This window comes from Sphaerodactylus townsendi, linkage group LG10 (genome assembly GCF_021028975.2).
Source record: "Sphaerodactylus townsendi isolate TG3544 linkage group LG10, MPM_Stown_v2.3, whole genome shotgun sequence".
Classification (NCBI taxonomy): Eukaryota; Metazoa; Chordata; class Lepidosauria; order Squamata; family Sphaerodactylidae; genus Sphaerodactylus; species Sphaerodactylus townsendi.
Window position 1 is genome coordinate 34,255,771 of NC_059434.1, and position 72,089 is coordinate 34,327,859.

Below are 72,089 nucleotides of genomic sequence, written 5' to 3' on the forward strand. Positions count from 1 at the left end.
ATAACTGGATCCTCTTCCTTTTCAACTGCAGTTCCTGCTTGGGGTCATTGACTTTCTAAAGTGTTGAGGGCAGCACCCTAGTTAAAAATCTTCAGCTGGTACTGGAAGACCGTTTTATTCACTAGCAGACATCTTTAGGGTTTTGGGGACTATCTGGGGCATTATTTTATATAATTTAATTGGTTGTGTTTTCATATGTAAGCTTTTTTGAGCCATGTGGATATAAATATTATTAGTAAATAAATTACTTTTAGCTCCCACAGCTTATTCTTTTGACAATATAATAGAAGTGATCTCTATTATTTAATTATTATTATTGTTGTTGTTGTTGTTGTTGTAGATTTCACAGCTGCCAGATCTTTAGCTGGTTGTTGGCCTTCATTACAATTCGAGGCCTAGGAAGTTGTAATGTATCGGCATAGTATTTGTGCGGATCCTAGCAGGGCTGCCTTCTGAATTTGATAGATGTTAACTTTGTCAATTCGAAGATGTTTCAAGTGCTGCCCTAGTGTTTTTGGGATGGCGCCCAGCGTGCCGATTACCACTGGGACGACCTCAGCGGGTTTGTGCCATAGACACCGAAGCTCGATTTTCAAATCGGGGTATCTAGTGACTTTCTCGTGTTCTTTTTCAATGACCCTGCTGTCACCGGGGACTGCTATGTCGATTATGGTCACTTTCTTGTCCTCGATCATCATCATCATCATGAATATTATCGCATCGCTGTCAATAATAATATTGTCGTTGTCGTCGCTATTGGTTGTTGCGCTATTGGCTCGATTTAGGTAATGCCCAACACCAAAGGGCTCTGGGCGGTGTACAACAGAATATAAATTACAATCACACATAATAAATTAAAACACAGAGCTTAAAACTCTATAAAACATAGCAGTGTTCCTTCAGTTTCTTCCTTTAGTATCTTCCTTCAAAACTTTTGATTTTCAGAATACCACAGCCAAAGGTTATGTAGTTCTAAGAAAGATTTCTCTAGCATCTTGTAAACAGAGATATACTACCTTAGGACATGAAAATATAATTCACCTATCAAAATACTGTTGATGCACTATCAACTCTAAACTAGCAGCTGCCACCACTTCCTGTGGCAACCCTGTGGATTTATCTCTCCTGTTGGAATAATGGGTTTGAAACTGTTTAACTTTGCTAGTATTGTGCTCAACATTAAATAATTTATTTAATTTTTAATCTCAGAGCAGGGAACAACAGTTTTAGAAAGTACATAGCTATGGATTCAGCTGCAAATATTCTGTGGTTCCATGATCATTTAACACTCAGGATCCTTAAAAATCTATTTTCATTTATTTGGAAATCTGGAGGATCATTTTGAATGCCTACTGAAATCAAGGATGCATGTTTGGGGAAGGGAGATCAGGAGAATTTACAGTTGTCCTTTGCCCCTTCCAATGCATGGGAGAATAAAGACAAAACTAAGGATGTGTTTAATCATTTTGCATAATATATAATTTTCTATTATATGGGCAGGTCTCAGATTTCTGATATTTTAACTTACAATATTTTGTAAAATAGTGCAGAATACATTCCGGTATGATTATTCAAAATATATGTTCAAGTATAAGGATCCAGTCTCTTTGAACAACCTATTTAACAAGATGGGGTGAGGGTGAGGTGGGAAACAATGTCTGAATCAGTCCCAAGACTGTGGCTGCTGCTGAAAAAACTGGCAAGAGTCTATTATTGAACATTAAATAGTTAGCCTTTTAAGATTTACTGTTGCATGTGAGTACAGCACTGCCATAAAAATACCATTGCTAATTAATCATAGCATGACTCAATGGTCTGCTGCTCTTGTGCTTTGCCATCTCTTAACAACATGACTCAATCTCATTGGGGCTCGTTATTCCAGGATAAGTCATTGAAGTGAATAAAACTATTGTATAACTAAGGCCAGCTGGGTACTGTAACTTATCGTATGATTTTGCTCAAGGCTCTGTGTCCAAGAGATTATAACACTGGGCCTATTAGCCAAAATATATGGTGAGTATGGATTCAGGTGCATGGAACTGAAATGCATTTTCCTTCAGTTGTTCACTATTTTTTTTAAAAAAAATGAAGCTACACAACATGCCAATAATCTATTTAACATTAAAATAGAAATGATTAAAACAGGTATCATGACTACTGAAACTGCCACAACATTCGAAACCCATGCTGAAAAGTTTCTGAGCAAGCTCAGAATATGTGGTGGCCACCAGGTAGAACTTTGTACTACTACTAGAAATATATCCTTATTCTATTGGGCTGTTCTAAGTTAGGGATCAGTTAGGTTGAGTCTTTTGGCCTCTCCCCAAGTGCCTGCACCTACTGAATAAATATGATAAAGAAGATGGATCCTGAGGAACCGGCATAGCATACTGTTTAAGAGTGGCAGACTCTAATCCAGAGAACTGGGTTTAACTCTCTATTTGTCCTCATGAGAGGTGGACTCTAATCTGATTAATTAAGTTTCTTTCCCCACTCCTCCCACACAAAGCCTGTTGGGTGACCTTGGGCTCATCACAGTTCTCTCAGAATTCTTTCAGTCCCACCTACTTCACAAGGTGTCTATTGCGGGAAGAGGAAGGCAAGGCAATTGTAAGCCTCTCTGAGACTCCTTAAAGGTAGAAAAAAGTGGGTTATAAAAACCAGCACTTCTTCTTTGCAACAACTTGCACCAGTTATGTACATGTAGATGTGAACCAAGTTTTCATACTCCCTAATTAAGCAGAGAGAGAGAGCCAGCATGATTCAGTAGACGGTGTTGGACGAAGACCTGGGAAACACAGGTTTAAAACCCCACTCACACCATGGAAATTTGGTGATTTTGGGCTAGTCATACACTCTTAGCCCTGACCCTAGCTAGTATTGGATGGGAGACCTCCAAGGAATACTGGGATCATGATACAAAGGCAGCAATGGCAAATCATCACTGAAGGTCTCTTGTATTGAAACCTGCAGGGTTGCCATAACTCAGCTGTGACTTGGCAGGACACGGAAGAAAAATGAAGAAAGGGAGGAGGAGAGGGTTTCAAAATCCTTTTCTTACTAACAGTTTACACTAGAAAGGAAAAGATGAGATCTTTTGCTTCTTGGTTACTATTGTTTGAAACAACTATGTATGGTACTACTCATTACCGGGAAAAGAATTACAGGACTTGGAGAGAGATGTTTTGCTTTCCTTAAACTATTTAAGATAATAATTTGTTATTATCTTTACATTTCTTAGGTCAGATACTAAGATTTTACCCTAGCAACTTTCTCACTCTCTAGACGAAAAATATTAATTTTCTGCCTCAAACATAATTGTGTGACACTGCTGTATATATGCTCAGGGAATCTGGAGCTGGCTAACAGATTGGGTGGGTTCTTTCAGAATGACTTCACAATGGCAAATGTTTTGAATGCTACATATCTCTGATACAATTTTACACTCAATTTTTTAAAATAGTTTAATGAAGTACAGCGTCATCCTATCCACCTGAATCTTAAAACAATTCAATTGATTCCATTGATTCATCATTCTCTTTTTCTTCTGATTTAAACATAGACCAAGATGCTGTTCTTGAATTCATATGTGAAAATATTGTTTAGCATAAATGCTTGCTTTTGTGTAGTATAAATGCTTGCTTTCAAAATTATACAATGAAATTTATTTTGCTTTATGTTGCTTTGTTTACACTTCACAGGCTGTTGAAAGCTCATGAACTGTGGAATTAGCAGCAGGTGCTAGACACTGTATTTTTGTTTGTATACCAATAGATATATTATTCTGAACAATGTAGTGAAAAATAAATTTCACTGGAATTAAAGCCTTCTGAAGGCTTTTTACTATGACCTATATATTGGTTCAGTGTAGAATACTTCACCTTTTGCACATGTGACTGTCATTCTGTGATTTAAAAATAAGAAACTAGTTGTGTGATTTCCAGTATGGCTACCATTGGCACTTAAGGAGGTCACGGATTAAGAGTGGGGAGCTAAAAATGAATTCGTACAGGAGCTGTCCACAGGAATCAGGAATGGTAGGCAATAACATATGCAAGAAGCAGGCAAGAAGACATACAAGTGTAACCTACTTATCCTTGGCCACATCAATCTCCATTGGAGAACTAGGAAAATTTAAAATTTAATATAATGACAGCACCCTGTGGCTTGACAAACAAATATGAAATTGCTTTAACAAATTAACAAATTTTTAATTTTAAACCAACAACATTCTATCAATTAGGGATAAATAATAGTGAACATATATACCAGTATGTACATATATACAGCACAATTCAATTATACAAAATCTTCAGTGCCTTTTAAGAAAAGCACTCAAAACAGTTACAACTACTAAAGTGCCCAATAATTAAAGAACTGCAAGAAAGTCCACACTATTAATAAAGCATGGCTTCTTTATCTTGTCTGTTATCTGCACAGGATGTAGCTGTTGCAGGTCTTTCTTCAACTTGGGCCTGTACAAAAATAAGCAATTCCCTCATTTGAGCTGTAGTCCTTCCTTCTGTTGCCAGATCAATTCAGGAGCATTACATAATTTACAAACTAATACACCCTTCAATTTCACTGGGGAAATTCTAATATAGTTTTCTCTCTTATTGGCTCCAACCCTTACCTGTAAAAAAATAAGCAATTCCCTCAACTGAGCTGTAGGCCTTCCTTCTCCTGTCAGATCAACTCAGAAGGGTGAGACTCCTGCAGTTGGTAATATGTAAGCAAGCTTACCAACTACACATGCTCATTGAGCTCTTATCTCGTGGGCCCTAAGATCCAAACAGAACACAAATACTAAAATGGCATGGGTTACACAAGGTCCTGGAGAGAGCTGCCATTCAGCAGGGAATCTGTTGTCTACCAGACTGCAGCACAAGTTAGACAGTTGAAATAGTGAAAGCCAGAGGCCAGCTGAAGAATCTCATAAGCCTTGATAGTCCTGCACTTGATGTTGTATGAATAGGGGTCTCGATCCTGCTAAGATATACAGCTCGGCTTCCTCCTCTTAAGTAGTACTTGGCAGACATACAATTTACCTCCTAGTCCAGGCTTCTGCTCCAACATGCCATGATCTTGATTCCTGGGACTCTGAAGGAACTTTGTGGATTTTGGAGTGTTGATCCAATCAAAAGTTTCTGGATCTCCATCTCCATTGGCTTAGGAAGCTCAATTACACTTTCCATTACACTTTAATAACAGTCAGGCTAATCTAGGATTAAGATATCCACAACTTTAGAAATTATTGGCATCCGGTATCACTTTTTTAATAAGTCCTAAGAAATAATAATTGTTTTAATTTGTTAGATGAAAAGCTAATATCCTTTCTGTATTCTTCCTTTGGATTGTGTTGCATTCTGTAATATTGTTTTTAGCATCTCCAAATAGTGCTCCATTAAACACTGAAAACTGTAGATTTCTTTTTGACCAGAAACTGGCAAATTCCCTGCTTTTTCAGTAATCACCAATCTAATCAAAATTATTGTAAATTTTCACAAAATCCCTGTGGATATATCTTCTGGACATGACTCTACAATTTCAGTTTGAATTTATTTCTAATCCATGATCTACATATACATTACATACCTTAAGAAATTTCAATGAAAATGTGGATTTCTTAAAAGCTACATCAGAAGTTCTACTATTTTTTACCCAAGCCTGCATTTCCAGATAGGCTTCATATTATGGTTTGGGTCTATAGTGACACTGGGGTAGATTCAACCACCCTCTAAGTAGCCTTCATTCAACTTAAGAAGCCATCCTCTTGCTTCAATGGCAGAGCTACTACCTTGAGAGAAAGTTGCTGTAAATTGGAGGAAGGCTTCAAACTTGAGCCAAAAGAAAAGGAGGCATAAGTTTTTAAAAAACAAAGTGGGAATGAGATCTACCCCAATGTGATCTTTGTAGTATTCTGACTTCAAATCCTGACTTCAAATCTTTCATCCAAATGTGTTCTGTGAATCCATCCATGCAAAATGGTTTAGGCAGTTTCCACTACTTTAACTGTATTTTTTCAGCATCATTCTCTTATTTTGCAGTGATATGAGGACAAGTCATCCTTATGGTGATCAGCTAGAATTATAAGTCGATAATTCTCCAGAACTTGCCTCAGGTCCAGTGACAACCAAGGATACAGAACTTGCCTCAGGTCCAGTGACAACCAAGGCTTCCAGGATTTTGAAGGAGAGGAGGTGGAGGGATCTTTATTCTTCACTGTAAAGCCTTGACTGGGGTAGGTTCTGGACCAGTCCCTGGAACAGGTGGGGTTTTTTTTGGTTCTGCTTCATTGTTGGTAGAGATAGGCTATCCCAGAGTATGACTGGGATGACAGCCTTGGCTCCACAAACGTTGCGTGATTTTGCGCCCCTATGTGATTAAATGGGTGGCACCTGGGGACATGTGACCCCACATGTCCCTCTGTCAGGTATGTGTCTACAATGGCTAGAAACTTGTACTGACCATAATTATGGAACAATCTCTCCAGCGTGGTTTGAAAGGTTTGTCTGATTCTCTCATTGTCAGTATTAAGGAGGCAGTTGAAGACAATTTTATTTATGATTTCATTTTGATTTATCTAGCTTTGTTATCAGTAGTCTTAACTGGAGTTTTTATATTGTGATGATTTCTTGTGGATTTCATAATTGTTGTTTTCATTATGTATTTATGATGTTCCACAAGGGAAAAAGGCAGCTAATAAATGTTGTAAATAGATAGATAGATAGATAGATAGATAGATAGATAGATAGATAGATAGATAGATAGATAGATAGATAGATAGATAGATAGATAGATAGATAGATAGATAGATAGATAGATAGATAGATAGATAGATAGATAGCAGTTTAATTGCCACAAATCTGTGATAATTTTAGTGGGGTGTAGTAGTTAAGAGTAATGGACTCTAATCTGGACAACTGGGTTTGATCCCACTCTCCTCCACATGAATGGTGGACCCTTATCTGGAGAACTAGATTTGTTTCCTCACTTCTACACATGAAGTCTGCTAGGTGACTCTTGTGGGGAGAGGAAGGGAAAGGAACTTGTAACCTGCTTTGAGCCTCCTTAAACCCAAACTACTACTACTACTACTACTACTACTACTACTACTACTACTACTACTACTACTACTACTACCACCACTACTACTACTATATTCCAGACACCAACAATGTAACTTACATTTATTCGGAAGGCTGAGAAGAGTGTAACTCCACTAAGGATGGCATGGTTCATCAAATATATCCAGTAACTAACCTGGATAGCTTTAAAAGGGGCTTGAACAGATTTATGGAGGAGAAGTCGATTTATGGCTACCAATCTTGATCCTCTTTGATCTGAGATTGCAAATGCCTTAACAGACCAGGTGATCGGGAGCAACAGCCGCAGAAGGCCATTGCGTTCACATCCTACATGTGAGCTCCCAAAGGCACCTGGTGGGCCACTGCGAGTAGCAGAGAGCTGGACTAGATGGACTTTGGTCTGATCCAGCTGGCTTGTTCTTATGTTCTTATGTTCTTAACTATGTGATTTTCACTTCTGGAAACACATGTCACAAATGTGCATCCCTATTCAAGGGAAAGTTCTAGTTTTAAACATTTGCTCCTGAAAAGTAAAACATATTGAAAAGAGTAAAACATAATTCAGACTGAGTTTTTGAACAAATTAAAAATGTTTGCTTTTCACTGCAACACACTTCTACATTACTAGACATATGGCATTGTTCTGTGAACCATATGTCTTCACTGATGAAGTGACATATGGCAGAATTTTAAAATAACTATGAGAGGGGGAGGGGAATTAGGCATTTCTCTTTTAAAAAACATTATGTAAACTTGTTGCAGTGATCAGGTGACAACAAATCCTTGGCTGCAACTCCAAAGATGCATTCCTCGGAATTAGTTCTACTAATTAACATGGAGGCTATTTCTGCTTAAAACTGAATAGGTTTACACTGTGACTGTCTTTCATTTGCCTCAGTGTCACTGAGGGGTATTAAAATTATAGCAAAACTGACTGAAACACATTTGTATGGCTACTTGATTTGCAGGCAAATCCTGTTCATTCCACCTTTGCAGTGCCACAAATCCTATTATGTGGAAATCAGGGTAATGTACATGGATTCCATCTCTTCCGTTTTACAAATTGCAACCTCTGGAGACATGGAGAACTTTAAGAGCAGGAGAGGTCCAAGTCTGCCAGCTGAGCTTCATGGCTGAGCAGTCATTTGAATAGGATTTCCATGATTCTAGTCCAGTTTCCTAAATACAACTAATGCAAAACACTGCTATAGAGCTTCCATGAAGCACAGTGCAGAACAATGCAGCAAGACACAGCAACTGGAGCTGCATTAACCAGATGCTGAACCAAAAGAGAAGATAAAAGGGGTGACTCTCTTAAGTACAAAGAGGAGCCAACAGAAAGAGACAGCATTGCCAATGCCAATGAAGCGGTGAGCTTTTTTTTACAGATATTATGTCATGATTGCAATCTTGTCAATGTGTAAGGAATGAGTGTGAATTATCCAAAAAATACTGCTCTTCAGATATATATCTGGGTAAATAATTCTCGATGCAAAGTTGTCAAAAACCTGAGCTTTTTGAAGAACACAATATATGTCAAATGCAATAAAACAAAGTGAAATAAAAAGAGGGATACCTGTAGCAAGGAAAGTTCTTGCCACTTCCCTTCTTTATAGCATGTACAGGAAAAGGTTTCCTCTTGCCTACCAGCAAATATGCAGCACCAAATAACAATTGAGGGAAACAGACACACCCCAATCTATATTTGTCTAAACTTTTGGAACATTTGATGATGAACCATGAGCGAATTTCTGCACAGGACTCATCCAAGTCCTTTAAGTTCTGCATGGTGATTGGCCAAGTCTCCAGTGCTGAGTCCAGCAAGCAGGATCAGCTCCTTCACCTCCCTCCCTGAGACCTGTGGGCAGGGGGTACCGCCCAAGGGGATGGGGGGTGTCAAATGACCCCAGGCACAATGGCAGGGGTGGAAAATTGCCCCCTTCCTCCCCCATGCTGATCCTGCTTAGAAGATCTCAGTCAGCACAGGGGAGGTGCCTAAAGACAGAGCAGCAGTTGTCCAAGCCACCTCCTTTCCTCCCCAGGTCTTGGGGAGGAGAGGCGAGGACAGCTTGGATGGGCAATGCAGCAGCAGGCTGGCTCCTGGGCCTCCCACCATGGTGCCCTGCCTTGAGAGGGCAGGTGGCTCTCCACTGGGGGGCAGGTGGTGGCTCAGATGGGCTCCATGGCAGCAGGCCATCTCGGGAGCTGCAGTGCCTGTCTGAGCTGCCCCTACCCCTGAGCACCCCCCCCCCCAAGCACAGGGGAATGTGGGAGGGGAGCACCCAAAGCAGGTGTTGTCCCCAGACACCATTTCCCCTAATATGCATCTGCCTGTGGGCTTCAGGAAGTGAAATGGGGGAGAATCAGCCCAATCCTGCTTGCTGGACTCAGTGCATTGAGTTCAGCAAGCAAGATTGGGCCCCCACCTCCTTTCCCAAGACTTGCATCCTCAGGAAGCCAAGTGTGGGGATAAGTGACCTTAGATCCTGCTTTCTGGACTTAATATGCTGAGTTCAGCTATTTTGGGACATGCTCCCATCTCCCTTTGTAAGAATTGCATGCCTTGAAAAGCCAGGTTGGGAGTCCAACAAGTGGAATCAGGCACTCAACTTTCCTTCCCAAAACCTGTGGCCCTTGGGAAGCCAGCTGGAGGGGAGAATCAGGTCTGGATAGGACCCTCCATCTCCCTTAGCTTTGCTAATAGTGAGGGAGCCTAGAGACTGGTAGAACTATCCCCATATTCACAGGCACCCTGGTGGCTCCCCCCACTTTGCAAAATTGATACAGCTTTGCAAACTAGGAGTGGGAGTGCTTATGGATTTGGGGAGAACTCTCCCCTTCTTCATAGGTGCCCTTTTGACCCCTCCACCCCATCTTCACAGGCACCCTGCTAGCCCCCCATCCTTTGCAAAGCCATGATCCCAGCCTGTGAAGAGGGAGGAGCCAGCAGAGCAAAGCGGGGAGGAAAGGCAGGAGTTGCTCCCCTCAGAGGGTACCATTTCCACCAACAGCTTTCAGTATTTGTTCACACAATGGGCTTTACTCTAGTTTATTCATTAATTTAAAATCCTCCCAAAGAGACTGCATAATGAAAGCTATAATATCAAATGCAAAACCATCAATTAGGATAATCCTAATCAAAGTCTCCAAATGTTGGTGATCTTTCACCTCATTGTTCAAGAATCTCATGCTTTCCAAGGAAAAATAACACCAAAGCACCAGAATAACCAAAGGTGCAAAGGTGATTGTCCTTTTCCAAAAGTTAGAAAAAATCTTAATTTCTGAGAATTTCAAAATTGGTCTTGTGTGGATTAGATTTAGATTACTAAATTTCTGACAGTGCATCTTAAATGAAGACCTTCTAGTATAGGAATGATTGCAGCCTTTATAGTGCTTCAAAAACCTGCAGATACAGTAATATGTTTACAAGAAATTAGTAATTATGCCTCCTCTATGTCATTGTAATGCTCTAAATTACTGGACCCTTTCACACATACGCAGATGTCACCCATCGGCATACCACAAACACATATACTGTCCATGCAGCAGAAGTACAATGAGGAGGCTGCAAAATAATCACAGGGGTATCCATGGCCGAATTCCCACTGATAATTTAATCTAGATACAACCAAGTTTCAAAAGAATCAGCATCTTTTCATTCAGGTTCCAACATCTTCACTGCAGCATGTTTCTAGTGAAGATATCTAGGCCTTCCCCTTTGGGGGGGGGGTGCCTGCTGTTAGGGGTGCAATTGTTAATATAGCAGCACCAACATTTCAGAATATCTTTAGGAGACCTCCTGATGATACCACCCAGGTTTGGTAAAGTTTGGTTCATGGAAGCCAAAGTTATGGACCCTCAAATGTGTAGCCCCCATCTTCTATTAGCTCCCATTGGAGTGTTTTTTTCAAAAAGGTGCATATACGAGCAGGTCCAGGAAAATCCCACAATAAGAAAGGGGGAGCACCAGAAACGGGACTGAGCTGTGTTCCATGGTTCGGCTGTGAGGAGATCTCAAGGGAACCTGGATATTTCGGGTGACTATCCCAGGATTAATCGCCAGTGAGGAAATCACCCAGGTAGAAAGACAACCTGGCACACTTCATTTCCTTGAGCTGTTTGCAGGGAAAAAAATCCTTACCTGTTTGTTCCCATACCAGGGATTGGATAAAGCTAATGAAATTTACATTTTGCTGGGTTATCTGAAGGTAACTGCCATCAAAATTCAAATGACACCTATGATTCCAACTTGAGGTGATTTAATGGATGTTTTTAGCTCATTGACAAAGAACTGAGGGGAGGGGTTGAAATGAATGTAAACTTGTTGTCTAGATGACTCATCCTGGGTGGATCAGATATTGGGAGATTGAGGATCAAATTGGGTATCTCAACTGAAGAAAGGACAGGGGCCTAACATAACACATACATGGAAAAGAATTTCATATTTTCTAGGTTGATCTTTACCAGGTGCAGCAATAGTAAAAAAGACAGGACAGGCAGGTAGATTTTAAAACAGCAATACAAATAAGAATTGAGTAATGTGAAATCATTGGATGTAATGGGGTAAAAAACCCAATCAAACTATTTCTAATGGAAGTATTCACATTTAATTAGATGTATCCGCTCAAGCTAATACAAACTGAAACAAATTATGGAAATATATATGGTGTTCAAAGAGATTAAAAGAGGAAGGATGCAGATAGGAAGAGAAGAGTGAAGGCTTGCAGAGAGATAAAATGGACATCAGAAGGGGGAAAGAACAGAGGGATGTAGAATGGAGTCTAGCTCAGTGAGACTAGAGAAAGGGAAAGAGAGGAAAGTAGCCAAATGTGGGTACAAAGGAGAACTGATTGTGATCAAGATAGTATAAGAGCACAGAAAGAAACAAGGCAGAAGGGACAGAGAGCTGCAAGAGGGGAGACAGGCTCATACCTTTTCTGATCCTAAGAGGAAGTGTCATCATGAGTCCTTTAGCATTCAGTGGTAGTGGATGAGAGTTGGGGTTAGGGGGAAACAGGAAGACCTGAACTTAAGCTCCAGAATTCCAGCAGTAAAGAACAGTTAGTAAGGGTGGCTGAGCTTAAATTGGTGTGTATTTTTAATACCTTAAATTCACATCCTTTTCTGCCAGAAGTGGGAACAAGGTTTTTCTCAGTATTTGAAGTTCTCCCAAATGTCCTGTTCATTAACGACCTGATAGAGGTCTGCATTACTTGGGATGCTGATGAAGGGGAATTAAATGTTGAGCTACTGTCCCGCAAGCCGTGGTCATTCATTTTGGTCTGGTTGATGTTAGATCCCATGGAGACAGGACAGATCGCTGATGAGTGTGACAGTTTTTTCATGGAGGCTTGGCTGTCTCATCATGACATCACATTTTATTGCATGTAATTCCTAAAATAATTCTCTGATTTATATCTTTGGCTGCATAGGTTTAGGAGTGTTAGGGGCTCTGAAGGTGACAGCTGTTAGGATCCAGAGGCAGAGCTACCAGGGTAAGGGGGGCGCCTTGCATTGGGTGAGTGCCTGGGGGGTGGAAAATTGCCCCCACCCCCTCCTGCCCCCCTGCACTTACCTTAGTGAAACAGTGCAGGCTGGCCTGTTTCCTTCAGGCTGACAATGGCCTGGTGGGAACTACACTTCCCAGGAGACCTTGTGAGCCCCAGTGTCTCATGGGAATTGTAGTTCCCACCAGGCCATTTTCAGCCTGAAGGGAACAGGCTGCTTTTCCAGGCTGAACTAAGGGGGAGGCGGGCAGGACACCGTGGGGGGGGGGGGGCGGCGGAAAACACAGAGTGTGCACCAGGCACACTCTGGTCCAGCTATGCTGTTAGGTCCAGCTATGCTGTTAGGATCAGAAAAGAGTTATGGTGCATTTCCACTAATATGCATATTGTACATAATGCTCAGTTCATGCTGTTCAATACAAAATCTCAACGTTCTCTTCATCAATTTACCTTTTAACCAATTAGTGTTCTCTACTTTAGATACTTCTCTGAAAAGAAGTGTTCCTCCAAAAATTTCAGATAAGACAAGTTCTGGTTGGACTTGAATGTGAAAGCTTTTATAAATATATCCTCTAATACATTGTCTCCAATCCTCCATTTCTTAACGTTCCATGATGATATGTCATCTTCTAATGTGATGTGACTGGATTGATAGCATTCATTCTGAAGTGTAATGTAATCCAGTGTGACTGATCAAATGGAACTCGCCACTTTGCAGCACAGGGCAATGCATCACATGTGAAATTCCAATCAAACCTGCCTTCTGCATGTCACAGTGAAAGAAATCTGTCTGTATCCCCCCATGGTTAATTGATCAAGCCTCTTAAATCTATTCTTTTCCCTTTTATCACTTTTCTAGAAAAGGGAACGAACAAGGCAAGTTGATTTACCAAGCTGCATTCCTTTCCTCCCGCTGTACTTTCTCATGTACAGGTGTTGTGTTGTGATGTAGAGCAACAGAGAAATATTTGTATGGAGCTGTACAAAATGCAGTGTTCTCCCTCATCCCATTGCTAAAGCACAACCAGAATGCAATATGATCAGGATAGTGTTGCCTTCTGGCTGCCCCCAAACAGATCCAGTCTGCTACTGACAAAGGAAAATAATGGGAAAATGCTTTTGGAGAACAAATTAGACAAAATCCTGGAAAAAATATTTTTTTAAAAAACTATGATGTAACTGTTCACTGGGAAGGGAAGTTATACTGCTGCTTTATGGCCCCTTCCCCACATTCAGAATAAAGCACTTTCAATGCACTTTCAATGCACTTTGCAGCTGTATTTTACTATGCGGAATAGCAAAATCCACTTTCGAACTATTTTGAAAGTGGATTGAAAGTGCATTTTTCTGCATGTGTGGAAGGGGCCTATAGGTTCCTTCACAACCCCATTAAGTGGGAGTTCTTGGATGAAATGTATTCAGGAGCACTGACTCCAGTAGGGAGATATAGCTAGAATCAAATTATGCTGGCTTGATGTTCTACCAAAGGATGGTAATGAATTTAAGGACCAATTCTATGCACTTGCTCACTTCAAAAGGCATTTACTGCCAAATTAGCATATCACAGTACTTACACTAGCACAACCACCACTGTAGACAACTGTAAACACATTTATGTTCAATGCATAGTATTAGGCACACACCAAAACTTCCTTTCTTGTTTCCCAGCAGTTTAGTAAGTTCGTCCAAGTTTTTTGGGGCTTGTTAATTTGGTTAATTGGGATACTGCTTTTTCAGAAGTCGTGCTATATGTTCCACACTTGTCATAAAATTAATTGGGCAAGGAGCTCATATGCTTTGTCACAGTTAAAATATCCTTGCATTTGGAATGATAATAATATTTTTCAAAGTAACATATATATACTCATAATTGTAAATATCTCAGTTACAGTATGTTAAAGTCAGTGTGCCATTGTGTAAACTTTAGTAATTTGGAAAGTTGAATGCGCATGCTTTTCTTTCATAGTTTTTTTTCTGTCAGTGTTGAGATATATATCTGTAAGGAGAAGCTGAAGCCTTCACATAGAAGATAACATCAGTTTCTTCTCATATTACGAAATGAAGATATTTATTAATTACAAACAGAAATGAGTGGTGTACTAAACGGACTCCACCAATGTGCAAATTCTAGAAAGCTACCTATTAGGCTTGCAAAAGTTTCCTGTATATGCTGCAAATCCGGGCAGTGACAAGAACTTGTTTGTATTTCCTTGTTGTTGGTATACTTCATTTTATTGTGCTTTGCTTTATTGTGCTTCACAGATATTGTGTTCTTTACAAAGTGCAGGTTTGTGGCAACCCTATGTCGAACACGTTTATCGGCACCATTTCCCCAACAGCATATGGTCATTTTGCAACTCTGTGTCACATTTTGGTAATTCTCAGAATATTTCTAACTTTTTCATTATTGTTATATCCATTATGGTGATCTGTAATCATTGCTATTTGATGTTGCTGTTCTAATTGTTTAGAAAGCCATGAACCATGGCCCATATAAGATGGTAAAGTTAATCAATAAATGCTATGTGTGTTCTGACTGCTCCACTGACCGGCTGTTCACCCATCTCTCTCTCTCTCCTTGGGTCTCCTTATTCTCTGACACAACAATATTGAAATTAGTCCAATTACAGCCCTAACCAAATGGTGGGGGTAATTCACTGCTGGGAGTGGTGTGGGGCTGGCCTCATGGAGGGTGGATCTGCAAGCAGATAGCTGATACAACCCTCCACGACAGCCAAATGTGGTGCGGACCACCACGCCAGTAGTAATGTAACTACCTCAGGAGAGGCCAATGAGAAAAGGTGGCCTCCCCGCCTTTCATGTGAAAGAGCTGAAACTGCTGAAATGGGCATCCCTGGTCTGTCCAAGGCTGGGCTGGCCTCAGTGGTGACTGGCAAGGCATGATACCCATCTCACAGTATGATTCCCCCCATTATCCCTCAGCCTCCAGCCACAATGCACTGTCACAGGTGTAGCTAGGGCAATCTGGAAGCATGGCCAGGGGAGAGCTGATGGTAGTTGGCTTCTACCTAGACATTGTCTCTGTTAAACCAGCATAGGAGACAGAAAGACTCATGCCACCTTTTTGGTGCCATAAGTCTATTAAGCCTAATGGGAGCTTTCTGGTGATGGGAAACTTTTTTGTGCTTTTTGCCTCCCCATCTACTGGTAAACCCCTTGGGAATGGCAGGGTGGAGCAATGTCATGTCTCTGCACCTGGCCCTTTTGATGGAGCTTCTCATAACATTACAATTACCTCTAAGTGTTCAAGTGAAAGAAAGAGTTTTAAATCAAAAGGTAGAAATTATTAAGCTTAGTGAAGAAGGCATGACAAAAGTTGTGATAGCCCCAAAACTACACCTCTTGTGCCAGTTAGACAAGTTGTGAATGCAAAGTAAAAGTTCTTGCAGGAAATTAAAAGTGCTACTTCAGTGAACACATAAATGATAAGAAAGTGAAACAGCCTTATTGCTGACATGTAGACATGATCTGGTTAGAAGATCAAACCACCCGCAACATTCCCTTGAGCCAAAGCTTAATCCAGAACAAGACCCAGACTCTCTCTAATTCTATGCAGGCTGAGAGAGGTGAAAAAGCTACAGAAGAAAAATCTGAAGCTAGCAGAGGTTGGATCATGAGAGCTAGGGAATGAAGCTGTCTCCATAACATTAAAGTGCAAGGAAAAACAGCAAATGCTGATGTAGAATTTGTAGCAAGTTTTCCTGAAGATTTAGTTTAGATAATTGATGCAGGTGACTATACTAAACAACAGATTTTTTTCAAAAAATGTAGACATCTCCGACATTCACAGCTGGAGAGGAGGAGTCAATGCTTGATTTCAAAGCTTCAAAGAACATGCTGATCCTCTTGTTAGGGGCTAATGCAGCTGGCTACTTTAAGTTGAAGCCTATGCTCATTTACCATTATGAAAAATACTAAAGCCCTTAAAAATCATGCTAAATCTACTCTTCCTGGCTCTATAAATGGAACAATAAAGCTTGGGTGACAGTACATCTCTTTACAGCATGATTTATTGAATATTTTAAGTCAACTTTTGACACCTACAGCTCAGGAAAAAAAGATTCCTTTCAAAATAATACTGCTTATTGACAATGCACTGGTCACCAAGAGCTCTGATAGAGATTTACAATGAAATTAATGTTGTTTTCTTGCCTGCTAACACAACATCCATTATGCAGCCCATAGATCAAGACTTTCAAGTCTCATTATTTAAGAAATACAATGTGTAAATTTATAGCTGCCATAGTTAGTCATTCTTCCGATGGATCTGGGCAAAGTTAATTGAAAACCTTCTGGAAAAGATTCATATTCTAGACACCATTAAGAACATTTGTGATTCATGGCACGGTGTCAAAATATCCACATTAACATGAATTTGAAAGAAGTTGATTCCAACCCTCATGGATAACTTTGAGAAGTTCTAGACCTCAGTGGAACAATATGGTGGAAAAAGAAAGCAAATTAGAGTTAGAGGTAGACACATGGCTGCAATATCAACACAAAACTGTAATGGATGAGGAATTACTTCTTATGGATGATCAAAGAAAATGTTTTCTTGAGATGGAATCTACTTCTGGTGACGATACTGTGAACATTGCTGAAATGATGACAAAAGATCTAGAATATTACATAAATTTAGTTAATAAAGCAGCAGTAGGCTGAGAGAGTATTGGTTCTCATTTTGAAGTTTTACTATGAGTAAAATGCTATCTAACAGCATCATGTGCTCCAAATAAATCTTTAATGAAGGGAAGAGTCAATCAATGCAGCAAACATTATTGTTGTCTTATTTGAAGAAATTATCACAGCTATCTCAACCTTCAGCAACAACCACCCTGATCAGTCAGCAGCCATTAATGTCTGCCTGATGCTTTTCAATGTGTGGGAAACCAGCCCTCTCAGCAGCTAAGATCCATGTACTCATGTTTGTGTTTCTCCACAGACACCTCATCAAAAAATTTTAAAAGTAGGGAAACCATATATTGCCAGAATCAGCAGGATGAGCTTAGTACAACTATGTACTCTTCGGCCTGAAAAGGTGCCCAGGAATAAAGCCTGCAGAGCAAACATTCTGGAGCAACTTCAGAAAATGGAGGCAGGGAGAATCCCTTCAGCAGCACAAAAAATGTCTGGTGCAAGCTGAGGAGGAAACTGACCAGTGAGCGGTTGATGGGGAAAAGCCTCTTTTCTCTGTTGTCTGTGCTGTCTGGACAAAACATGAAAGGCATATTTTTAAAAATATGTCCCCAGGATGTCTTATTTTGGGTATGTGGAGTAAATAGATGAAGTCGTCACTTTTTAAGACGCCCCCCAGACATCTTTTTTGTGCTGTGCAGAATGGACCAATATCTCAGAGAACCAGCATGGTGTAATGGTTCAAGTGCCAGACTAGGACCTGGGAGATCCAGGTTCACATCATCACTCATGCCGTGGAAGCCTTCTGGGTGGCCTTGGGCTAGTCACACATTCTCAGCCCTGACCCTGCCTAGTGTGAATGAGAGACTTTCAAGGAATGCCAGAGTAGTGATACTGAGGCAGACAATGACAAACCACCTCCAAAAATGTATTGCCTTGAAAACCCTGTAGGATCTCCATAAGTCAGTTGTGACTTGACTGCAAAAAAGTCTCACCTTGTGTTACACCAATACTTTGAACACCCCCCCTCCCCACAGCCTAGCTTATTTCTTGCCAGAGTCGAAAAAAATGGTTAAAAGCATTGGAGTACTCAAGTGTGTGGGGAGGGGAGGGTTTCCTCATAATAACATGCTTTTCAGCCGTGTTTGCCACTGCTTAAAATAACCTTTTCATTACCTAAAAATTTGCCTGAAATCTAGGATGAAGCTCCCTTGGTGAGGAGTGCAATCTCTGAAAATATGATCTCACCTGGAGGTGTGTGAGTGACAAAGTTAGAGTGGAAATGTGTTCCCACAGAAACCAATTTCTCAACCATTCCTAAACCCTTTTCACAATTTACAACCAGATGTACTGGGGAATGAAATTTGTACTACCCACAATGCTTCCATACTCGTGGTCTCCATTTGAGTGAAATCTGAGTGAAAATTTAACACATTAATTTTCTGTGTGCATCAAAATATAGTATCAAAACTAGGCATGCTTAGAAAAACCAGACACAGTCCTTTTCGCACAAAATGGGGACTACTGTTACATAGGCATCATGAGTAGTATGTGTTTCCCTGGTACATATGATTACAATGTCTGAAAAGGGCTATATTCATTTGATATTAAAGAATGTAAATCAAGAGGTTTTTTAAAAAAATGACCTGCCTCTGAATAGTACTACCTCACCAGAAGAGCTTATTAAATAAATTGCCATTTTAGATTGTAAAGCCCTAAAAGATAGGGATTGCTTATTTCTGCATTAAAAGCCGTGCAAAAATGATAGATTCCCCTTCCCCCAGCAGTGTGGATTAGGATTTTTATTTCCAACCTGGAAACAGTGAGTAGGTTTGTTGTTGTTTTGTTGTTGTTTAAATGAAAGTTTTGTATTTGTTAAGATCTAGATAGGTGCCCTTTACTGTGGCTTCTGAAAACCACTTGATTTTAATTTTTCGATGTGATACATTGCCCAATGCAATATTATGGCAGGTTGCATCTGATCAGTCACACTGGATTATATTACACATCAAAGCAAGTGTTATCATTCCAGTCACATCACATTAGAAGAGACATATCATGTTGGCAATTTGAATTGGAGTCTTTTGAAAGGTAATTTTCAAGTGCAAGATTAAAATACCAATCCTAGTCAAAGGTCAGATGATAGGTTAGTTTCCAAGATCTGCTGCAGTTTTTGGCAGTTTGCTATTCCAGATATTGTGCTACAGGATTGACTTAAACAAATGCAATACAATGAAAGGTGGGTAAATTGGGCAAAGAGCACTGAGTTCAGGAGACTGAGTCTTAAGTAGATCAATATCTAAACTGAAGGCTCATATTATGCACAAGCTCACCTACAACCAACACTACCCTCTGTAAGCAGTGACTGTGATTGTCAGAAGAAAATTAGCCTGCTTGAGATATAAAATTGAAATTATTAAATCAATCATAATCCGTCTGCATCCATAGATGTTTTTTCAACATGTTCATTGCAGCAAGAGTTGACAAATAATATGAATATATACTTAATTATTAGCAGTATAAAGGGGAAGAGGTTCAAATGGTTCAGTCCTGGTTCCTGTACATTGTAAGAGTTGCTGTTTTGGTTTATGAGGAAAACAAATGCCTTATTGTTGCATAGTGCAGATTATGAAAAATCTGTATCAAGATGTCTGATCATATGGGAATCCATATATGTTCATTATTAAATGATAGCCAAATGAGTTTAGAAAACACTGGAAATAAAGGGACAAGGGTCACCCAGCTGAAAGATAATTGATGGCTGATATAGATGATTGTTGGGTGTTCAGTAAGTATTTGGTATAGCAACCATTATGTATTAACAGTTACACAAGTATAATGACACAAAACACAATGGATTGGATGCAACCAGTTTCTTTTTCACTCTCTCTCTCTAGATTCATTTCCTTACTTCAGCTACTATCCCACATGGCTTTTGTCCTAGCAGAGGTCATGAACCCCAGCATAGGCTCTTTGATGGATTAAACTTCCTCCCATTTTCAGTAGTGGAAAAACAGGTCAGATTCAACTATACATTGTAACAGCAGCAATGTTTTAATGCCATGACAAATATAAGTAGTGGCAAAAATAATTAGTGTCTGAATTCCAATTTTTCTAACTCTCACAGAGTGGGTGTCACTTTTTTTTTGAAGTTGGCTTCTTTAATGTTCATGTGATGACATCATCAAGAGCATAACACTCTCATAAAGCCTCTCTCCAAGCCTCTGTAGTAGCCCATAACTTTGAGCCCACATGATCTCTGAGGATTTGCCATCCTTCCATTATCATTCCCTAACATTTGATAATATGTTGCTGGTGGTTTGTGGATCAGAGGCATTTAATTCTGTCCAATATGCCTGATGTTCTTGAAAGTGATATTCTCTAAACATTGCTGGGGTAGGATATTGAACTCAGTACCCAAAGGTAGAGGCAAAAATCCATTCCAGGTTTTCACCACCATATCTAGTATAGATGTAAGGGGAGCTGGGAAGGGCAAGTTCCCTTCATATCAGTTTTAGCTCTTTGTTCCTAATGTTTGCTTTGGTTTGGAAGCTGAACCAACATATTATTATTATTTCTGGCAACACCGATAACCCAAACCTTTAGCTCTGCTATGGCATGGTTTGCACCAGCAAAGGGAAATGAGGGCAGGCAAGACATCGCTTTATCTTCCCCAAACTGTACTTTCTTCTTTAATACATGTTCTCCACACACAACAGAAACATGACTTTCTTGAAGATGAAACATTTTAACCAATTTATTTTATCACTACTTTGATTAAATTCAATCACATTGGTAGTGTATTCTGTGTTTCCTTAATTGCTTCTTGGCAACTAGCCTACCCAATCCATTATAATTATAATACCCTTTATATCTAATAAGCAATTTGATAAAAGAAAATTTATTTGAGTAAGCTCTCTTTATCAAAGACTTTCCCAGAGTTAATGCTGACAGACCTGCCCAGTAATGATTTGAAGCCACTTTCTGTTTTTAAACACAGTCTAAATTCAATCCAATTGAATGGAATTATTTGAGGCCAGACCGCAGTCTCTTTCTGGCTCCCTATTCATTAAATGATTCAGGATGGAGCCTTGTTTAAGCATAACCAAAAAGGCAGAACAAGGATTGTATGTCAATACTCTAGCTTAAAAAAATACCCCAGGATTCTCATTTTTAAAATACATGGCTCAAGAATATTTGAAAAGAAACACTGCCATTTCGCCATGTTAACTTGCTGCTGTAATCATGATAGGGAGTATTTTTTGCACACATTCTCTCCCGCCTACCCAAAAACAGCCTATGGCATAGTTGTGACAGGAAATCTATTGAACGGGGGGCTAAAAGGATATACAATCAATGCTTTGAAAAGTTATATAGGCAGCACAATTCAGAGAGGGGCTGGGGAAAAACAGTTCCTGGAACATTGGCTGGTGCTCTACTGGACTTCCAGTGGGTTCTGCTGGCAAAAGTACCCTTACTGGATTGCTCTGGAAAAAGTAATCTCCTGTGGCTGGTTTCCTGAGCAACAGAAGAGAGGGGAAGGGGCCTTTTAAATGGAGAAATAGGAGAACTCACAGGAACTTTCTTATTTGGCCAATGGCTGCAATGTGTTCTGCATTGCATTTTTGCTAAATTGATGCAATCCTAATTTGCATTGTGATAACCTATGGAGAGGGGAGGGTGAAATGGGGCACAAAGCTGGAGTGGCCTATAGGTTTTTAGGTTAGGGACAACACTGTTCTTTGACCAATCACAGAAGGTGTTTTTGTTTGCCTGGATTTCTTTCATTTGTTTCTGTGAATGGCCAAAGAGCACAAAAACGAGGTCTGGTTCCTGCAGACCCTATTCCAGTCAGATGTTTGACAGAGTTCAGTGCAAAGCTTGGCTTTAGCTGCTGTTCCTCCCTCTGAGTTTCTGGTGCTTCAACTGCATTATATACCTTGGATTACTGCCTGCCTGTGTTGGATTCCTGCTGCTTACCTGCTGCCTACAGAAGAAGACATTGAGTGATTTGAAATAATTGCTTAATTTTTAACTAATTTGGTTTATTTATTTTTTTTGTGAAGTGTGCCTGTTGCATCTTTTAGTCTTTGGCCTGTTGGTGGGTTGGGGGGGGGGGGAATGGGATCATGGTCTAGGGAGGTCTTAAATTGCCTTGAGTTTGGCTTGCTTTCCCTGTTTGTCAAAAATTATTTAAAAACTTATTTTACAAAGTTCTTTTAAAAACTCAAATGTTACTTAGTAAAAAGCTTTAGCATCTTCCTTGTGGATTGTGATAGGTGTTAAGAAGTGTCAAGTATCTTGTTTGCCAAACAGTTAATTAGTATACAGTAAACCATTTCAGTGTCAGCTCTGAGCTTCATAACAATTGAAGTAGGGTGACCTTAGACAACTAATTCATCACTTCAAACTGTAGTTTTGCAGAGAAAACAGGACAAATTTCACGATTTAAAATGTTTGACATTAGTTTAGACAGGTAGGAGGAAGAGGAAGAGGAGGAAGAAGAGGAAGAAGAGGAGGAAGAGGAAGAGGAAGAGGAAGAGGAAGAAAAAGAAAAAGAAGAAGAAGAAGAAGAAGAAGACAGTCACACTTTAAAGCAAGGTAAGATTAGGTGACTTTATATACAAATCTTAGGCCCTTTCCGCACGGGCGGAATATGGCGGCCTGGGGACAGCAAAAACACCGTCCCCAGGCTGCCATTCGCACAGGGGGAGCAGCTGCAGCGCAGCCGCGCCGCCCTCACGCCGCCCGACCGGCACCAAGCCAGCGTTTCCAGAGTGCGCTGGGAAGAGCACTTTCTTGGAAACGCCGGCTGGAAGCTTCCAGGTGCTTCCAGGTGCTCCCCCCCACTCCCTCCCTCCCCTTACCTGCTCTCCAGCCCTCCGGCGCATGGTCGAGGCCTGGGGACATGCCCCCTGCTCTGCAATGCTGAAACAGGCGCGCAAGGCAGGGGAGGCGTGTCCCCAGGCCCCGGTGACGCACCAGAGGGCCGGAGAGCAGGTAAGTCCACCGGGTGACGGCGCCCAGTTCCCGGTTCTTTCTGGGACCGTCCATGTGGACGGTCCCGGCGTCATCGTGTCGGCGTCAGTAACGCCGACCCAAGCCCTTCCGCTTCCGTGTGGAAAGGGCCTTAGTTTTCTTGAAGGAGGGTTCATTAAAAGAGATTTCAGGTCTTTTAAGTTGCAGTGCAGGATAGGTATTTATTATTTATTATTTATTATTTATTTAATTTGATATACCACCCCATCCCCGAAGGGTTCTGGGCAGTGTACAGCATAAAACCACATAAAATCATTGTAAACATCCATAATTATAATAAAAACAGCAGTTATAGGTAGCTAGGTACTTAACTTTCCTGTATTAGTTAGCCAGAGTATGGCCTGGGGAAAAAAATGAGCAACAGGAAGGGAATGCAATGGGGTCCCAGGAAAAGGCAAAAGAGAAAACTAGAAGATGAAGACAAGGGAAAGGGTTCTGTGTTCTGCCATCTGTGTAGAGTCCTGCTCCTGAGATGCTTCCACCATCCTGATCTGTGGTTGGAATGATGCAATGAAGAAACCCTGCAAGGCATTCTTTATTAAAGCAGCTCCTGGAGCAGCAGCACCTGCACAGGTTACAGCTGATGCTAGCATGGGACACGGGTCTGTTGCTCAGGTTGCCCCTCCTCCAACTGTTGTTGATCCTATTCCAGTTGCAGGAGGAAAAGCTACCTGAGTTGTCTTTTGGGATGAGCTTTGGGGAGGAGAGCATTGCAGCTCTGGAGCTTATCCCAGTTATCAAGAAGATGCGGATAAACTAGAAGAGGGTCCAGGTGCATCTCATTCTTTGAATTCTACCGAGCTCAGCAGGCCATCTAAAGGGAGACAGAAAGAGAGATCTGAGGTAGCACAAGAGCAAGAGATAGAGGGGCACCCCAAGATACTGCCATCTCAATTCCCTCCCCTTTGGCCATCTCTTACATCCATTTGGCAAATTTAGACTGCCCTGCGCACAGGGGTGCCCACAAATGCTGGTCAGCAGGGGTGTTCCCTCACATCCTCAGTCTGGAAACAGTTTCAAGTGACAGAGGATCTGAGTTTTACACAGTGCCAGCTATATAGAACATGGATCAGGCAAGGGAAAGACATTAGTCATTTCTCAGTTTCCATCAGTTGAAGTAAAACTAGATGATGTTTCTTTGTGGGGGAAGGGAGAGGCTAGTGAAATGGCCAAGTGGCCACTAGCCAGCCAATACATGAGCTGACCAGCAACTTCACTTTTATTCTCCATGCTGCATGAGGTGCATGGTCTTCAGTAGACTCAAAAAGGCAAGCATCTCTGCCAGAGATACTTATCAAGGGCAACACTAGGGTGTCAAGAAATGGGAAGTAAATGGCAGAGAGAAGGGTCACTTGTCTCATCGGTGAGATGATCACTATTGATAAGTGGCCATTTAGAGCTATAGAGGACATCAGCTTCCACGGGTTGCTCAAAGATGCTTGCCCTTGGTACATGCCCCTTCTCTCACTATTATGAATAGGAATGTGTTGTAGTGGGACACAGTTCCAGCAAAGCATGCTGGTATGCTGTGCTTAATATCCTGTCAATAAACCAATTTCTGAACCCAAGAGTCTGGTTATTACAGGAGTTTTATTGACAGGATATTACACACAGCATACCAACAGGCTTTGCTGGAACTGTTTTATGGCTGCATATCAGAAAATCATTCATACTTGCAGATAATGTCCTGATACATCTGGAGACTCATCACTCTTCTACACTTTTAACAGCTCGAAGAAAGACATTTCACTTTGTGCCCTTCTATTCCATAAGCAGCTCAAAAAGAGGTGTTATGTGGTTTCTGGGTTGTATGGCTATGTTCTAGTAGCATTTTCTCCTGACATTTCGCCTTTATCTGTGGCTGGCATCTTCAGAGGATCTGATGGTAGTAAAGCAAGTGGAGCTTATATACCTGTGGGATGATCAGGGTGGGAGAAAGAACCATTTGCAATTAGCAAGCTTGATTTACATGTGTTGAGTGGGATCCACCCATTTTAGCATGTGAGTAACCATGAAGATAGCATAATCAATTAGTGAGGGCATCTGCATAGTAGTATTCTGGCCTTTTGATTGCCTTTGATTGCTTACTGCTTAGAGATATCCTGTGTCTGGGTGGTGTTCATTAGTCACTGCCTTGATTCTAGTGTTTTTCAGCACTGGTCACCAAATTTTGTTCATTTTCATGGTTTCTTCATTTCTGTTGAAATTGTCCATGCACTTGTGGATTTTAATGGCTTCTCTATGTAGTCTGACATAGTGGTTGTCAGAGTGGTGCAGAATTTCTGTGCCCAGCTTGGTTTATCATGTGCTCTGCTATTGGTGATTTTTCCAGCTGAATTGGTCTGCAGTACCTTTCATGTTCATTGATTCATCATCTCTGGGCGCTGCATCTGGTGGTCCCTATGTAGACTTGTCCACAGCTACATGGTACGCAGTAGACTCCTGTTAGAGGATCCCTCCTATCCTTTGCCAAATGTAGCATTTGTTGATTTTTCTTAGTGGATCTGTAGATAATTTGTAGGTTATGTTTCTTCATTAGTTGCCCTATACAGTCAGTGATTTCTTTAATGTATGGTAAGAACACTTTAACTCTAGGTGGCTGTTTATCTTTATTCCTGTAGCTTGTTCTTGGTCTTGCAGTTCTTCTGATGTCTGTAGTAGAGTAACCATTAGCCTGTAGAACCCAGTTTAGGTGATTCAGTTTGTCTTGAAGGAGGTGGGGTTCACAAATTCTTTTTGCATGACCTATTGAAGTTTTTATTGTGCTCCTTTTTTGTCCTGGGTGATGATTGGAGTTTTTATGCAGATATCTATCAGTGTGTGTAGGTTTTCTGTAAACTGTGTGTGTAGGTTTTCTGTATACTGTGTGGCCCAATTGTGTGGCCCAACAAGGCATTTTACTTGCCAAGCTACCTTCCTACCTCTTCCTTTATCTGGAATGCTTCTTTCTCAGTCCAATCCTATAACCTATACACTGCTGAGGGAGATACAATAGCTCAGAGCAAAGCCAAGCAGCAGGGCACAGGCACACCCCACTCTCACACATGCATGCACATGTGCACGCACCCTTTTGGGGTACCTTGCCTATCTATGCACATAGCGGCGTTCCCCAACGACTATGCACATGCACTTGGCGGCTGTATCCTTTTATTGTAAAGCCTCAGGGATCCCAGACCCCATGGGGGTCTTTCTAATTAGGCAGGCTATGAAGGGGTGGGTTCGGTCAGTGCCTAAGGCAAGGGACTCTCGCCTACCTATTTCTTTGAATCTGCTTGCCAGAATTGCAGAAACCCTCCCTCGCACTTGCACGTCCCCATTTGAGACTTGCCTTTTTAGGGCAGCCTTCAGCTTGGCCTTTTTGGGGGCCTTCTGCAGTGGAGAGATTGTCTCAGCTTCCAGGAGTGATTCCAGTGACAGGCCCTTGCATATGGGGGATGTTCAGTTTTCTGAGCATACTCTCTTTATTCATTTGCATCAATCCAAAACAGATCAGTTAGCAAAGGGCACTTGCATTTCTATGCAGGCCTCCTCAGCACCTGGCCCTTGCCCAGTAAAAGACGTGTCTGCATATGTAAGCATCCGCCCACGGGGACAGGGCCCTTTCTTTGTGCGTGAAGATGGCTCCTGCCTATCGCTTTATCAACTGGCGGCTTTGTTACTGCTTTGCTTTTCAGCCCTGCAGCATCTTATGGCCTTCATTCTTTTAGGATTGGGGTGGCTTCCACTGTGGCAGGGCTTGGGGTCTCAGTCAACAGGGTAATGGATATGGAAAGATGGCATTGGATGGCCTACAAAATGTATATTAGGCCATTCCCCTAGCAATAAAATTGCAAGTTTCTTCACTTTGGCTAATTTACGCTTGTTGTTAGTTCTTACAGGTTCTCGGAGAGTCATTTGGCTTGTTGGTCACAGTATCGTTTTCTGGGCTGGCAGACATGCAGCAGCCACTGGACGGGGTTGGAACCTGGGCTTGCATCAGCAGTTAAGGCTATATTGGCTTGGGAAAAGAGGCATGCGCTGGCATGACCCTCACCAACTCTTGGCTACCTAGCCTCTGGTGAAAAAATATTCTTTTCCTCTCAGCTCTGAGAATTCTATCTCTCTGGCACTCTGCCTTTCTTGTTCTGGCTCTGACTCAGTCTTGACTGATGAGAAAACACCCTCCGGCCCTTATAGCTAACTGCAGCTCAGTGGAGCTCTCAGTTAACTCCTTGCATTCCTCTACTGTCGAAATAGAAGGAACCTTCAAATTCACCCTTTTTTAAGCAGTCCATCACAACATTATTCAGCAGTAATTCTAGTAATAGTGATGCAGTCAAGCTGCCTTGGTGATATATGGAGTAAGATGACTAGGTCCTGCAGTCAATTACCTTGATTCAGGTTTACATTATCTGCCAGAGCATTTTATCTGCTTCTTCTGAGGTTGCCCCCTAACTACTCTACATTAGAATTGCATTGAGTGAGCTTTTTTAATCCATCTTGCCCTTCTTCCTATAGCCCCTTTTCTCATCTAGCTTTTGTGCATACAGACCAAATGATCGTCAGCATAGTCTTCTTTTGATCATTAGAGAAGACCCATACTCATGTTCTCCAGCCAAGTTACAGCATTATGTCTTATTCTTATTTTATACCTACAGAAAAGGTGCCCATCCCCATGCTAGTATGCAATCATGCAACCTGTATTGATCATGTGGAGGTCCTTTAGGTTACTGCTTTTATCCTCCATCCTTCTACCAATGCATATAGCACACACTGATAGACAATGTATAGAATGATGTGGAAGCATCAGCAGAGGAAAGAGTTTTGTAAGGCAACATACACTAAGTAAAATTAAAGAAATTATTTACACATACTTATGTTTTGGGTTTTTGGGTTTTTTTAGTATTAGGGCATTTCTATGCCACCTTCTCCGCACAGGAACATGCCAAGTCATATCTACAAATATTTTAAAAAGACAACCAAATTCCAGCAGTTCCACCTATAATACCAAATAGTTCCATCTTATAAAACAAGTTTGGCAATTATGGGTAAAATTCAGATTTTTAAAAAAAATTCAGAGTTTGCAGAGGATTTATCACATTTATCACAAAGACAAAAGGTGAGAACAATCACAAAGATTTATTCACTCTGCCTCTTCAGAGGGATATCCTTTTTACCTAAGAGGTTAATCACACAAGTAAATGACATTGATAAACTGGAGTCATTGTATTCTGGATCATGTCAGGATTTTCTTTTATTATGAAGACTGAATGAGGAAAGACCTATTTGGCATGTGATGATAAACAAGTCAGTTCCAGAATTTTTTTTTTGTAATTTTTTTAAACAAGTATTAGCTGACTCAACTCATTATGTTGAAACATTAAAGAAAATAATAGGGATAGGAAATATTTAAAACAGGAATTCACTTCTGGAGCAATTACAATGTAATGAAATGTTATTTCCTTTAGCCCTACCTTGTGTATAATGAGATAAGTATTGGAAGAAAAATAGACATTAAAAATCTAGATAAATAATGAAAGCATCCACAGTAAGCTGAATGATCCTTCTATTGTGAAATCTTGATGTGCGTTTAGTTCATCCATTTTCCTATTGCACAGTTATTCCACTACATAATTATTTATGTTAATTCATCACACTGAAGAGATAAAATGAAGGTGCTTAAAAGCATAATCCTAAATACCCTTGTGAGTCCATTAAAAATAGGTTTAGAATGTTGTATTTCTGTTTAGACTTGCACTATAAAGGTGTCAGAACCATCACTCTTCTGGCAGACTTCAAACATATTAGTTGTTGAAACTCTGATGGTTTGAGAGCCATACATTTGATTACATGAACACACAAAGCTATCTCATTGAATCATAGGATTGGTTTGTGTAGGCCAGCATGGGTCTACTCTGATTGGCAGCAACTCTCTGGGTCTCTGACACAAGTCCTTCACATGATTGGTTACCAAATCCTTTTAACTGGACATAGTAGGGATCAAACCTTGGACTTCTGCGTGCAAAGCAGATGATCTATCCTGAATTGTTCTCCATGGTAGCCTGTCATATTATTTCTTTGGGTTTATAAAATATGTTTACATATACAATAATCGGTGTTGTGATAGAAAATATAATTTCAAGATGTTCCCTTATTTTAAAGTAGTGTGTTAATGTGAAGACCTTCCATAAGGTCACATGTTTACAGTTAGATGAGAGTGCTTGCTTGAACCTGTTGGAGTTGTTCCTTAGATTAAAACTATTTGAATAACTCCTCATTCTATTAGTCTGTTATTTTGGAATCCAGAAACATTGCAATGAAAATGTGCATTGATATATTGAATGTTATTTCACATCCCCTTCTACACATTTCATACCTTTCTTTTCTGTCATGAAAATGCTTAAGCATTATAACAAGCCAATAATAGATTACAAAAAATGCAAAATATTTATTAATTAGCAAAGTTTCAAGGTGAATAACAACAGGAAGAAAACCCTGACTAACCAAAACAAAAATTCAACCAAAACACGTCATGAAATGCACACTTGCATCTTTAAAAAGATTGCACAATTTGAATAGAAATGATTTCTGCTGTAGAAGGCTTGACAGCCAGAAATATTTTTTGGGGGACCATTATCAACAAAACATGTTCACTTTCAGACCTAAAACCAAATTTTAATCTTTGGGAAGCCTGGTATGGCACAGTTTAAATAGTTGCTGTAGTTTCTCACTATACCATTGTTGTATTTTAGTTCAAAATACTTAAAACAGACTCTGAATTATATTGTGTGGACTAACATGACTGGAGAACTATTAGTGAAGGATAATTATACACATGAATGCATCAAATTGTGGGGAATTTTTAGTGAGAGCTAAAACATCCAGCATCCCTTCCATATTTAAGTAACATCTTCATTAATGATCTAGAAAAGGGAGTAAACAGCAGGTTAATGCTGTTCATATATAACACAGAATTGGGAGGCACTTCAAACATCAGTCAGACCATGGCAATAAAAGAAAGAGTCCAAAGATATTGGAAAAATTGTCTTAATGACAAAATGAGATTCAGTTTGGAACACAGCAATATAATAATGTCAGAGGAGAAAAAAATATATAATCCAGGACTGATCTACTGAATGCTGAAGTGAAATCTAAAAGGTAATAAAGCTTAAAGAGCCATAAATATAGTAATGGACAGAAAACAGGACAGGAATCGGTAAGATAACACAATGCTGAAAAGGCTTGAGCCATTTTGAGGGGAACTTTATAAAGATGGAAGAAAAAACATGGTCAACAATCAACCACAGTCAACTCTGTCAATCCATAGCTGAAATTCTACATGCAGATTTGGGTAACACGTCATCATATTCAAAATATTTCACTGTAGGTCAAATTATGCTTTTAAGAAGAAAAAATATTACATTAAAGGTATAAAAGGGAAGCTTTGGTCTTTGTAGTCTGTATAAATAAAAAAGGAAGGGTGGATTTTCAAAGTTATTAATAAGATATTGGGGTAGATTTCACTGAAAAAGCTGACATTTCAGGGGGCTTTCTTTGCCAGAGCAGTGTTTCCCAAGGGAAAAAATGACATTCTACAAACTGTATTGTGAATATGATCAACTTTAAGTCTGTTAAAGTTTCACAGCACTTGTCATAAGAAGGGACAAATTGTGCTCAGAATCTATTAAAATAACTTTGGCAGCTGCTTAATAAAACAAAACATCCCACAATCATCCCATTGGTTACTGATCAGTTATCAAGCTAATTTCAATTACTACAAAACTTTTCATGGCCTAGGTTACCCATGCTTGTGGGACAATCTCTCCTATTATGCTCTGCCCAAATTAGTCATATTGGTAAAACCAGCAGCTGTCTGCTCATGTATATTCTTTGTGGTGGCTCCCACCTTATGCACATGAAAATGTCAGAAAGGCTCCCATAGTGCTATCTTTCTGCATAATGTGTAAAATAGAAATATATTAGAAGTGATAAGTGCCAGCACAGGATTGCATTGCCTGTATCTTTGGCCCTTTCCGCACGGGCCATTAACGACGCCCTGGGGATGGCAAAAACACTGTCCCCAGGGAGCCGCTCCCACAGGCACCGCTGCCAAAATGCAGCAGCGCCGACCTGGCTCCCCTCCCCCGCCCCCAGGGTGGCCTCAGGCCGCCTCCAAAAACCTCCCTCCCAATGGCCGTGCAGAAAGGGCCTTTGTAATCACATATTCTGTATTTTTCATTCTTTTTAAATTACTACATCAGCTACAAGGCGGTGAACCTGCCACCCCAGATAAAGGGAAAAAAAGATATGAAGTACAAGGTATCAACCTCTATCTCCTGAAAAATAGCCAATGCCCGCACAGTGTCAGTTTATGGGGGGAAAATATCAGAATGGAAGAATTCTAATGGTTTTCCATCCTGCCTTTACCTTCTGTTCAATATTTTAAGTGAATAAACCCCTTTACATCTAAACCAGCTTATCTTATTGTTTTTCTCATCTTCTTTTTGTAACCTCCAGGTTAGACTACTGCAACTCAATCTATATGGGCCTTCCCTTGTGGCTGATCTAGAAACTGAAGTTGGTCCAACATGTGGTGGCATGGCTCCTCATGGGTGGCTCTGTCTGGGACCCCATCATCCCCACTCTGCACCATCTGCACTGGTTCCCAATTGAATACTGGATCACCTTCAAGGTGTTGGTACTTACCTTTAAGGCACTCAACAGCCTGAGGCCCTCATATCTTAGGGACTGCCTCTCCCCTTATGTCCCCAATGTACTGGTGGTCCCTAGCCCCTCTATGATCTGTCTTGCCTCCACTTGGGCCAGGACCTTGGCTTCAGCCTGGTGGAACACTCTGATTTTGACCATCTGGGCCCTGCAGGACCTTGAGGAGTTCTGCAGGGCCTCTAAAACGGAGCTGTTCTGCCAGGCCTTTGTGGGAGACAGCCACTGATGTGAGTGCCATTCACTATACTAAGGTGGAATATGGTTTTTTGGACCACTCCTGAGAAGTAGATCTTCACCATTTGTTCAATGTCTTTATTTGATCTGTTTTTAAGGTTTTTATGATGTATTTTATTTGATATATTGATTGTACACTGCCAAGAGCCCTTCTGGGGTGGGCGGTATAGCAAATTGGAAGCATAAATAAAAAAAATTGCAGAAATATAATCTGGAGATGATAGTTGCATGGATCACTGTGGCCAGACTGTACCGAGAGAGGTAGGGCACCAGCTGCTTTGCATGGCATAGATGTATGATTGCTTAATGAGCCATTTGTGTCTCCCGGGTCTCCACAGTTAAGGAGGCATTCAGAAGTACACCCAAACTTTTAACTCTTGACACAGTTAAAATGATCTTGATACACAACTGAAATGTCAAGAAATTCCACCTCTCATTTAAAATTTGTCACATAGAAGGCAACAACACCAAAAGTTCATAGCAGATAGCTGCACTGCAATTCTCTAAATAACAAGGATGTACGCATGTTTGTGCACATGCATACTTCTACATACTGGAATCTGGAACGAATGGAATGGAATACAAATGGAACGAATACAAAAATTTGTAGTAACTGGTTGACCACTGTGTGAGACAGGGCAGATTTGAAGGGCATTTGATGGTAGTATGTAAATAATAAATTAAGCCAGTATGGTATAATTAGATTATTGGACTAAGATACAGGACATTTACTTTTAAATTACCAGGTTTTCAATTAAGGGGTTGATTTTTTAAACATTGTTTTATCATCTGTTTTTATCCTGAAAATAGTTTGAGAAATTTTAAGCTGTTCCATATTTTATGTTCTTTTAGCTCTGTTAGGACTTCTAATGCTAGACTTTAATAAATATCTTTATGATTCATGTTTTTATGATGTTTTATTCTATTATTTTAATAAATTGTTATTTTGTGCACCACAGAGCAGGTTCCCTAGAGAGGCAGCATAGAGATTTTCCAAATAAACAAATAAACCAAATTACCCAATAGAAGTGGAGTACTAGGAAAGAGCTAAGATCTTGCAGGACAATGTTTAATGATCTAGCTTGTGGAGGAGACTTAAAAGTAGGGAATAGTTTAACATGCATGTGATTAAAGATCTAGATAGATATCAGATCTTTTGTCATGGTTCTCTGTCTGAATAACTTAGGTGTTAGGATTTGGCAGCTGGATTTGCTGGGTTAGTGGGTAGCTTAGACACAACAGAATGCTGTATTCATATATTATAAATCTGCCCTAACATCCTAAAACTCCTAGTTACTATTTATTTCAGTGTACTTATTCTTCTGAAGAAATGTTGCTCTTTAAAGTATACAAGAACAAAGTTCTTGTTCTTGTCAGTTTACCTCATTATCAGTCCATGCTTGTGTAGATTTAGAAGCAAGATTCTGTCCCCATAACCTTTTAAAAATTCCTCTGGGAACCCTGGTGCAGGAAATTGTGACAGGAAAAATCCTGTGGGATACTTTCTCACCCCCAGGAAATCTGTCGTACTCCCCCTGAGAGTTATGTGGGAATAAGGATTATATGATACAGAGGATTTAGTTTAATTGTAAATGCTTCATTTTAAACCTGTTCATTAACAGCTTTTCATGCTATTATGGTTTCTCCCACGAACTGGCCTTTCAGACTCCTAGATTATACTGGGATGTATATTTTAAAGTCTATTGAATGTTTTTAAGTTGTGTTGTAACCCACCCTTAGCCCTCCGGGGATAGAGAGGGATATAAATGCAAAAAATAAATTAATTAATCTCTGGATTAATTTCTGAAAAAGGAGATTTCACCAATGTCTTTGATGGTTGTGAGGTAGGGAGAAGTTTGGCAGTTATTGTTTCTTCCTTCCACTGCAGTGATGAAATAAGCTGCTCCAGTCACACACACACCTCCTTGACATGTAACATTTCAAGGAAAACTCTCCACCATGAGACTGGGAGTTGGCAGCCCTCTCAGAAACTAGTGATTTCTGGCATTGGTAGTGTTATAGTTGGCTGCACATACTTTAATCCTCTTGTGAATAATGGGTCTGCCTTGTGTATTCTGTGGATTCTCATTTGTTGGAAGTGCTCATCTCCACCATAGTAACCTTCAGCTGTTTATTTGTTTAATTGTGTATTGTATTGAGAATAATGTCAAGTGAAAAAAATACTTAATCTCTAATTTATGGCTCAAATGATTTAACTTAATGTAAAAGAAGAGAGTCAGGAGTTTGCATACAAACAATAGGCAGAATATAGAATTTGGAATATACTGAAACAAATAATTCATGTCATTCTTCAGGCTAACATTTAGTAAATGTGGTGACATTTATGCAGTCTTAAATGATTGATACTTCTTAATTCTAATGTAGAAGCTAGTCTAGCATTTCTTTTAGAGTGCTAACATATCTATATGACATTTCTTTGCAGTAAAACTGTCAGTTTTGTAGCACTTCCCATACATGAGAAATTCCTCTTTCTAACACAACATTATTGCAGAATTTAACCTTGTGTGGAAGGTTGTTAAGAGACCCAAAGTTTGTGAAATATGGCTGAGGAACAGAACAGTGACACTATGATAAAAGACTATCTATTTTTTATCTTTTCTTAAATTTTCATTTTTTAAAAAAAAAGCAGTTCTTCCCATTTGTCGAGAAACTAGATATTTAACTTGCATCTTGGAAAAGAAAGGTGATATCTAAATGGAAAAGTGCAGTGTTATAGTTCCAAAAGATATAGTGTTAGATTCCAGGTCAATCACATTTTAATTTTTATTAAGCAACTGTTGAACTGTACAACAATACCTGCAGTAGGTTCAGTGAATTTCTGTATCCCATAAACAAATTGTTCAGGAGCAGATTGCTTTTTATATTCTATATTGAAAAAAATATTTTAATCTATTTATTTAGATATTACTTATTTTAATCTATTTATTTAGATAGGGCTTCCGGTTCCAGAGAAGCATCAGGATAGCAGTGTGAGTTATTTCTCCTCTCAGATTATAATAATACCTCTGGCATTTAGGCTCACTAAGACCTTTTTATTATTTTAATTTACTGTTTTTAACCACTTAGTTATATAATCTAATCTTATTTGCCTTTTTAACAAGCTGAATTTTATCTTAGGTATTTCAAGCATTTTATGCTCAGCTGGTCTCACCAATTGGGCTCTGGTTTGCATTGGGTCTTATTTTAATTTGCTTTCATTTTAATTGATTAATTTTTTAAAACTAATTGTTTTTAGCTGTATATAGCTGTTAGGAACCATACTGTTTTAACTGTTTTATCTACTGGGTTTTATCTTAACTATTTTATGAGCTGAACCCTGTTCAAAGCCAGCAGACAATGGCAGCATGAACAGACACTTGCTGAAGAGCCACCACCACCACTGCTTTAGAATAGACTGCCTTAAAACATCTCCTGTCTTCTGCATTTGGAGTTTGCTACATTTGAAGTTCACTGCTGGCAATTAATTGCTCAAGGTTTTAAGAAAAGTCTGTGTTTTAACAGGGAGACAGTTTTATGACTTCACAGCTAATTCACAGCCAATTAGCTGCCACTACTCCATCACCCTACTACTGAAAGACCCCTTGCTAGTCGAGTAGAGGCACTGTTTTGTGGGACTCTGAATCTCTCATCCAAGCTGGCCACAATAGACCTCAGTCTTTCAACTGCAGTTTTTGTCTCCCAATTGTGTAACCAAACCCAAGCTCCCAGATGGCCTTGAGGAAACATATGCATGACCTGGACAAAGCTAGTCCTCTCCCTTCATGCATGCAATCAAAAATAGGGAACTTTGTCATTGCAAAATCAACTTATAGCAGTCAAATGCAGGAATTTACTGTACCCATCTCAAATCACTTTGCCCCTTTAAGTGTCAAGAAGCTTTCCAATCTGAAGAGCCCTTGCAAGCTCCTCAATCAAACAGTAGTGAGTTTATCCTTACTAACAGAGCTAGGAACAATGCAGAAGAATTAAGTACATGGTATAACCTCACCGCTTTGACAGTAAAGAAAATTTACAATGAATTAAATATATCCATATAAAAGTCAAAGCTCTCTTGAGGAATGAAGGACAGGAAGAATGTTGTATAACTCCTAGTAAAGCTCTTTGCAGTAGCAGAAAGTAGCTCCATAAAATCAGGTTCAGGTATACATTATGGTCAGGAAAAAAAACATTTGCCCTTATCAGTTAATGTTTCTCAGGAAGCAAATATGACTCACCATATGCAAATTTAAAGGGCACTGCATTCCATGGAATAGTCTGTGGCGGGCCAACTTTAATCTGAGGGCATTATTGCCAAATGCAGATGACACTCAGCTCATTCTGTTGATGGAGGGGGGAGCAGCTGCCGCCCCTGCGGCTCTACAGCATTGTATGGAGGCGGTTGCTGGTTGGTTGCGACAGAGCAGGTTAAAACTGAATCCATCGAAGACGGAGATCCTCTGGCTTGGCCGCGAAGGGGGAGGTGGGACTTTTCAGCCGCCGGTGTGGGAGGGGGCCATATTGGCACCGACCCCCTCCGTGCACAGCCTGGGGGTCCACCTGGATTCATCTCTCTCAATGGAGACCCAGGTGGCCCATATAACCCGGGTTGCCTTTTTCCATCTTCGCCAGGCCCGGCGGCTGGCCCCCTTCCTCTCCCAAGCGGATCTAGCCACAGTGATCCATGCAACGGTCATCTCCAGATTAGACTATTGTAACTCGCTCTACGCGGGCCTTCCCTTGCGTTTGATCCGGAGACTAAAACTGGTGCAGCATGCGGCGGCGCGTTTGCTCACAGGCAGCGCCACCTGGGAACACATCCAGCCTGTGCTGCGTCAGCTGCATTGGCTCCCAGTAGAGTTCCGGATCATCTTCAAGGTGTTGGTGTTGACCTTTAAGGCCTTATGGCGGCCTGGGACCATCGTATCTTCGAGACCGCATCACCCCATATGTCCCTGTACGGCCTCTTCGATCAGTTGAGGCCAACCTACTTGTGGTCCCTGGCCCCTCGGTGATGCGGCTGGCCTCCACACGGGCCAGGGCCTTCACGGTTCTGGCCCCGGCCTGGTGGAACGCTCTTCCTCCAACTGTCCGGGCCCTGCGGGACCTTGGTGAGTTCCGCAGGGCCTGTAAGACGGAGCTGTTCCGCCGGGCCTTTGGAGGAACCGACCGCTGATGGTGCCTCCCCCTTTCATGGCCCTCTGCCTCATGGCCCTCTACATCTGGGACCTGCCATTCCTCCCTCTTGGGGAGAGGATTTCAAATACGGAGCAGCTGGATGCCATTTATATTTATTATTGTATTTTTATTGTATTATATTTATTATTGTATTTTTATTGTATTTTATTGTATTGTATTTATAAGATTTAGCTTTTACTGTTTTATCGCAGCTTTTAAAGATTTTGCCATTTTATTATGTTTATTGTTGTACACCGCCCGGAGCCCCTCGGGGATAGGGCGGTATAAAAATCTAATAAATAAATAAATAAATAAATAAATAAATAAATAAATAAATAAATAAATAAATAAATAAATAAATAGTGAGGCTAAGGACCTTGATCTGGTGGCAGTAGAAATCCTTGATGGCTTAAGACAAATGCAGATTCCTCAAAGAACAGTCTTATTCAAATCATCACAAATCCCTAAAACCCTGCTTCGTCTCAGAGTTAAGCTTGCACACATGGGTGTTTTCCCAATGCGAGTCTTTAAAAATAGTTTTATATCACCATTGGTTGTTGTGGGTTGTCCAGGCTGTGTAGCCGTGGTCTGGTAGATCTTGTTCCTAATGTTTCACCTGTGGCTGACATCTTCAGAAGTGTATCACAGAGAGAAGTCTGTTACACACTGTGTCCAGTGAGAAGGGAATGTTTAGTGGGGTATATATTGTCCATGTCCCAGGGTGAGGAACCAGTCAGTGTTTGGGTGGAACTTGCTATGCAGAGGTGTGGTTGACTGCATTGTATTGCGAGTGGGGTTTTTCAGTCTAGGGAGTGATTCACATTTGCATTCCCTGCAGCAGCAACAGTCTTAGTGAATGCAAGCCCTGTGTCTGGGTGAAGACCATTGTCCATAAATCTAGCATGTCCTTGGCCTTTGATTCTGGTGTTTTTAATGACTGGTAGCCAAGCTTTGTTAATTCTCAGAGTCTCTTCCTTCTTGTTGGAAGTTTTCTTGATATTTATGAATTTCAATGGCCTCCCTGTGTAGTCTGACATAGTAACCTTCCAAGTTGTCCAGAATTTCAATGTTTTCAAATAAAAAGTTAGGTCCAGTTTTGTTTTGAGCATGTTCTGCTAATGCAGATTTTTCAGGATGGTTAAGATGATAGTGTCTTTCATGCTCCTTAATTATGAGGCTGAATGCTGCGTTTTGTAGTTCCAATGTAGATCTTTCCACAGCTGCAGGGTATGTGATAGACTCCTGCAGAAGTGAGGGGGTCTCTCTTGTCCTTTGCTGAACATAGCATCTGCTATATTTTTCTGGTAGGTTTGAAGATTTTTTGTAGGTTATGTTTCTTCATCAGTTTCCCTATTTGATCTGTGATTCCCTTGAGGTAAGGTAGAAATATTTTTTCCTGGGAGGGGCTGTTTCTCCTCAGACTTCTGGGTTTCTCTTGGTTTTAAAGCTCTACTGATTTCTGTTTTGGAGTAGCCATTAGCCTGCAAAGCCCAGTCTAGATGATTGATTTCATCAGGGAAGAAGTGAGGTTCACAAATTTGTTTTGCATGATTTGTCATGATTTGTCAAGTTTTGATTATACCTGTCAGAACTACATAAAATGCACAAAACTCTTGTTGTAGAACAGCAGCTTTATTGATTCAGGGGTCTTCCTTGGCAAAGCTAAGACTGGAGAAAACCTGCGCAAACTGCAATAATAAAAGAACTGGTAGCCCCCCCCCCCCCAGCCTGGGAAAGCCCGCCAGAAAGTAAGTGCATGGAGATAACAGGAGATGGGTAAGCAATGACTTTGACGCCATCTGGCATCCTTACACATTCTACAGCAACAGAGAAAAGACAGTTAGAAATACAGTTAACTTTTACTAACCTCCCCCCAATGGAATGAAACAGCAGCATAAGCAAAGTCTCAAATATAGGCCTCCTGACAATACCCTTTTTTTGTTGTGAATGGTGGTTGGAGTTTTTATATAGATACCAGTCTCTGTGTATAGAAAACAGAAATCAGAAGAGCTTTAAGACCAAGAGAAACCCAGAGGACTGAGGAGAAACAGCCCCCCACAGGAAAAATAGCTCTACCATACTTCAAGAGAATCACAGATCCAACTACCAAGTGATGTCAAAGCCTTGTGGGAATTATCACAATTCCACAGGGCCTACAAGACGTGGCTGTTCCACCAGGTCTTCCCCATCTAGCCAGCCAGATCAAAATGAAATAAGATCATCCTATTTTGGTTTCCAGGTAGGGCGTAGAGGGTATTATTTTTTTCCATCTGCTTTTAATATCTATTAACAGTTTTGATGTTCCAATAGTATTGTTTTAATGTTTGTATTGGTATTCTAGATTTTATAATGTATCAATGACTGTCATTTTATGTTGTGACTTGTCCTGAGTCCTGTGGGAAAAGGGCAGTATAAAAATAAAATAAAACAAATGAAATAAATAAATAAATAAATAACACAAAGTAGAAGAGTTTACCATCTGGCTTAATTCCATCCATGGAAAGATACATTTTACATCTGAGAAGAATGATGTACAACTCCCCTTTTTAGCTATTTGGGTAAAGATGATACAGATAGAAAGTTGATTGTTAATTTATATCATAAACTAAAAATTTTTATTTTTATTTATTTATTTTTTCAACTTATATACCGCCCAACCCCCGAAGGGCTCTGGGCGGTGAACAACATAACATTCAAATACAGATAAACATAAAAATCAAATATAAGTTAACCTCTAAATAATATAAATTAAAATGCAGCAATTAATACATAACATCACAATGCCTGCAATATCCCTCTTAAACCCTCCTGAGAGGGGAAAAGAAAGGGTGGATCCAACAGATGGTAATGGACCCTAAAAATGGAAGAGGGGGGCACTTTCAGCGGCTGGACACTCCAAAAGCCCGGCGGAACAACTCCGTCTTGCAGGCCCTGCGGAAATCACCAAAATCCCGCAGGGCCCGAACAGCTGGAAGAAGAGTGTTCCACCAGGCAGGGGCCAGGGCTGTAAAGATCCTGGCCTGAGTGGAGGCCAGCCATATCATGGAGGGGCCAGGGACTGTCAGTAAATTGGCCTCTGCTGAATGCAGAGGCCTAGTAGGGACATTTGGGGTAATGCGGTCCCAAAGGTATGAGGGTCCCAGGCCACATAAGGCCTTAAAGGTAAGCACCCATACTTTGAAGATGATTCTGAACACAACTGGGAGCCAGTGCAGCTGACACAATATTGGTTGAATATGGTCACAGAAGGCGCCCTCCATGAGCAAACGGCCCGCCGCATTTTGGATCAGTTGCAACTTCCGGATCAGCCTCAAGGGTAGGCCCACGTAGAGTGAGTTACAATAGTCCAGCCTGGAGGTGACTGTTGCATGGATCACTGTGGCCAGGTCCACAGGGGAGAGGAAGGGTGCCAGCCGCCGGGCCTGACAAAGGTGGAAGAATGCAACCCGGGTTGTATGGGCCACCTGGGTTTCCATTGAAAGAGACGAATCCAGGTGGACCCCCATGCTGTGAACGGAGGAGGTTGGCGCTAATGAGACCCCCTCTCACACCGGTGGCTGAAAATTCCCAACCTCCCCCCCCACAACCAAGCCAGAGGATCTCCGTCTTCAATGGATTAAGTTTTAACCTACTCTGTTGTAACCAACCAGCAACCGCCTCCAAACAATGCTGTAGAGCTGCAGGGGCGATGACCGTTCCCCTCTCCATCAACAGAATGAGCTGAGTATCATCAGCGTACTGATGACAGATCAGCCCAAAGCTCCATACCAGCTGAGCAAGGGGTCGCATATAGATATTAAATAACAGCGGGGACAATAGCGCTCCCTGAGGCACCCCACAATGAAGTAGGGACCTCCGGGAGGCTTGGTCCCCACACCACACTTGCTGACTCTGATCCCGGAGAAACAAGACAATCCATTTAAGGACAGTGCCTTGCACCCCAGAAGCAGCCAGACGGTGGGTCAGAAGATCGTGGTCAACCACATAAAATGCTGCTGTCAGATCTAACAATACCAACAGCGCCGATCCGCCTTGGTCGAGCTGCATACGGAGCATATCTGTGACGGCAACAAGAACAGTCTCCGTCCCATGCCCAGCACGGAAGCCGGACTGAAAGTGATCGAAAGCCGATGTGTCATCCAGGAAACCCTGAAGCTACTCCAACACCACTCTCTCAATTACCTTCCCCAGAAATGAAAGATTCGAGATGGGGCAGTAATTGGCCAGATCACCAGGATCTAATGATGGTCTTTTCAAGAGTGGGCGGACCACTGCCTCCTTCAACCCACCCGGAAAGGCTCCTTGCTCAAGGGAGCCATTGATGATAGGAATGCTTTTTTGCATTGGGAATCTTTTCATCCCTACTATATAAAATGCAATATACCTTATGGGATTCTATTAAAAGCCCCCCCCCCAAATCATCTAAAAATAAGAAACACAACAAAGCAGCAAGAAAACAGAATTTAATCTGCTCAGCAGGGGATACTGGTGGGCAGTCATTAAACAGGTCAGAGAAAAAGCTGATAGCGTAGACAGGAAACAGTATGTAGGGTAAAAACCACACAAGAATTACTTTATCATCAGAACTCTCTATGTTGAGTGGTAAGATTAAAAAGATTGTTCATAAATATTGATCCATTATAAGTGAATTACCAGAGGGTCAATATCCATCCCTTTTGAGTTTAAAGAAGTCTAAAACATTAGAAAATTCCATAGGACTGATTGCAAAAAAATTCCATGCAATTATCCTGTGGTAACAGGTTACTATCGATGTGAGAGTTTTGCAGTCTGTAAGATGGCTTGGGAAGAGAACGTGGTTACGATAGAATCGATAGGCTTTTCCAAAATGTTGGGATTCTTTTCTGATTGTAACATGTCCAGTGTGGTATATTTACTCAAATGTGATGGTGAACTCCTCTATGTGAAGCAAACCTCTACAAAATTGCATGTGAGGATGCTAGAACATGTGTCAATAATCAAGAATAAAGGAAATATCACTTGCAGAGCATTTCCCACAAGGGAAGCATCTACATTCATTGAAATTCATTCAAATTTACAGTGCTTGTGACTGTGAACCATCAGTATTCCACTTTGGACTCAAAACAGAGATTCAGGCAACTGGAACCAAGATTCATGTTTCAACTAAATACAGCTTAACCTTTGGGGTTAAATCAAACCATAGACTTTAAAGCCTTTCTGTGATTTAGCACAGGTGCTTTAATTTACCATGCACCAGGACTTTAAAGTGAGAACACTTGCAGGCTAATTTGCTTTCCTTTGAGGACAGTTGTGGAGCCTTGGCTCAAGCAGCTAACATGTAGTCCCTGAATGTCTTGGATTTTGGTACCATTTGGGGGGCTCTTGGGAGTAGCATTAGAATAATGATTTCTGAAAAAACATTTGATAATAAGTTTATTGATTTTTATAATTCTTTGGTCTTAGAAAAGCAGCAATTTCATAACTTTGGATGACTTGGAAAGTGCTCTCGCACAGTAATTTAGCACACCAGATAGCTAGATTTGAGTGAGTCACCCGACTCCTTTTTTATGCTATATATATATTTATTTTAGATGATTGTACTAAGGGAATAATTTCTACTTTTAATTTTTCATTGGACTTTGAAGACGTACCAATGAAATTATAACCTTAGCAGTGGTTAATCAGCTCACTAATTAATAGTGTTGAAAAATATATGTTTGTATAGTCAGATACTGTATCCAATCATGGTGGCCATTTCTCTATGGCAGAATCTATTTAAGGACAAAAGTGTCATTTTTTCAGGCAATGGTCAGGCCATGATTAGGGTCATCAACAGCCAAACATTGGGCTCTCAGCAGGTCATGCAGCTAGTACAGAAAATGAGGATGACCTATCTGGTATCTAATATAACCTTCTCCGCTTGCTACATTCTAGGAATCAATAACAATGTTGCAGGTACCTTACCTTGCTTCCAGAAGGAGAGGTTCTAGTATTTGACCCTTGCCACCAACCAGCACTCAGTCACCTTGGCAATGCATAATCATGCAAGGATTTATCCACCACCCTATGAATGGTGGTATCTGCTTTTCTCTCTTTTGATGCATCTTTGAGTATTACTAACTGTTCACAGAATCCTGAGGCTTTAAAACTCCAATACTTAACTTGCATGTGGAAACATGGACTTGCCACTGAAACTGTGGGCCTGCATCTCTTGGCCATTTTCTTTTACTGTACAATGTTGTAGTGTGTCAACAAGGGATAGATATGCCTATTCCTGCTTACTCCTGAAGGGTGTGGGCCAGTTTCACTGGGGATTCTGTACAAGCTCACGGAACAGCTTCCAGAGGTTTGCTTCTCAGCATTTGAAGTTAACTATTTTAAGGTTGCATTCACATTAGTTTTGTTATGGGGATTTCTACAGCAGTGAACTGGTGGCTGGATCATGTGATGACACCAGCAGCTGGACCCTGTCTCTAAAGGATTTCCATATCAAGGGCTCCACATTGCACATCTTGTTGCTCAGGTGCAAAATGGACCAGAATTTAGGTTACTTGAGCTGTATTGCGAGGATGGCATAAACATGTCAGAATTGGGTTGCGACATCTGGCTGCAAAGCATTTGGGATGTCTTGCATGATTGACTATAGACTGGGAAGCATTAGAGGGAGCAGAGGCCTGAGGTGCCCTCACCCTTTGGCAGATTGTGCATTAGGATAAATCCTTTTGAGGGGAGGCTGTGTCTGTAAAACCTTCCCCACAGTTGCAGGTTCCCATAAGGGGCCATGGGAGTGTGGAGGGCCACAATGCCACATGTCCTGGCAGGAGCTCCTGGTTGGTCTATACCCCTAGGTAGTGAGGGGATATTCACACAGATGGCAGTACTCCGTGGAATCCCTGGACTCGCTACTTCTTGTTTTTCCCTGGAAGATGGGCTGGGGAAAACAGCAGGTGGGCCACCCAATATCAAGTTCCATCCCTTTGCTTCCTTGTACCTAAAATCAATAAACAAGCTGTCGCCAGCTATTTTATGAAGATGTGGGTCTGTTGTTGCTTGTTCTGCTCCAAGTCTTTCCACTAATCTCTTCCTTGATATGACAAAAGAAAGGTTTTTCCCCAGAATTGCTATCTGAATTGCTACCTTTATACGTATCAAGATTGAACCTGGAATCTCCGTAACTTGCTCTACTAATGAACCATGGCCCTTTTCATGCCATTCTGATAAAGTAAGATCATACCAAGGCTGTTACTACCGTAGCACCTGAAAAAATGCAGCTTTTAATTGCTTGTTTCTTCTTGAATGCTTCATATGGAAATTCTTAGATGGAACCTATGATCTCATTTCAGACTTCAAAAGAAGGCTTGGGATTAAATAGCTTGCTTCACTCTTTGCTTCTGCATTCCTCACTTTCTATGTTATGTATGAATTAGTCCTTTGAGTGAAGTCCAGGGGAGATTGGCAATTGCTGCAGTCATTTTAATTATAGTAGATCATTTCACATTTAGAATGTGATGAGAGCTGAAAAGAAAACAAAATACAATCCTCCAAACTAAACACCAGCATATTAAAACACTTCAATAAATATTTGCAGTCTGCAAACATGATGTTGCTTGATGTTTTGTGTGGTATTTATATGGCCCTATGGCACAAACAAATAATCTTTAGCATTTCAATAGAGTTTTAATGTCAGTTCCCAAACCAGAGCTAGTTAAGTGTCTTGTTCATGCAGCAATCTGAGCTGTGGTGCTTTGTTTGCACAGCAGCAAAATCTAAATATTGAACAATGTGAATATCTTATTGACCAATTCAATATTAAGCAACTTAACCTGAAAGAAATTTCAAGCACCTAACGGTTGAAAAAGCTTTATTTTCTTTCCTGTTTAATCATGTCATAGTTCTTTCTTCTGCAGTATTAAATATGCATAGACAAGTAGGTACAATGTATATGTCACAGTGGCATGATTTACATTTTCCTTACACAATAAATTCTGTCCCCTGTGCTGCCATGGCTATGAGCTATTATCTCCAATGGAAATAATGGCTTGTGGGATTGTGACCTGCTCTAGTGAAATCTATCAGGATCCAGAGACCTTCATAATGAATCCCACAATACCAGTGGATGATCATGTGGTGCTCCAAAGGAAATGAAGAACTATTTCTAATTCCAGAAGTACATCTTACTGTATTTTGCATAATGGCAGTGAATGTATTACATGAAATAAATGAATGAGAATAGCTTTTAGTGTGGCATTCCATCATGGGCAAATAATAAATCAACAACCTATGATCTGTAGGTCCATTTGGAGCATGTTTAGAGCCGTCGTTAACCTACAGGGACCAATTTGAATAGAAACAATTTTAATGAAGGCATAGAAGAGATTTTAATAATTTATTGTGCAATGGGACAAATGAAAATGTACTAGAAGTGATAAAGTTTATCCAGTCTAACAGTATCCTGAGGCTTCATGATGATTCTCTACCTGCTGTCATTAACAGTTTCTTTAGTATGGTAGGCTCTGGTGATCATTATTTAAAAAAAAGGAAAGGATAGGACTGTCAAACTAATAGTCTGATCTTGCATATATTTAATGGAGCTTGCTCCTTACTGGAACAGACCTCACTGAGGCTGACTTCCAAGTAAAAATGAATAGGATTGGTTTTGAATAAGAATCTTTTTGAGATAGCTATTATGCAGATACTTCACATGGGTAACCTCCTAATTCAAGAAGCAAGAAGTTAAAGATCATATTGAAGAGGTATTTATATAATTGCTTCAAGATCAGAAGGTGAAGCCACAGAATACTACAGAATTTCACTGCCCATGTCCACAGCCTATCAAGAAAGTGGCAGAAGAAACCTTGTATTGATTCTTCCAAACTACATTATGCAGAATTTGTGGAGCCTCCCACAATACAAGCCCTTAGAAACTAGTCACACAAACAGTTGTGGCACTAATTGGACAGAAGTGTAAAGTTCAAAATGGGACAGTTTGACTGTCAGATCATTATTTAAAAAAACAGCACACAACTGGATAGAATCAAATTACTTACAGCACCATCCAGAGCTTGAGGTGGCAAGACACTGCACCATCCCACTTCCTCCAGAGGGTTTTCAACCAGTGTGGGGAGGCAGGAAAAACAACAAACCTCCTCAGATGGTCAAAAAACATCTGTGGGGCTGAATGGACTTAGACTCTGGCCTCCCCCCCAACTGGATGCCAATGGAGGGCAAAACAATAGCCACCCTTCTGGGTCTGGTGCCATCAGAAGTGAAGCAAGGGGAAACTGAGCCCAGGGTGCGTGCACATCCTGCACCCCTGCTGTGGAGGTGCCCACCGCCACCCCAGAATGCCCCCGGCCCACCCCCTCCACAGCCCGGCTACACCCCCGTCATGGCTACGCCCAGGGCATCACACACCCCCATCCCGTGGGTGCTACGCCACTGGGTGCCATTGACATCCACAGTTCCTGCCTGCCTCCCATGTTGCTCACCTCACCATTGCATCTGGGAAATGTGCCAATAAGGTGGGCAAATGCACCAGCATGAATTTGCACAGGCTCCAAAGCCATTCATCTCTCTTTTTGAATGGAGCTGTTAGTCAGACATGGACATTTAGTTTGCTAATTTAGTCTTTCATGGCAGAAATGAGAGACAGTACATTGGTATAACAGCCTTATAGAGAAATGGAGGGCCTAATAATAATCACATCCTAACAGATCTTTGATATATAATCACATCCTAACAGATCTTTGATATATAAAAAATGGAGCAGTAGTGTCAGAACAAGTCAATTAAGTTCAAAGAAATAATAGGAAGAAGGATGCTCATCCAATGCTTATTTTTCTCCAAATTGCATTTCCCAAATCACTGTGTATGTTATAGATATGTATGTGTATATTCCATTGTAGCATAATCCATTGTGGCTTAAGCAAGTGTATACTTAATCAAATTTATGCATACAATGAATTGAGAGGTGTGAAGTCAATGAGTTTAGAAGGATCTAACTATGGCTATGACGGTTTACCTCCCAAGGTGTTTATTTAAACTACTTTCTACTCATCCACATTGTTTAAGTATAGCACCCTTGAGATAAAGTACTGAATGTTTTGAGGGGCAGACATGTTCCTCCATTGCTTTCTGTGTGCTACCACTATTAAAATCTGATATGTTAACTCAGGCTGCCCAACCAAATTAACCACTACTATGCCTACTAGAAAATGATAATAATAAAGATTCACATAACTGGAAAATGTGGTACTGTATAAAAGGGGGAAAGTGCTTTTAAAATGAGGAAACAATGGAGTCACAGTTCCTTGCTACATTACTTCGGAGAGAAGCACAGCAGCAATGGATAATCATCATGGTACAATGTGAATGGTACTTTTGTGTAGATTTGGTCTTTTTTAGTTCTTGCATTCAGGGAAGCACTGGATACAAACCACTCCTGTCATTGTGGAGACCAGAACACTCCTGTCATTGTAGAGACCAGAACACAAACATAATGACTATTCTGTGATTATGGTCTTCCTGTGCTGCCTTGACACAGCAACCAGACTTACAACAATAGAGTGCAAGTCTGGAATACCAGGGGATTGTAGTTGGAAGAACTGTCTATCTTCTATGCTGACCAAATTGAGGGATAAGTCATCTGATACAAAGAGTACATTGTGGGAAATAATGATCTGCCAGTTTTCTCAAATCTGAGCTAAGAGTAAAACAGTTTTGAACGTCAAAGGAACTCTTGTTTCTTTTTATAAGAAAGCTAAAGCTCTGATCTTTCTGTGTATCTGCTGGAATAAAGGGTAGCTATTCCACCGTATTATGTCTGAACTTGACCCTCATTTTTAGTATTGTGTTGTTCTCTGGTTTGTCTACCATGGTGATCATTATTTCATAGCCAGAGGAAAATGTAGATTTTGTTCTGGGGAGATGCTGTGGACATTCATCTACCTGAATTTATACTGTAAACCAAGTACCTTTACTTGAAATTACTTGTCAGTGGGAGCTATAAATGTTGAATGGATTGAAAAGTCAGGCCAACGTATATAGTAGCTATTGGAATACCTCCATCAAAGTCTGTATGACATTCAATTTGCCTCTGGGCTGTCACACACTCTGAGATGAACTGCTAAATACAAGTAGAGGCTTGTACTTTAATTCTACAGCCAAATATTTAATTTGAAAATACTTTATGCCAGTCTTAGTCCCAAGAAGAAGCAGTTATTTATTAATATTTCAGAATATTTGAAGCTACAGAAACTGGAGTTTATGTCATTAATGCCAGAGATTGGTTTGCCTAACATCTCCCTCTTTGGAGACAAGGAAGGTGCAAAGCTTAATTGGGTAGCCACAATTTAAGCAGATAGTAAGGAATGATTTTGCCCTTTATATTATGCTAAAATGCTTTTGTGCAGGCCTTTCTGATGGCTATCAAGAAGGACTGTTGGTGGCATTTGCTGCTATCAAGAACTTGAAGCTAACTTTGTGCGATTGGAAGATATCTTTTTATATCAGTTGTAGACCCCCAACAGGAACAAGTGATCCTGCACTTTGGACTCTGTTTTCATAGTGCTGTTCAGTTGATCAATGTGGTTCTTACCAGGCACAAATTGAAGCCTAGGTCTGATTACCGTCAAGGCACTGACTCCACTTCTGAAAGTAATGTCATCATGTTGCAATGATGTAAGAGATACAGCTTCTACCAAAGAGTTCTTGCCCTAATACCAAAACATCCTCATGTTGTCAGCGATATGATGATGTCCCTTCCAGAAGCGATATCAATGCACTGACAGTGATGTCTAGGCCTCAATTTGCAGTTGATAAGACCAACTCATCCCCTCTTCTGCCAGTTGCCAGGGGCAAACTTAATAGTTTGTGAAACTGAGCTTGGAGCGTTTAATTGTGTGTCAGTGATGTATTGAAGAAGGCAGCCATTTTGAGTGCTGCTAGGTTGAATATGATGGCCATTTTGAGTGTGACTGCACCTTGAACAATTGGCTATCTAGATATGCAGTCTACATGATATTTGTCATTCAAATGCAACCAGAGAGAGTGGCATTTTTGATTAAATATTTACATATTATTCATTGAGTATACAGAAATTATGCTGGGTCTGTGTGTCTCCATTATGACTAGAGGTGGGATCCAGCAGGTTCTCACCAGTTCCCGAGAGTGGGTTACTAATTATTTGTGTGTGCCGAGAGGGGGTTACTAATTGGGTCTGCTTTTCCATTAGAAATTCCATTAGGTCCAAAAATCATAAAGTCCTGTTGTTTCCTATGTGGCTGGTTAGCGAAGGTAGAAAACGGGATAATTCTCCCTGTTGGGCTGTTTTAAAAACATGTTTTAGAAATATGGTAAAGTTCCTTGTTTAAGGAAAGTATCCTTCTTTTGATTTCTAGAAACAAAATTAAGTATTTGAAAGTATTAAGTATTTGACAGGCAGTCAATTAGAGGAGAAGTAGTTGTTTCTGTTGGCAGTAGACGATAGGACTTGCTATAATGAGTTTAAATTATGGACAGAAAGATATCAGCAGGAAATCAGGAACTTTTTTTACAGTAAGAGTTTTTTACAGAAACAGAGAAATTATTAATGCCCCGCCCCCGGAATGCTCGGCCCCGCCCCCGTCGTGCCCCGCCCAGCCACATTGGCACTATGCCACTGTTTGAATCCCACCACCATGGGAACCTGTTGCTAAAATTTTTGGATCCCACCACTGATTATGACTAAGCTTTTAGAATCTGATTCTGGTCCTGTGCTGGATTGGGTAAAGAAAACAAACAGCAGTTGTCTCAGAGCTCGGAACTTATGAGGCCATTATCCTGGAGATAATGCTATTGGTCACCTTATGGCAAAAGATGCACCTGAGCAGTACTCTGCTACAGGCAGCAGGCAGTTGTTGAACTCCAGTTGCTCTGCTGGGAATTTAATAGTGCCAGGGCCTGCAACAAACAGCATGGATTCCAATATACCTGAAACTGGTGCAGGGGAAACTACCCTGGATCAGCTTGTCCAAGGTTCAGACAGGATCAAGAGGGTGGTCAGTCTATAGTTGGAGGAGAGGTTTTTCAGGGAGTGGATCTGCAAAAGGCACCCAGCCCAATTTGGCCTGAAGCATTTCTTTAGTGGTTAATGTGGTTTCTTTAGCTGCAGGATTTAGCAGCAGAATTTAAGGTTTTAGAATACTTTACCCAAGCCCTAAGCAATTTTATAAAACAAGAAATTTGAAATCAGTTATGGCCTTAGAACTATTAATTAAAGATGTCAGTTTAAAAAAAAGGAAGGCAAGATTGCCAGCCCTTTTTTCATGGTCCCATTACAAAACCTTAGAATTTCTCCATAATGTGAAGTTCCAACAAATGCCCAAGGGAGTACAGGATTATACATCACTGGTTTTACCCAAGGGGTGAGTCAGTTAATAATGGCAAAATAAAAGACTGAGGACCCTAAGAAATATCTTACATTTCTGGGCATAGAAGGAAGAAATCTGTCATTTAAAAAAAAGTTGGAATGGCATAGAGCACCATTGAGGGAATTATCTGATAGTTGTAAAGGGTCACTGAAGCAGATACAACTAGTGCTTGAAGCATTTGAATTTTGCCGGGAAGGTTGAAGCCCTGGGAAAGGCCTTTTTAAAACGCAGAATGGCAGATGCTGCCAGAGGTGTTAGGGGTACACAGCACAAGATTAGGGTCATGGGACATATTAAGACAGATTAACTCACATTTGGCTGGACTTCCATAAGAGATTTGATGCTTTGTCATTTGGGGGGGAATTGTTAGTGGCTGGGCACAACTTTCAAGTGCTCTCAGATGCTGAAGGAACCCATGATTTTGGAATGTATTCCAAAGCCACTAATATTTCCAGCATTGGCCTGTAGAATGGGAGTTCAAAGGTGTATTTAAGGATCTTACTTTCCCAGAGTTTTTTTTCCCCTCACAGTAACAACAGTATATATTTGGAGTAGTGCTTTAAGGAACTCAACAGTTTTGGTGCAATGATAGTACAGTAGTGCAAGTTATCAGTGAACAGACATCCAGGCACATTAGGGTTCTACAACTTTTATTGGACTTCATTTTGCATTATTTAGCATTTAATTTCTGTTAAAAGTAGGCAAATCTCAGATTTGGATAATGGCATTGCTGATGATTTGTCTTAGTTTCAAGAACATTTTCAGGAACTACTCCAAGTGTGGATACAGCCTCAATGACAATACTAAATAGTCTATGGGTCCTGCATTAGCTTTCAAAGTAAAAGCTTTGATTAGAATAGTAGTTCCACTATTGCTGGGCTGGCAATTCTGGGATAAGCAATGAAACAAATGGCCAGGTAACTGTCACAGACTTTTAAGGTTTCCATTAGATAAGATGATGATTAAAAAAACATTTTTGCAGGTGTGAACATATCAAGAAGCCCAATCAGGGTGCTGGTGGTACACCATTTTATCATTTTTAGGTGAACAAGAGAGCACCTGCCTGCGAGTTAGGATTACAAGTGGACCTCTATCCTCTGGGTACATTATTGTGCCAGCTTCTGCCATCCCTCCACCAGGATTTGAGGGAGGAATCCAGAGATTCTCATCCCGTATCTGGGTGAAAAAATCTGGTGCATTTATGTGGGAAATATCAAGAGATCAAACACATGTAAAAAATTGTTATCCAGGGCCATTACCAATTGGTCTGATTTTATACTGAGGGGAAGTAGGAGGGGAGCCCTTGAAACTCACTCAGAGCAAAATCACAAGAGCTAAGATTAATTCTTTGCAGAGTAATTTTGGACTGTGGAGGTGCATGTGCATTTCATGATTCCATTAGATATGATGTGTCACATCTGTATAGGAAGGAAGGCATGCATCTTTCTTCAGAAGGGAGAAATTTCTATTTGGCAGATTTATATTAGGACAAAATATGTTAAGCTAGGCTAACTGCATTGTGTAGCAGGGATAAAGTGGGTTGATCAGGATAGGTAGGGATGATTGGCAAATTTCTGAGGCATCAGCAGTGAGAAGGATCATGTCCAGAACAGCACATTATTGGTCATGAGGCAGGGTGCAACTGTGAAGGAATGCCTTTGGTGCTGAGCAACATTCTGGCAGTGGCTGTGCAGTGCATTAGGATTGGGGTTGGGGCTGGGCACCTCTCAACACAGTAAGCATTGATAAATGAGGCCAGTGGGCGATGCAGACCAAGTTTGGGGTCAGGGTGTGTCTAGCCAACAAAGGCAGCCCATCTATTTAAATACATTGGCATAGAGAATAATTTGACATTCATCTGAAATATTTAATTATTTAAATAAACCAGTTAAACCTAGTGGTGTTCTCTTGTGCCTTCATTGGGAGTGCCTGAGAATATCAGTAATAAGTATTACATGTTTTCAAATATGAAACATTCAAATTTAGAAAACTGGCACACTCACTAGAATGGCTGTTTGAGAAGACATTAAGTGTTACTAATCAGTAAAATTCATTTGATTGTGCAAATATGTATGAGATAGGCTTGTTATCAGAGCATAACGTGTGTCATGGGAAAGTAATCAAACCACTCTGATTAAATTCTGGTAGTCAGAAGAAGAATTTCCATATGAGGTGAGTTTTATTCATTCACACATGGCTGAAATCTATATTACAACTTTCCAAACAATTATCTAGCTGATAATGCAAAATATGGAAGCAGAGAGAAGTGCAAAGAATGAAGATATTGATTGTGTTTCCTGCTGCAAATTCTTTAACAGTTAAGGAACAGTTTGTTAAGAATACCAAAGGTGATAGTAACAATAAGTTTCAGTAAGAATGGTATATACTGCTGGTTTACACACACACACACACACACACACACACACACGCTTTACATTCAGGCTTGTCAGTAGTAGCTTATGCCAGACTTCCTTTTCCAGATTATCATAATAAAAGAACATTTCAACTTCTTGGTTTTTGGTACATTTTATAAACTTGTGCCATATGTGAGAAATGTCAGTGTTTTTGATGCAGTCAGGACCAGCCTATCTTAGTGGGCCAGATTAAAAAAATCTGTCTCCATTGGAAAATGTCAGTGCTTCCTAGGGAGAACCAATACTGGCAGAGCATCACTATCCATTAGCTAGCTACTTTCTCCCTTCTTTTGATGCCGTTTAAACATTAGAAAGATGAAAATGTCATCCTTTCCATTTCTAAGTAAGTTGATGAACCTGAAGATCCTGGGTTAGATAACAACTCCATAGATTCCTCCAAGATTTCTGGCACAGTGGTGAGGCAGATGAATTACATTCAGATGGGAATGTTGAAACAACTAGATTAACTACAGCTGGCTTCTCTGTCCCAGCAAGATAATTCCTTATTTAAATATCTGGTGTCAAGAGTCTTCTGTAGGAGAAACATGCCACTTGTGTGCCTGCCTTTGTAGATGTGCTATACGTTGGAGTCTGCAACCTTGACCCTTATAGGCCATGCCTTTTGGATTTGCCCTCTCCTGATTTGATGCCTTGGACTAGGAATTATCTGTGCTTGTTCTTGGACTGTATCCCCTGGTAATATCTCCTGTCTCTTGCCATAGCCATCTTCCTGACTCTAGACACCCTCCCTAAAAATGTGCTGTTCTTAAGTTCAGGTGTTTACCAAGCCAGCAGGAGCAAGTTAATTCAGTCACCATGTTGCTCCTTGATCCTGTTTGTTTTTCTGGGCTATGACATCCTTTCTTCCTTGCAAGGGTCTAGTTACTCATACAATCAGCTTTGCCAACAGAATATAAAGAGGCAATGAACAGCATGCATGAATACCATGTTATGATTCTTTTAATTTCCCAAGGTATGGCAACCTTTCTTCCAACTGGATGCTGGCAAGGGAGGAGAACAGTGAAATTCCCCTCAGAAGCCTGGATCCAAAACTGGAAGTTTGTTTTTTTCAGTACACACCTTAGTTAACATAGGAAAATGCCTTCTCATTGCATTCCCCTGGAGTTAAAAGGCTTTTGCCACAAAAGCTCCAAAACCTCCACTATCAGGGTACTGGAAATTTCAGGAGGGGAGGGGAAGAAGCAAAATAGAGCTACATCTGGGTATGTTCTTATAGGTTGGTTCCATGGGATCCAAGACTCTGTTTTTTTTTCATTTACACCTGCCTTTCTCCCCAGTGGGGCTGCAAATCAGCTGACATTTATCTCCATTTTATCTAGGGCTGTTCCTACACAGCCAATAACAACGTTGTGCCGTTAGTGTTATTGGCAGCGCTGCTGCCACAGAGCATTCACTTGGGCGGGCGCTGCATTGGCTGAACCACAGTGTTTTGAACAGCTGTGCTTTGCAATGACATTTTTCCCCAGGGTAGATGTCATGGGCATTCGGTGCCAGGATTGACTGCCATTGTGGGGGCGGGCTCTGCGGCACCGATTCCTGGGGGGAAGTTCACACAACGCCGGCTGCAGAGCGCCGTTGTTGAAAAGACTTGCTCAGTGAGTGATTTTCGAATAAACCATTCTGGGGCCGCTGGGGCATTGCTGCATTGCTGCAGCATCGTTTCTGCAGTGGTGGCCATGCAAACTCTCAGCATATAACGCTGTTTTTACCGGCTTTTTAGGGCCGTGTGGAAATGGCCTTAGGGTGAGTATTTGGGGAAACCAAGCCAAACAAACAACATTTAAACTGTTTCTGACAATCCTGATCCTGAAAAAGCTGGTGTGTGTGTGTGTGTGTGGGGGGGGGGACCTGGCTTTTTTTCAGGATCGTTTTGGTATTGCTGGTTACAGCAGTAAATAAGGAAGAGAAAATGTTCAAAAGAAAAAATGTTTGGCATATTTGTACTGGGTTCTGCAGGGCTTTGAAGTGTAACCCCCAACATTTGAGATTGGCTCAAAAATATTTTGCGCAGTTCTCACACTGCTTTCCCCATTAGTCATCTTTGTTACATGTTTAATTTTTTTTTCCTTAAGAGTGTGACTCCATGGCTCTTGATTGAGTCAGCAAAGGTCATCTGAACTCAAAAGTGGGGAGCACAATGTTCTTCAAGATTTCCACCTTCCCAACCCACACTACCTCTGTCTTTTTAGGTTTTAGTTTCAATTTGTTCACTGATAGGTCAGTTCTGTACAGCATAATAATAGTGGATTACATTCAGTATTTTAGAATCTCGGTCTATTTTATCTCTTTTTGCATGAGTGCCCATTTCCATGAAGGAATCGAGTTAAGATAGGGATGAATGAAATGTATTTGCGGTCATAGACCAAAATCATAACAATATCCAACACTTACAAATTACTACAGACTGAAACATCAGATTAACTTGAGTAATAAAATCAACAAACCAGAGTCCTAAACTATTAAAATATTAAATACATAATTTAAAAAGCTAAAATCTTTCCTTATACCTTTTACAAATCATCCAGGCAAATTTAGCAACCTCATGTGTCACACCTTTATTGGTTCTGGCAACCAGTATGGAAATAAGAATCCTCCTGTCTTTACCTCAATATTTATACAAAATAGGATTAATTAACTTCCTTCTTCTCTGGTCTAAATTCTTACAGTCAAATATAAGATGCTCCAACTATTCTATAGAACCATCCTGGCATAAACATAAACATTTTTCTCTTGGCCTTTTATTGTATTTGCCAATTAAGGCCACTGTCAGCAGGACATTATGTCTGATCAGCATGAAACTTCTTCGCAGTTCAGGAACATCTAGGTGTGTAATATAAGGAATATTCAGTATGCTGGAATCAAAAATAATTTTTAATTCTATTTATATCATGGCTTCTCTCCACATCCAGCAATTTTTGTTTAATTATTGTTCTGTTGTGGGTACGGTCTGTTGTGATCAATGCCTCGATAGATAGACCATACATCCTCAGCTTAGTTTCCACAGTTTTACGCCAGAGTGAGTGAAATGGATCCTTGCTGATGAGATAAAAGGAGACCTTTAGATGAATCGAAAAGTCTGAGCCAATACAAAGAAGCTACCAACTAAATGCTAGCATTGATTGTGATCATCCCAGCCTCCAGCCTAATCACAGCATTTGGAATACATGGTGGAACCTGAGAAATTGCTCTCAGAAATTTCGGCTGAGCTCTTTCAGCTATGATTTTTTTTTACCTTTAACACAGAATAGGGAGATGGATAGCAGTTGTGCCAAGGGTTTAGCTTTAAACAATCTTAGCACTGCTTCTATATTACAGGCATCCTTTTCGCAAAAAGAATTACTTAATAGTGCCTGTACTCAATTCAGCTTTTGCAGAGGCATTCGCCATATGCAAATTATTCTGGCCATTATCCTGGAAGACCACACCCAGATATCTATAAGAGTGCACCTGTTCCACACTGATGGAGTTTATCCACCACTTTCGCAAAACCTTACTATTACTGCATGTCATGATTTTAGTTTTCCCATAGTTAATTTCCAGATTGTTATCATGACATTACTTTTCAAGTGCATTTACAGCTTGCCTTGGACCTATGGGAGTGTGTGCTAGTAAAAAAAGTGTCATCAGCATATAGTAATACAGAATATGATGATCCGCTAATATTGGGGAAAATATTCTAATTTCTTTCATACGAGTATGGTTTTTTTGTTTTTACAGTGCAACCGCAGCTGCGAATACACGAACATCCCTGGTGAGCTGCTTTCTGATTGGCTGTTCACCCCTCCAGAGGAAACATGTCTGATTGGCAGATCCACAGCAGAACACCTTCCCCCTTTTCTCTAGCTTTGGAAAGGAGCCTGTGCAGTGACCAACACAGCAAGCACATTGTGCTATACAAACTAAAAAGCTTTTGACCAATACTGGGCAAAGCACTATGTCCCATCCATATTCAAAAGTGTGCAAATAAACCACAGCACATGAAACATCCCCCATGATATACCAAATAGCATTTGACCAAGGGTGTACATCTACCTAGCTGCATTCTCCAAGCACCCAGAACATGTAAAGAAAAGGAAACAGGTCATTGTTGTGAATCCATTGCTGTACACACTTGGGTGAAATGGCACTCGGTCATTGCCATGGGCAGAAAATGTGCTTGGGGAATATTTCAGAAAGGATGGGCTGCCACTCCAGTTGGTGGCTCAGCAGAAGTAAAACTGACATAACATAAGATGTGGAGAACAGGCAGCAGGGCAGGAAAAAATAAAGCAGTTGTACACCTGTGGTGTTCCCATGGAAGTGGGTTCAATGTGTGATTTTTGAAAAAGATCAACATTTTAGCATTTTTTGAAAAACCCGGAATGAAAAACCCAGGATGAGGGAAAGATTGAAAAACACGAGGGATAGGTTGGTGCCCTGTGGAGCTCCACAGGATAGATCCCACTCTGATGGCAACTAGTCTTCCACAGCAACTGTATGATTCTGACCTGTGAGGAATAATTTGAATCAGTACAGAGTCTGATGCCTAGAGCATATTAATTGTCCAAGAAGACCTTTTGTCCAAGAAGCTCTTTAAATCACTTTGCCCAAAAGGGGCAGGTTAGACATCTTTCCATTACTTTAGAGCTTTGAAACGGAGGTAATGCATGGGGTGGGGTGGAAGGGTAACCACTGCAGGTGGAAAGCAAAGAATAAATATTACCATGTGGTTCCTTTACTTTCTGTTCCTCAGGGGAATACCAGGATGGCTGCCTCCACTGAGCTCCTGCTCACCTGATACTTGAGTGCAGAATCACAACCAAAAGCAATGTCATACTCCAAAACCAACAGCCCAGGGAAGCACTGATCTCATCAGCATGAAAATCAACATTGCAGCACTTTAAAAAGAACCATACACTTCCTCCTTAAATAGCAATCATGCTTCTCAAGCTACAGGTAAAATGGGTGCCCTGGTTGATGCCACCCAGCAGAAAATTTGAAAGCAACGAACCATAACTGTCTAGCCATAAATTGTGCTGGAGTGAAAAACAGTGACCTCCAAACCTCAACCAGGGCACCCATTTTACATTTTGCATAGTGTTGTCAAAGAAGCAAATATTGATCTGCAGCCTGCATGGGCTAGCCTCTAGCATGCTACATGCATGTATAGTAATGAGAAGGGAGGAGATTAGAACAGGAAATTTGCCCACCAAATGGGCAAGACAAGCTTCAATAGATAAAGGGGAGGAGAAAGGAAAGGCAACCCCCTCTCATGACAGCCCTCTTCCTATGAAAAAAAATCCTCATTCTCTTTTACGCTTTAAGAAATAAATTCAGTCACACCAAGAAGGGGAGGAAAGAGACCAAAGATATTAAAAGGGGGCTTGTGGTTAGCTATCTGAGCAGGTTCCAATCAGGAAGGGATCCCAAATAATTTTGCAGTCAATAAATGAAAAATGTAAATCCAAGGGGAAGGTAAGAATCAGATTGTATCATGCCAAGCAGGGGATCAGGCCATTGTAAAAACACAAGGTGTTGGAGAAAATCAGAAGTGAACTATGCCAAGGTCCATGTTGTGTTAAGGTCAATATTTTTTATTAGGAATAGCAGATGCTCTCAAAGGGACAGTCTGGAGAAGATTCAGGCTTCTGATAAAATGCTTTCCTCCGTGCTTGGAAAAGTGAGGGGAACTCAGGTGAGCTAATCAGTATGTTCTCAGACTGATGGAGGATGAGAAGGGAGTTCCCCAGGTTTTGAAACACTTTGAAGTGTGGAAAGGAAGGAGTTTCTGGGAAGGAGGACAGTGTATTTTAGGTTGTGTTTGTTATCTCGTATGGCAGGGATTGTTAAACGCAAACTTCCACTGACTAATGTTACATCATGTTACGGGAAACTTTTAATGAAAAATGCAGATGTATGACTAGGTCTTGCTTGGAAGGTTATTTTATGTGATCCTTTGAGTCTAAGTATACCTTCAATAATTTCTCAGAGGCAATGATTAATGGACTAGGCAGAAGGGAGAGGAAGATTTTTCTCTCAGTGAACCTGATGAGATCTAGGTGGGTTACTTTTGATCCTGCTGCTTTTCCCCCCTAGCTATTAGTCTTTGTCTTAGAGACACTCTGACACTCCTTATCAGGACCTTATGTGATTTACAGCAAACTTGTCTCATTACCAAAATAGAGAGGAAGGAGAATGAAGAACAAAATGGAAGCTGAATTGCAACTAGGTAACTTTACAAGGTTCCTTATCATACCAAACCAGACACAGCTAGCAAACTCCAATCCTTGGCTTGCAAGAACAAACTGCAGGAATCAGGGGATGAACAACAACAGGAAAGGTCATGAATTCACTTGAAAAACCTTGATAGTTCATTGGGTCCCTTTCCACACAAATTGTTTACCTCGTATTTTAGGTGGTCTTCATATTATCATTTTCACAATGATTGTCCCCATGCTTCCTCTCCAAACATTCTCCAAGCTATTATCTCCTAATAAAAATGTCCACATTTTAAAAAAAGAGTAAATGCCAAAAGGGAAAATGGAGCAAGGTGGAGGATGAAGGGAAATTGCGAACAGTTTAGGGAGGTTGGGCAATCATACAGATTATGTAGATATGGGCTGTGGTTTTTGGTGAGACAGGAAAGAGAGAATGGATATTCCTGCACTGTTAAAGAAAGGCAGCTTGGAAACATTTCAACAAAAACATCGGGGTAAAAGGGGTTTTGAAAACAATGAAGTAAAACTTGTTTGGAAATGTTTCCAACACACAAAAGTGCTCCACAGGAAAAAAATTTTATTAGCGGACTGGATACAAGGTAAAACACTTGTGGGGAAAGGGCCTGTAACTTTTTAACAGAGATGTACACTAAGCAGGGCACAACTGAAGACTGCTTCCACCAATATGTGCCATATGAGATGATTTACCAATATATGATATCCATGCACATGTAAGACATTTGGTCTTACATCAGACTTTCCATTAAATATGAAGTTAGATAGTATATGACTATAGAATCTGAACTGGAATCTGAGGTGACATATGGATGACCACAAGGATAATCTTTTTTTTCATCTGATTGTGTTCACTGTAGCTCAGATCTAATTGACCATGTCAGGAATCATGTTTCAGGAAGAATTACATTAAGGCAATTAAGGGGGGAACTTTGGCACACTCGGTTCACTTTTAGCCCTTTGATGTCTCTGTAAAAGTAGAGGAGTCTTGCACAGATTTTTAATATGTAGGATGCACCCTAACAACTGGAAAAGATGTTCAGAAGAAAAGGTTTTAAGATGTGAGACTTTATCCTTGTTAGATTTCTTATACTGCCAGAATGACCCAGTGTTTAGATAATCAGACCAATTCTTCTCTCATACATTTCAGGTTTAATATTAATCTTTATTCTTGGTATTTAAAAATTGTGATATCACATAAAAGGGGAAAAATCAGTCTGATCTCTAATTCAGTATTTGCTATGATTTACAATAAAGTATCAACCAAGTAAACCATAAAAATATGCAAAAGCAATTAAGAACCCTTATATAGAATATTGGATCCCAATTCAAATTGTTCCACTGTCTAATATTCTCATTCAGGGAGGCAAATCATTCTTGACTGTTCACCACTTATTTGTTTTGATTTGAGGCTGGAATAACTTCTGAAAATGTAAGCAGACTCTTGCAGCTTTATATTTAAAATAAGATGCTGGCACCCCAAGCACTGAGGTATATCTTATCACTGTTTGGAAAGACTCTTCATAGGTTCTAATGGAGCTCGAAGCCCCTCCCCCCCAACGCCCCTCCAATAGCTCTATGGGGAGTTGGGAATGTTCAGGAGTCCTGAAAAATGTTGGGTCCAATATAGGATCCAATATATTATATACTAGCAGGATGCCCGTGCTTCGCTACATGGTTTGTAATATGTTTGTAATATGTTTTTATTGTATTTGGCTGTAGTGGTCTAGTTAATGTGAGGGTTGGTCAAGGAATACTTTTTCACAGCCTGTCTGTTAGCCTCGGGGTGACATTCAGCATACTTCATCACAGCCTCTCTATGAATTTCAGGGTGACATTCAGCATTCAGTAGACCTGTCCGTGCACTTTAAATGTTGGCATGAAATTGCTCTCTTTCACCTGGTAGGCTCCAAAAGACATCGTTGTATTTTCGGGATGCAGAAAGGAAGTGTTCTGCCATTGGATGCTGATGAGTGAGAAGACTGTGAAGAGGTTCAGGGTAGGGTTGAAGGGCAAGGAGCTGGACTGTACCGCCACTGCAGCACATTCCTGGGGACTCATCCTGCCACTTCAGAGCACGACACCAAGCATAGGGTGATCGGAGGCTGAGAGCAATAAACTTGTCTCCACAGTAAGCAATCTGATGACCATATGCAAAAATCTACAAATGTTTAGTAGTCCAAGGTGATAGTGTGGTTTGTAATCTATTTTGATAGTATTTGGCTGTAGCGGCGTTGTTAACATGAGGGTGGGTGAGGAGCATTTTTTCACAGCCTGACTGTTAACTTCAGGGTGACATTCAGCATACTTTTTTGCAGCCTGTTTGTGAACTTTGGGGTGACATGCAGCATATTTTTTCACACCCTGTCTGTGGGCTGATGGGTTTGTTTTCAAATAGGTTCACATGTGTTGTGGAGGGTGGTGGTAGAATGCAGTTAGTGAAGGCTATGAAGCTGGTGGTGTTGAACTGTCATCCTTAGAATGTTCATGCAGCATGTCTGTGGACTGAGTGGTTGGTTTGGCCTTAGAATGTTCATGCAGATGGCCAGAGATGAGCAGTGAAAACAGTAAATAGGTAATAAATTGAGTGAAAGTGAATAATTTGGGAAATCCTTTCTTAGTGAGCACCTGGAGTACGTAAGGAACAGGTGTGCCAAATTTCATGAGTGTGGCTTCAGTGGTTTTTGAGTTCTGTTGATGAGTCAGTGAGTCAGTCAGTGGTATTTCATGTTTATAGATATAGATTCAAATCCAAACTTCTTTTTTTGTTGCACGTTCTTATTTTCAACCTGGAGGGAAGATTTTTTTGGGGGTAGGGGAGAGGTATTATCTATGCATCAGAAAGTTTTCAAGGAAGAGTCAGACCCTGTGAAGGTTATAGCAGCAAGAATATACATAAAGCCAATCAGTATGCTTCCCTATTTTATCAGCTCAGTCTGGTGGAGGGAAAGTTGGAGGCTTTTTTCTAACTTTTTTGGGCTTCCCGCACTATGGGAAAGCCCTGTGGAGTGGGCAGAGCAGCACTCAAGTGGTGTGATCCCCATCCACCTCAGTTCTGGTTTGCACTGTAAACCTACATCTCTTCCTTTGCAATGAAACAAAAAGTTGAAATGGAATTAGAAAAAATGATTATTAAAAGCAGATATAATTGAACCTGTAAAGTTTTCAGAATGGGTAGCTCCAAGTGTGGCCAGATTAAAGCTGGATGGTTCCATGCACATTTATAGAGATTGCAAATTGACTATCAACAGGATGGCACTGCTGGAACAATATTTTATCTGTAAAAGAAAAGATTTTTGGAGCATTAGTGGGAAGTCATCTGGTTTCAAAATTAGACATAAATCTAATGAAGGGATGTATTAAAATAAATATGCATCACTGCATATTTATTTCAGATGTCATTGCTTACCTTTTGTTATGGCACTCTTCTGCACTGGCAATCTTTCAAAGGACTGTGGAAGAATTACTTCAAGGGATTCCTCAAGTAGTTATTCACTTGGATGACACAGTAGTCACTTGAACTATAATGCATGAACATTTATGAAATTTGGCTGAAGTTTTAAACAGACTGAAGAGGGCAGGATTGTATCTTAAGAAAATGAAATGTTATTTTTTTTTAAACCAGAGGTGAACTATTTGGAATATAAAGTGGATGCTCAGAAGCTGAATTCTGTGATGGACAAAATCCAAGCAATTCAGAATGCTCCAATACCACAAAAATGTTTCTGAACTGAAAGCATATTTAGGATTACATAATTATTACAGTAATTTTTGTCTAACTTATCAACACTTCTCTGGCCTCTTGATACCTTGTTTAAGAAAAGAGTCAAGTGGCACTGAAGAGCTTCTCAGAAACAGGCCTTTGAGAATTGGAAGCAACTTCTGCAGACTTCATATGTGCTGCCTCATTATAAACTGAATAAAACCTTAGCCATTGACTTGTGATGCTTCCCTTTTTGGATTTGAGATGGTTCTGACTCATCAGATGAAGGATGTATCTGAGAAACCCATAATAATTTTGCTATGAATCCTGTCCCCTGCTGAACATCATTATTCACAGTTCAAAAATTCCATAAATATATTTATGAGTGGAATTTTACTATTTGCACAGAACACAAACCTCTGATTTCATTATTTAATGAAATGAAAGCAATTGAACCCCTTTGTGGATTAGGCAATCTATAAAACCTAACAAACAAACAAACAAACAAACAAACAAACAAACAAACAAACAAACAAACAAACAAACAAACAAACAAACAAACAAACAAACAAACAAACAAACAAACAAACAAACAAACAAACAAACAAACAAACAAACAAATAAATAAATAAATAAATAAATAAATAAATAAATAAATAAATAATTGTATTCAGGTTTGGGAGTTAAATTAAAACTTATTTGGGGGAAAATGTTGTAACGTATCCAAGTGGCCTCCAAAAGCAAGTTGAGGGGGAAGTAGATTTTATGGTGTTATATCCAGCTACACACCCTTTCCTCCTCAAACCCTACCCACTTCAGGCTGCACCCACAAATCTCCAAGTATTTTCCCACACAGAGTTGGCAATCATATTCCCTGAGCTGACCTAATAAAGGTTTTTCTGTAGGGCTAACCTCAGTTTCTATTTTGCTCTCTCTTCAGGAGCCATACAAGGAGGGAATCTTGGTCAATAGCCTCTCTGGCTGGGCCTTCTCTTCTCTTGCCTCACTTTCACCTGAAGTTTTAAGTGACTGTTCTACATTCCTTCACAGGACTCAGAAGGCCTCAGCCACTCATGGCCTCATCCTTTGGTCTATTCATAAGAACATAAGAACTAAGAACATAAGAAATAGCCTGCTGGATCAGACCAGAGTCTATCTAGTCCAGCACTCTGCTACTTGCAGTGGCCCACCAGGTGCCTTTGGGAGCTCACGTGCAGGATGTGAAAGCAATGGCCTTCTGCTGCTGCTGCTGCTCCTGAGCACCTGGTCTGCTAAGGCATTTGCAATCTGAGATCAAGGAGGATCAAGATTGGTAGCCATAGATTGACTTCTCCTCCATAAATCTGTCCAAGCCCTTTTTAAAGCTATCCAGGTTAGTGGCCATCACCACCTCCTGTGGCAGCATATTCCAAACACCAATCACACGTTGCGTGAAGAAGTGTTTCCTTTTATTAGTCCTAATTCTTCCCCCCAGCATTTTCAATGTATGCCCCCTGGTTCTAATATTGTGAGAAAGAGAGAAAAATTTCTCTCTGTCAACATTTTCTACCCCATGCATAATTTTATAGATTTCAATCATATCCCCCCTTAGACGTCTCCTCTCCAAACTAAAAAGTCCCAAACACTGCAACCTCTCCTCATAAGAAAGGTGCTCCAATCCTTCAATCATCCTCGGTGCCCTTCTCTGCACTTTTTCTACCTCTTCAATATCCTTTTTGAGATGTGGTGACCAGAACTGGACACAGTACTCCAAGTGCAGTCGCACCACTGCTTTATATAAGGGCATGACAATCCTTGCAGTTTTATTATCAACTCCTTTCCTAATCATCCCCAGCATAGAGTTTGCCTTTTTCACAGCTGCCATGCATTGAGTTGACATTCCCATGGAACTATCAACTAAGACGCCCAAATCCCTTTCCTGCTCTGTGACTGATAGCACTGACCCTTGTAGCGTGTATGTGAAGTTTGGTTTTTTGCCCTTATGTGCATCACTTTGCATTTTGCTACATTGAACTGCATTTGCCATTTCTTAGCCCACTCACCTAATTTATCAAGGTCCGCTTGGAGCTCTTCACAATCCTTTGTGGTTCTCACCACCCTACATAATTTGGTATCATCTACAAACTTGACCACCACGCTACCCACCACTACTTCCAGGTCATTTATGAATAGGTTAAAGAGCACTGGTCTCAAAACGGATCCTTCGGGGACACCACTCCGTACATCTCTCCATTGTGAGAACTTCCCATTTACACCCACTCTTTGTTTCCTGTTTCTCAACCAGTTTTTAATCCATAGGAGAACTTCCCCTCTTATGCCTTCATTGCTGAGTTTTCTCAACAGTCTCTGGTGAGGAACTTTGTCAAAAGCCTTTTGGAAATCCAAGTAGACAATGTCCACTGTGTAAGCCCTCTGACCAATCCTATAATATATATATATATATATATATATATATATATATATATATATATATATATATATACACACACACACACACACACACACACACACACACACACACACACACACACACACACACACACACACACACACACACACACACACACACATATATATATATATATATATATATATATATATATATATATATATATATATATATATATATACACATATATATATACATATATATATATATAATTTCATAATATTTTCCTGTTAAACTACATAGGCAGAAGCCACCTCTCATATTTTTGTGTGGTTAGCAGAGTGTCCAAGCTGAAGCAGGCCCCAGGCAAAAAGTCTGTTTGCAAGATTAAATCAATGGATGAGTTACTCCTGAATACCCTGGAGGTCTCATTTTGTTTGTGGGCATGATCTTGATTACCACACCTTGCAAAGATACTGTTAAGACAAAGAATATGGAAAGCCAACTTGCTATCAAACACTGCACTTCCTATCTCTTCTGGGAACCCAGGTCAGCAACAAATAGTTGTTCCTTTGCATTTCCTTCCCTTTGTCATGACTCTCCTAAACCACTCACCTTATCCTGATCTAATGTCTCAGCTAAATCTGAATATCCTCGGCAGTGACTCTCAAGAGTTAATCTGCATGAAAGCCTTTCAGCGTTTCCTCGTTTAGCTTAACAAAGCAATTTTGGCCCCATTGTCCCGGGTTTAGCAGTAGATGAGCTGACTAATTACCTCAGCACCCCCAAACCCAGCACAGATGTGAAACTTAGTGTGATTGGTTCCTTTCCCACCAAGGAATGACCTACCTTATAAAAGTTTAGTTCACCTGCAACAGTTTGCTCATTGCCACATGTTCTTGTTGGTGTTGAGACATAAATTCGTCCTTCATTGGGTTTCTGAGCTGGCATGGAATCCCTGCCTTCTACTTCTACCCTTCTAAGAATCGTTAGGTAACGTATTACCCTGAAAACCCCTCTCCTTCTCTATCATCCAATCTATCTTTCAAACCTGCTTATATCCTAGGAAACTTGAATGTATGTGCTTTTGTGTCTCACTGTGTGTATGCATTTTTGAACCAAATTTATATAAATCGTTTAAACTCAATTTGGACTCTTGCATTACTCTGTGGTATATTCATTGCCAGAATTCCTTCCCCGTATTATACAGTCTAAAAGATCTCCTCTTGGCCCCTCTTGCTGCCAATGTGAGTTCATTCCCCTTTGCTACTTTTAAAACTATATGTGTACTGTTACACTTTTAGCAGCTGGTGGAGATTCCCTTCAATAAAACCCTTACCCCTGTTAGGCCAGTAACAACTGGTTCCCCCTTATCCACATGCCTGTTTACACCCTCAAAGAACTCTAGTAAGTTTGTAAGATAGGACTTTCCTCTGCAAAAGCCATGCTGACTCTTCCTCAGCAGGTCTTGCTTTTCTACATGTTTAATAATTTTATCTTTAATGATAGTTTCTACTAATTTACCAGGAACAGATGTCAAACTGACTAGCCTGTAATTTCCTGGGTCCCCCCTAGACCCTTTCTTAAAGATTGTTGTGACATTGGCCATCTTCCAGTCTTCAGGGATGGAGACAGATTTCAGGGATTAGTTGCATATTAAAGTGAGAAGATCAGCAATTTCATGCTTGAGCTCTTTAAGAACTCTTGGATGAATGCAATCCGGGCCAGGGGATTTGGTAGCATTTAGTTTATCAATGGCTGCCAGAACTTCTTCCTTGTCTACCACTATCTTCGCTAGTTCTTGGATTCACCTCTTAAGAAGCTTGGTTCAGGTCCAGGAATTTTCCTCACCTCCTTTTGGGTGAAGACAGATGCAAATAATTCATTCAGCTTCTCTGCAATCTCCCAGATGTAACTTGCAGCCTGAGCCTGTCAAGCCCTGATGAAGCTGTTTGGGTATTTCTGGGCATGTTCTCAACTTTTCCCCCTTCCATAGAGTTTCAGGCTGGACTGCTGAAGGGAGGTCTGCTGAGGGAGGTCACCTCCCTCGCCCCTTCCACCAGTGTCTTTTTTAGAGCAAGTGAGTGAGGTGGGCCCACCAAGACTGATTATAAGATTTGTGATTGGTTTAACTGTCCATTTAAATAACAGCTTGCTGAGTGGAGCAGCAGGTGGGAAGGTGGGAAGTAAGTGCATATTTGGAAAAAGCGGATAGCACTGTACTTTCTTGTTAAAAAGGAATTGTTCTTGGTCTTGAATCATGTTCACAACTGGTAAAAAATGTGAACTGAACTGGTGAATGTTTCAGCATTCCTACTGAAACCTGTCCAACTTTATTGTTCTGAAAATCTTTTGTTTGCATGCTTAGATTGCTTCAGTCTTCACTTCAACTGATCTAGAAATTTTCTGAAGAAGCTGACAGAGCTCTAGAACTTTTCAGAACAAAGTAAAAAATAAACCAAGAGATGCTTCCATACTATTATCTTATCTTTAATTTTTGTGCTCTAATTCTGCAAATAAATTTTGTTGGGCTTGAGAATGTGGCAAGTTGGTGCTATAAAGATGTTCCAGGAGAAAAAAGAATGAGAACAGCATTGCAACTGCAAACAGATCAATTGGACTGTATTACAACTAAACACAGGATGCCAGAGATGAATGGAGAGACAGGGACCTGGACAGAGATTAACATGGGGTCTAGACATACACAGTGATTAATTGTCACACACATCCTGGAAAGAAAACTACAAAGCAAAACAACTTTTCCTTCCTGTGCTGTACAATCAAAAGAGAAAGGAAATCACATTATCCCCCTCTAAGGATGAAGGAAATAGAAAAATGGATATTAACGGTCCCTGGCTTGCACAGCACTAGAGATCTGTCATTCAGCTAACAGTTTCCATTTTAGAAGAGCAATGTCTACTGCAATAAGATGTCTGCAACCCTGTGACCAGCTATGGGCACACTGACCTTACTGCTTCTCTGGGTTGTTTCCTTTCCACATGCTAGGCAGTTACAATACATCACTTAGCCAGCCAATGGAATTCTGTAACAGGATTCTAATTATGGTATAGTTCACTCCGGTATCCCTTCAGGATGCATTCAAGGGGCATTTATATAGCTTTTTACCATTAACATAAGGTAGTAAACCAGTTGCTCAGAGAATAATTGATGAATTTTCAGACTCAGAGACAAATTTCACCTTCGTACTGTGGGTGCTAAAACAAATTTGCTTGTAGCACTGCATGATAAAAGAGCCTATTAGTATAAAAAATTTATTTGGCAGATATAGCTATGAGGACTAGGTCATGGGAGTATTAGTATGTCACCTGGGAGCAATACATCAGATTTATTTAAGATTATTTGTTAGTCACCAGGTTTATGGAATAAGAAAAATAGATGTCTATTTAATCTTTTATTCCTTTCTAAAGTTGCTGTGGCACCTGGTGAGTCATTTTATGAGCTCCTACAACGATGGTTTTGTCATAGACAACATATTTCTCCTAAACCATTTGATGCTTCTATTCCTTGTCTTACAGCACATGGAATCTTTTGCATAGATAATGTACATCAATTTGCTTAGCTTCCTGCCAAGAGGGCACAACGTTTACAGTAATGGAGACCTATTATTAAAGTCATTACAAGCAGCTCTTAGGAGGATTATGCAGGCCTGTTAATTGTGTAGCACATCTTGCAAATAACCACATCATTTCTAAGGCAGTTCATACCCTATAAGGCTGATTTCGTGTACAATATTCAAAAGAATTTGAAATATATTGTTTGTTGTAATACATTTATACTCAGTAGAAGAAAAAAGAAGAGTTTGAATGTATACCCCACTTTTCTATCCTGTAATACCTTGTGAGGAAGGTAGGGCTGAGAGAGTTCTGAGAGAGTTGTGACTAGCCCACCCAGCAGGCTTCATGTGTAGAAGTGGGGAATCAAACCCAGTTCTCCATATTAGAGTCTACCATTCTTAACCACCACACCATGCTAAAATAAAAACATACCCAGGAGGGCCTGTGTACAGTGGCATAAACAAACATTGTATTCAGAAGGAATCATGTTCATTCCCTGAAACTTTTACTGAAAGGATCTGAGGGCAAGTGATAGTAAAGGTTTTGTCCTACATGATCTCCTGGGGTGCCTGGGCCAATCAAAGTCCAGTGCTCAGCATAGGGTTTCTGACTCCATGTTGGGAAATACCTCGAGATTTTGAGGTAGAGCCTGAGGAAGGAGGGGTTTGTAGTGAGGAGAGACTTTAATAATGCCAAAGAGTCCACCTTCCAAGGCAGCCATTGTCTTCAAGTGAACTGATTTCTGACTCCTGGAGATCAGCTGCAATCCCAGGATATCTCCAGTCACTATATGGAGGCTGGCAACCCTCACTCAGCTAGATGGTTTGACTTAGTATAAAGTAGCTTCTTATGATGCAACGCCAAAGACAGCTCCTTAAAAAACACAATAATAATGTATTAACCTCAAAAATCAACTCAAGATATATGCAATACTTTGGTATTAAAACAAAATAAACAGGATTTCATCAGCCACAGAATATACAATCCTCAGTATGGCATTATTTCTAGATTCAGTGTCACCCACATTTATGTATGTATGTGGGGACCTGCAAGAGAAACTTGTGAGAAACTTCTCCTTTTGTACATTCCTGCACTATTTCATCTTTCCCTTCCCTGACAGCTTGGATAGTTTCTCTTTTTCCCATTCCCTTCTCCCGTTCCCACCCACCTACCAACCTCACTGGCTTCAGGTTTTCTCCTGGGAATACTATGCCTGAGTTCCACAGTGCCAGTTACCAAGCTGGACAAAGTTGTACATTGGGTAACTTGCAACTTCCCCACCATATTTTCTTTTTATCTTCCTCCTAGTAACTTTCCTTGCTTCTTTCTCACCCACCAATCAATTTACCTCTTATTTTCCCCAATCATCTTCAGTTATAATTATTATTTATTTATTTCATTTATTACCTGCCTAGTTGTCTAGGGGCACCAACTTCAGGTTAGGAAATACCTGGAGATTTTAGAGGTGGAGCATCAGAAGGGTGGGGTTTGGATAGGGGAGGGACTTTAGTAGAGTATAATTCCACCTTCCATAGAAGTTATTTTATCCAGGGGAACTGATATATATATATCACCTAGAAATCAGTTGTAATGGCAGGAGATCTCTATCTACCACCTAGAGATGGCAACTCTATAGTTGGTGCCATACAAAATGACTGGGAGCAGCTGCAATCACAAAATGGTCACCATGAAGGATAGGTCCAACTACAAATATTAGGAGGTTCCAAGCCAAGCATCATCCTATGACAGAGGCAGCATGTTGAATGCTACTTTTTGAGAAAAAAAGTGATACCTCCTGGGCTCTTCTGAAGCACTGTTGAAGTGCTTTCCAGATGGGCACCAGGAAGTAAGTGGCAGGTGCCATGGCACCTACAAGCACTGTTTTGGACATCACTGTCTTACTGTATTTAAAATGGAAAATAACTGTGAATGAACATTACATGCTAAAAGGAAAGCAATGAATAGCACATTGGTACATAAGACCCAGGGCAATGAGATATAGAATGCTAGAGGGGACCATAGCAGATATAGATAGTTGTGTCAATTTTTTATTTTTTTTTATTTTTTTTTATTTTTCAGATTTTTAGACCGCCCCATCCCCTAGGGGCTCTGGGCGGTGTACAACACAGTAACCACCGTGTACAGCTAAAAACAGCTAAAACCTTTAAAAGCAGCAGTAAAATAGGAAACTAACTATAATAGTTAAATTAATTCATAGAATGGCGTCCGCAGTCTCAATTTCAAACGCTCTTGCCGGAGGGAAGGACAGCAATCCCAAGATGATAAGGCCCAGATGTATGGCCATAGGGGGGGGCACCATCAACGGCTGGTACCTCCAAAAGCCGTTGGAGATTTTAGATCAATCTAATCAACTTTAGATCAATCTGATCAATTTTAGATCAAATGATGGTAATAGAGGTAGGAGAAAAACAATTTCCTAAATATTTGTATTTTAAATTTTAAAATGGTGACATAGACTTGGAACACTTCCCCTTGGATGGTACCCTGGTTAAGTTGATGTCCTAGGCCAGGCTCCAATTCCCTGCCTTCCAAGTTGGCCTTAGAAATGGAGTCTGAGGAATTCTCTGCATTCCCGGTACATTCCCGGTGGGCCGATAAATTATCTGTACTCCTGGCAGGCTGATTTCTCAGCTCTGCAGGAATACAGCCATAGACCTTATTCTTAGCCTCCTCCCTTCCCTTCCCTTCCCTTCCCTTCCCTTCCCTTCCCTTCCCCTCCCTTCCCTTCCCTTCCCTTCCCTTCCCTTCCCTTCCCTTCCCTTCCCTTCCCTTCTACTTACCACCCAGCTGCACAACCTGCACTCCTGCATCTCCCTCTAGTCTTGCCTTCTTTTAGCTGATAGACTAACCTGCCTATCTGCTCACTTCTGGCTCCTACTTTCCTTATACCTGCTGTTGGCCCCTCCCCACAAGTCCCCTGAGACACCGAGGTCAGCAGACCTTGACACTTCTTGCTGGCTT